At 45.7% G+C, this 72089-nt stretch overlaps 2 gene segments (V, D, J or C); both read left to right on the plus strand.

Moving 5' to 3' along the window:
* Positions 1 to 7614: 7614 nt before the first annotated feature.
* LOC114909776 (Ig lambda chain C region-like) lies at positions 7615 to 9678 on the plus strand (the record flags this gene model as incomplete). The annotated part of the segment is given in 2 exon segments: positions 7615 to 7660; positions 9106 to 9678. Coding segments are annotated over 2 exon segments (363 nt in total), but the record flags the coding sequence as incomplete, so codon positions are not given.
* A 37614-nt stretch (positions 9679 to 47292) lies between these two features.
* Positions 47293 to 49416, plus strand: LOC114909778 (Ig lambda chain C region-like; the record flags this gene model as incomplete). The annotated part of the segment is given in 2 exon segments: positions 47293 to 47338; positions 48977 to 49416. Coding segments are annotated over 2 exon segments (363 nt in total), but the record flags the coding sequence as incomplete, so codon positions are not given.
* Between the last annotated feature and the right edge of the window lie 22673 nt (positions 49417 to 72089).

The following is a 72089-nucleotide window of genomic DNA, read 5'->3' on the forward strand; positions in this document are numbered from 1 at the left end:
TCTTCACCTGTCCCTCGACCACACCTTTTGGATTTCCCACACAACGACGAACGCACATCGGAGACCCACGCCTGTCAACGACAACGTTTCTTGGATTCTTCCCTAAATAAAGTCAGTTCACCCTGCACTTGGGTCCATCCACTTATTTCCGGATCGGAACATGGCAAAAGGTCTCCATAAGCGCCATAATTCTAAAACAAAACTACACAAGACTATCCAGACATATCACCATCACGCAAGAAATAGAAGAGCATAAGGTGAACTATTTCCCTCCTTTTGGTTGGAAATAAAGCACAGTTTGGGTGCAGAAATTTGAATTCCTCTCTCAGGTTTTCTTGGTAAAATGGGAGCAAAATCCTATCACAGGCAAAAACTACTAAAATGTTAAAAAAGGCCAATATAAAGGAAAGCTACATATGTCTATGAAATATCCTTTAATTGTGAATGGATCATGAAAACTGTTAAAGCACTTACATTCACACACACACACACACACACATTTTCAGAACCGCTTGTCCCATACGGGGTCACGGGGGAACCGGAGCCTACCTGGTAACACAGGGCGTAAGGCCAGAGGGGGAGGGGACACACCCAGGACGGGACGCCAGTCCGTCGCAAGGCACCCCAAGCGGGACTCGAACCCCAGACCCACCGGACAGCAGGACCGTGGTCCAACCCACTGTGCGCCACCGCACCCCCCTTCCTCCACTTACATTCAAAAATTTAAAAAACAGTCAGATAAAGTACTTCTGTTATATCAATGTCTGCAAACTGTGTGACATTGTTTCCTTCCTCTTGAAGCCCAGCAGTGCAGTAACTGTAAAGTGTGACTGAGGAGGTTTTTGTACGGCTCTATAACACTGTGTGAACACATAGCTACTACTGATGGAGTGCCAACTCTGACAGTAATAATCTCCTGCATCTTCAGCCTGGACTCCACTGATGGTCAGAGTGAAGTCAGACCCAGATCCACTGCCACTGATTCGATCAGGAGTCCCAGAGTAACGGTTAGTAGCAGCATAGATGAGGAGTTTAGGAGCTTCTCCAGGTTTCTGTAGGTACCAGTGTAAATAGTTGTTGTTATACACAGCAATACTGGTTTTACAGCTCATACTGACTGTCTGTCCTGGTTGAACAGCTTTCACTGCAGGACTCTGAGTCACAGTTATTTGTCCTTTGGATTCTGAAAGAAAAAGTGTAATAATGAACATTATTGTGTTTTTTAACTGGATTTTTTTTATCAACACACATTAAACAGTTTCAAGCGTCTGTATAATTTGGTTTTAAAACTTGCCTTGGATGAAGAGTAGAAGTGTAAGTGCAGAGATGAAGACACTGATAGAACTCATCATCGTTGTTTTGAATTTTACTCCCATGAAGGACAGCTGTCAGTCATGAAGTGTCCAACTCTGAGGACTATAAACAGTCCCAGAGCACTGAAGCTTGTGCTGCCCATGCAAAGTGCTTCTCTATGCAAATACATGTAACACACTGATACAAATTTTCAATGTGTCCAAAAGCATTTTCATAAGTAGCCTGTATGATCTGTCTCTTTGTCTCTTTTTAATTTACTGTGATTAATGGTTTGGAGGTTGTTGATTTTGTTTTTTGTTTTTTGTTTTGTGTGACCTGTGCAAACCCGTTGCACCACCACACCCCCATTACAGAAAGGACAGTTTCCTAAAAAATTCCTATTTAGCAGTCACCATATATTGTTTTAAATGTCTCATAATACTGTAATTTGTCTCATGAAGCATTACTCCCTATACACTGTGATGGACGAGCAGAGAAGAACCAAACACACTATATATACAAAAGAAAAGACTGCACAAGTCACTCGAACGTGACACATGGCACTTTGCACAAAGCCTCAAAGGCACATGTCACTGTGAAGTAAAATAACTCGCTGCGCAACAACTGGATCTTCTGCTTCCAAGTCGTGAATTTCCCTCCAGAAATGTACTTGAAGGGTTAAATTCTTCCAACACACTGTTTGTTCCTCTACTTATTTATTTATTGTGCTCCTACGGTTCACGCCACTTTTTCTAGGACTGTCTCTTGTGCTACAGTATAAATTAACTTGAATATGTAGATGCAGCAGCGAATAGTGGTGACTGACCAAGGTTTACCTGTTACGCCCCCCACAGCGGCACAACAGGGAACACCTGCTTCGAATTATCAAGCACAATCTTAAAAAGGGGCTGCGGAACACAGTCTGATGCGGAACCTTGTTCAGCCTTATTGATCACTTGTGCTCCTAGTCTTGCTCCTTGTTCCTCGCCCTGCTTCTCGATCCTCGTTCCTCGCCCTGCTTCTCGATCCTCGTTCCTCGCCCTGCTCCACACCCCTCGCCCTGCTCCTCGTCTCCAACTCACTGGTTTGCCTGATCACTCGCCTATTTCTTGGATTACGGTTCTTGGATTTGCCCCTTTGGATTCTGTTTGTACATCGGTGACCCTTTGCCTGTTCCCTGGCAATGTCTACTGAACCGCCCCTTGACCAAGCTTCCTGTGCCCTGCACTTGGGTCCGACGCAACCGCGCCGGGGGAATAGCATGACATTACCGCAGTATTCCCAAGCCTGTGTAATGATATTTGCTAGATACATCACGATTATCAAAACAGTGACGTCTGAGGGTGGTAATTATTAACTGAAACCTGGATCACCCCAGACAACACAGTCACACCTGATGCTCTCTCCACTAACTAATCCTTGTCTCACACCCCTCGTAGGCAGAGGTGGAGGCACAGGCCTGCTCATCTTTCTCGGTGGGAATATTCTGCTCTCCCTCTCCACTGGCATAATATGTCCTCCTTTCAATGGCATGCTGTCTCTATCACTGCTCCAATCACTCTCGTTACGATTGTTCTGTATCGCTTTCTTGGCCTTCTTGGCTGCTTCTTGGATGACCTTGACATATTGTTGAGCTCTCTCCTTGGGGACAACGCTCCGTTGATTCTCCTGAGTGACTTCAACTTGCATGTCGACGACATTTACATTTACATTTATTCATTTAGCAGACACTTTTCTCCAAGGCAATGTAGTTCTCAGTGAAAATACAATTTGTGCATTACATTAAAACAAAGAGAGACACGGCTGCAGACATGTGATTCTTAAATAAACCTAGTTTGTTACTTTCCACGTGATGCACCGATGTTCATCGCTTGAGTAGATGCATAAGACGCAGGATAGATGAATCCTGAAAACATTCATTTATTAGACATTCATCCAAGCGGCCTTGTGTTGCTCCTACAGTCCTTCCATCTCTCCCTGTCCCGATCCCCTGCTACTCACAAAGCAGGCAATTCTCTTGACCTTGTATTTTCCCGTAACTGTGGCTGTCCTGTCCTCTCTGTAACTCCGCTGCATGTCTCCGATCACTTCTTCATTTCCGTCCAACCCTGCCTCACCACTAAGTCCTCGCCTCATTCTGTACCCATTGCCACCTTCCGCCGCAACTCAAAATCTCTCTCACCTTCCTGCTTTGCCTCTGCTATGCTGTCTGCTCTCCCTTCTGCTGCACAATTCTCGGATCTATCAACAGACGATGCCAGACATTTTCCTCTCTGCCCTGTCCCCCTCCCTTGACTCTCTCTGTCCATTATCTTCCAGACCAGCACACCCCAGTGCCACCCCATGGCTGACTGATACATTACATGCAAACAGGACCGGTGTGAATATGACGAAAATCCAAGATTCGCTCAGACCTGGATGCCTACAAACAACTCTTAGCTACTTTTTTCTCTGCTGTCTCTTGAGCTAAAATTACCTTCTACCACAACAAAATACAGTTTGCAACTAAAAAACCACACAGACTCTTTGCCAGCTTCTCATCCCTCCTATGTCCTCCGCCGCCCCGTCCTCCATCTTTTCTTGCTGCTGATGACTTTGCTTTGTTTTTCAGAGACAAAGTCAATGCGATTATGGACAAGTTCTCAGCATGACCCTGTGAAGTGATGCTCTCTAAATTCAATCTGCTCTCTGAATCTGAAATCTCCAGCCTCCTGATATCAGACAGAGCCACCACCTGCTCACTTGATCTGATCCCATCGTCACTCCTACAGATCATCTCCCCGCAACTCTCCACCTTCATCTCTAAGATCATCAACTCCTCGCTCCCTTCTGGCTGTTTCCCAGCTGCCTTCAAAACTGCTCTCATTTCACCTCTGTTAAAGAAACTCTCCCTGGATCCCAACTTGGTTCAAAACTTCATATCAGTCTCCCTCCTCTTGTTCCTGTCTAAAACTCTAGAGCGGACAGCCTGTGATCAACGCTCTGAATTCCTCAGCTGGAACCATCTCCTCGATGGTTATCAGTCTGGCTTCAAAGTTAGTCACTCCATGGAGACGATGCTTCTGGCAGTATCTGATGCTCTCCAGTTGGCTAGGGCCACCTCCCTCTCCTCGGTCCTCATCCTCCTCGACCTGTCTGCAGCATTTGAGACTGTCAACCACTGGATTCTACTGTCCTCTCTTAGTCAGCTTGGGATCCAAGGTGCGGCACGAAGATGGTTTGAGTCCTACCTATCTGACAGATCCTATCAAGTGGTCTGGCGGTGCTCCTATTCTTCTCCTCTGCCTCTCTGAACGGTGTCCCGCAGGGCTCGGTACTGGGTCCTCTTTTCCATCTACACCTCCTCCCTCGGTCCGGTCATAGCCTCCCATGGATTCAAATACCACTGGTATGCTGATGATACCCAGCTCTTCCTCTCCTTTCCGCCTGGAGCATGAGACATTTCCACACGCATTGCCACCTGCCTGTTGGACATCTCTGCATGGATGTCTGATCACCACCTCCAACTCAACCTCTCCAAAACAGAGATTCTTCACCTCCAAGCTGGCCTGTCCCCCTGTCACGATCTATCGATCAAACTGGACAACTCATTCATTTTGCCGACCTCCTCGGCTAAGAGTCTGGGAGTGACGATTAACTCAAGTCTATCTTTCTCTCAGCACATTGAAGCCACAAACCGGACCTGCAGATACATCCTGCATAATATTCCCAGTATCTGTCCTAATCTCACGACTGACTCTGCCCAACTACCTGTCCAGGCCATGGTGACATCCCATCTGCACTATTGCAACTCTCTTCTGTGTGGCCCTCCCACTACTGCCATCAAACCTCTGCAGCTGATACAGAATGCTGCTGCACGAGTTGTGTTTGACTTGCCAAAGCATTCCCATGTAACTCCCCTACTCATTTCTCTGCACTGGCTTCCTATAGCTGCTCGAATCAAATTCAAGACCCTGGCTATTGCCTACAAATGCATCAATGGAACTGCTCCTAGCTATTTACAAGACTTGATCGACCGCTACACCCCAACCAGACCACTTCGCTGGTCTACTTTTACCCGCTTGGTGGTCGTGCATGTCACGGTTGCGCGTAGCGCGGACGGACTCAAGTGCAGAGAGTTCGGATCGACGTGCACGGAAGCCGAATCAGAATCCATAATCGTAGTCGTGGGGCAGGCGAAGGTCAGGCGATCAGCAAACGTCGTGGAAAGGGCTAGACAAAGAACGTGGTCAGGGCAGGCGAGGGTCAGGCGATCAGCGAATGTCGTAGAAAGGGCTAGCAAAGAACGTGGTCGGGAAGAAACAGGCAAAGGGTCGAATTCGGAATGGGTCTTCTCAGTAATACGGTTCGCAGGGAAACGAGGAGGCAAAACAAGGTTCCGCATCTGGGCTTCCTCGGCTTCCCTCTTTATAGTCGTTCCCATCAGGGAACGGCAGGTGTCGCGGATGTGCCAGATGCGGAGAACGTGACAGTGCACATGAAAGATGAAGCATGGAAGTTCTCAGTTCTTGCTCCGTTGTAGCGGAATGACCTCCCCCTATCACTCAGAACTGCTGAATCTCTGTCCACATTTAAGAAGGGTCTGAAAATTCACCTCTTCCGAACTCACTTCGCCCATGATTTCTAATGCTCATGTGTGGTGTAAATGTTCATGCACCATAACTTTATGATAATTCCCAGATAAGCCTTTACACAACCTCTACTCCTGTTTTGTATTGTACATAAATGTTTGTGTACCTTTAAAAAAAATTGTAGGAAGGTGATCAGGATTATTCTGTGCTGAGTTTTGTGCACATACTTGTGCAATGAACATCAGAACATAAACTGGAAAGAAACAAACTAAGTTTACTTAAGAATCACATGTCTGCAACTCTCTCTCTCTATCTCCTAATGTAATGCACAAACTGTATTTTCGCCGAGATGTACGTCGCTTTGGAGAAAAGTGTCTGCTAAATGAATAAATGTAAATTTAAATGTATTTATTACTCTCGTATTCCTTTCATTCCTGCGAGCTCCCCGGTGTCCTTGTTTCCGTGTCTCCTTACCCTGTGCCTACGTCTCCCTGATATCCCGACCCACAGCTTTGTTTCTGGACCACGACTTTGGATTTTCCTCCGAACGACGGTTGCTCCACGTTGACCTGGTGCCTGTCCTTTGATTTCGTTATTTCACCTGCCCCTTGTCTGCCCACACTTTGCAATAAGCGGTGCACCTGCAATTGGGTACGTCGCCTTTGTTCCTGCCTGCAAGCATGACACAAGTTACATCCTAGACCCTCCTCTCATGTCCCACTTTTTCTCAATGTGCCACAGCTCCATCATCTGGTAACATGTCTTAATCGCAGTGAATCGCAGTCAGTACCATGTACTGTCAGTTACAGATATTGTAGGTAGTTATAACCGGACTGAAGAAGAGAGTTAAAACTGTAGAACTGCATACAATGTCCATCAATACTGAAAATTAATTTGATTTATCTTCTGAAATTTTGAGGTCATTAACAAAATTGGAAATTCAAAACTGGGCCCCGTAACATCTGGACGTGAAATGGACACAGACGCAGGTGCGATTATCTCAGTAGCAGAGTCTATATACAAGTGGTCAGTATGTACTGGGACATGAAGTGCAATGGTGACACAATGAACACAGGAGAAAGAGACGCAGGGGCTTTTCTAACAGTAAACTAAATGATTATAGGTGTACGAAGTGAATACACTGAGACGAGATGTGGATGGAGATGGAACACGGGATGTGGAGAGACTCACAAAGGACCGGAACAGAAACACAGTGCAACAGAAGTTGGGAAACAGGTCAGCAAACACGTATCATGAGGAAAGCTGCAGGAAAGTAGTAAAATACTAAACAATGAGTCACAAACCAGTGACATGATTTCAGCATTTTTATAGGACTGCGAGCTGGTCATATGGTCAGCTGAGGCCAGGTGTGTTGATGCAGTTCGACTCATATAAAGTGATCCCTCCACTGGCCATTAGGGATTTCGCCCTTGGGGTCGTGACACGGGCATGATATGAGTTTAGAGACCACTGCTTTGAGAGGGTCTCGTTTTGTTACATAGTATGATACTGATTACTCAAAAGTTTTGGCTGCTATTTTCCACTATTGCAAAATGAAAAACGGAATAAACAGAAAAAAAAACAATAATAAAAAGATATCTAATTGATTAAAATATGCAATAGTGGAGTCTTCGGTGTAAAGGTGTGTTCAGTGGTGCTGTGTGTCATCATGACAATAATCCACGGTGAGCAGTGAGAGACACACTGGTGTCTCACAGGACTTTTTGTACAGCCCCTCAATGACTTTCACTCACTGTGGTGGACTTTTGGTAGCGGCACCAAACTGGAAGTTGGCAGTAAGTATTTCATCTTTTAACTCAATACCATCGACATCAAAGCTCTGCACAAATACTTTTTATGTGTTTTTCCTTTGTTCTCTGTTTCACTGTATTGTCATATTTATACTTCATATTCATTCTCTAACGTGCTCCTACCAGATGTTTTTTTAAAGAAACATTTTGCTTATGGTTAATTATTTGTCGAAACTTTTCGTAATTCGGACGATAATTTAATTTTATTTTTTGTATTTCTCGCTTCATTTCGTCAGAAACCTATAAATAAACTTATCAGTAGAAAAGAGCTCCATCATCATCTGCATCTGGCAGTGCGGTACATGATTTTAGTAGTGTAAAAGTTCCTTTTCACACCAGTCATGGACACATCGCTGTGATTCTTGTCTTGACTTCAAGACACCAGACATGATGAGACAAAATTAGTATTTACCATGAAAGGCCGGTAAACACAGTATATTGACGGTACACTGGACGCTGTGTGTGGAGGTTTTTGTACGAGCACAAATTGGCTCTGAATCACTGTGGGACACTTTTGGTGGAGGAACCAGGCTGGAAGTTGGAAGTAAGAACCTTTTTCTGTATTATATCCTGAACGCTGTAAAGAAATGAATGTAACTCGTTTTATTCCCTGAGTACATTTCTATTCTTCAGCTGAGTGTGTCTCACTTGTGTGTTTTCAGCTCTTTCAGTCAAAGTTGTTACACTGAAGCTTGTTGGTTTGAAAAACAGCTTCAAGTTCAAATGTTGCAATGTTGACAACAACACATGATTACAATGATAAATACATAAATGCGATAAATAACGATATGGGATAAAAAGTGTCTTTTACTGCGTTTGTTCACTACGGATTTTCCGATTTATATTTAAACCTTAGAAAAATGTTTCTTCTGCTTTTCACTGTTTTATAAATTCAATATTTGTTGCTCGAGTTAATGTTTATTTTACAGTTGTCAGTAATAATTAAGATGAAAATAATACAAACAATGTGATAAATAACTGACGCGCAGTTTTCCATGGTCTTTAATTCAATATGCATCCAGTTGTCTTGACTTTGAACTGAATTCAGTCCATCACTGATACACTGTTACAAATCGATCAGTGTGTTATAAAATGAAGAAAAGCAGTGTACGGAAGGGCTGCATGAATATGTCCAGAAGGGTGGAAAAGTGACACATTATGGTTTATAGCATTGAGCTGTGGAGGTAAAAATGACCTCTAAAGGAATAAGGATCTGTTCTCTTGTATTAATGGCACATTTTGATACACCTCATACATACTGTGGGCTACATTCATAAACTGCCTATCCATTCCTCCTCTGAGAGTTAACTAACAGCTCTTTTCCTCCTCCGCTACGTACAGGTGATGAGACACAATGCGATGTCCGCTGTTAAAGGTGTTCCGTCCACTCGCTGCCCTCTCTCTGACCTCTGACCTCTGCCGTCTCCTAGGCAACGCTGCCCCCGTCCTCACGGTCCTGCCCCCGTCCAGTCAAGAGGTGTCCGGTAAGAACAAGGCCACGCTGACGTGTCTGGCCAACAAGGGCTTCCCCTCCGACTGGAAGCTGGAGTGGACGGTGGACGGCAGGACCAAGCCTGGGGACGCGAGCCGCGGACTCCTGGACAAGGACGGCAAGTACAGCTGGAGCAGCACGCTGACCCTCCCTGCGGACGAGTGGACGAAGGCGGGCACGGTGGTCTGCAAGGCCACTCAGGGCTCCCAGACTCCAGTTCTGGAGACGATGAAGAGAGCCGACTGCCCCGTGTAGATGGGCGTCTCATTACTGTGTTTTTACTCTGTGCTCTACTCCACTCTTACTGTTTTCGTAACTAGTAACATAGAGGTTAATAATGTGCTTTGCTCCACTATATATGTGAGACCCTTTACCTTGAGCTTCTCAGTATTATCCAGTGTGTCCTCTGCTCCTGTTCTGTATTAGATTATTGGTGTGTTACACTGTGTGATCTTGTGCTTGAGTGACGTCTGAAATGCAGCTGAGAATAATAAACGTTTATTGAATCAAATACGCAGCTGTTGTTTCCCTTATTAATACATGACATGAACTGTAATTTGTGTTTATTTCAAATGATGAGCACAGTCCTGTTCGCAAAGAAGGCATAGAAAGTACAAGGAAATGTATCAATTCAATGAAAATTTATATATATAAAAAAGTAAGAGGAATAAAAATCATTTTAACATTAATTACGCTTTGTCTTCCTTAAAGGAAAATGTTTATTTAACAGACGATGCATATCAAACTAAAACAGTTTTCCTGTTACCATAATGACACACACACACACACACACACACACACACACACACACACACACACACACACGCTGAGTTTTCATTGTCATAGTAAATTCTGCCTATCATCTAAAAGCGTATTTTTCATTTTTTAAAAATACCTTTACAGGAAGATTCTATTAGTGTTTCCTTCACACAAACAATATTTCAGCAGAATTTATCGTCCAAAATTAAGAAAACTACTTGCAATAAGTGTGTGTTCAGTGTGAGAGACAGCAGCTCCCTGTGACCCCACACTGACAGGGAAGGAGGAGAATCCCTAAATCATGGGGACTCACACACATGTGAAAAGATCATGAAAACATAATGGTTTCTTGAACGTTTGGTCTTGAGCGTCTCTTTAACACGTCAAAAAAAGTGTTCAGACAAGTGCTGCATAACCTACGTTTAGTGTTTCTGTTCTATGAGCGGAAAGGAAAATACTGCACTGATTGTCCCTTCCTGCTCTAACTACTGTAACAACTGTGAGCTGAAGAAAGACAAAGAGTTTTACGTGAACTACATCATGCTCTGTGCTGCACAGACACACACAGAAATGGAAGTACAAGTTGACTCAAACTCCATGTAAAGGGTCAGATGATTCTTTCTGGTGTCTCTTGATTTACCGTAAGCCCCCACCTCACAGCAGCCCCCTGGGGACGGGGGCACATTTGCCTGCTCTATTCTGGGAGCAGCAGAAGCGTCCTGCCCATGCAAATGTCAGTTTCAGCCCAACGGTTCTTGGTGCGGTTTCACTGCCTGAAAGACCCTGCGCTGGGGCAGGTGTGTGTATGTGTGTGGGTGGGTGTGTGTGTGTGTGTGTGTGTGTGTGTGTGTGTGTGTGTGTGTGTGTTTGGGGGGGCAGATATCAGTCATTATCAGCAGAAAAAGAAATGGAATCAAGTTAGATGATGATTAAGTTTTTTCTCATTGTTTCAACAGCAGTTATTATCAGTGCTCTTGGTTTATAATTTGTTCAATTTCCTGAGAGTCCAGTGACTATAACAGGAATCATTCACAGTGTTTTTCACAGTAAAGTACATTATGATTTCCTCTTCATTCTGTGTCTGTGGTTAAACTTCTGGTGTCTTCTGTTAGTTACAGCAGGCCTGTTTCTGAACAGTTTGGGCCTAAGAAATATTGCACTTTGGCCCCCAACCAGGGAATGAAAACTTCGTAGAAGAAACCCTTCCCTTAATTTTGACCAGTAAAACATTTTAACAAAGAAAAAGATAAAATACAAGAGAAACGAATAGAGGTGGTTGCTAGTGTAGTGGTCAGAGTTGCTGCTTTTGGATGTAAAAGATGTAGGTTTAAATCCCACCTCCAGCTGTTGTACCCTTGAGTGAGGTACTCGTCCTAAATTGTTCCACTAAAAGTACCCAGATGGGTAAGAAAATTAGAAGTCACTTAAGAGGACAAATCAGCCTTTGAACTTCTGAATAAATAAATAGATATAACATTTTTCAAAATTATTGTTTCACACAAAACTTTCACCTAAAAAATTTACTGAACTGAGGTTTTTGTAAGAAACAAACAGAGAATGTTATTGGGGAAGTCACTTCTCACCCATTCACTTCTCCATTGATCTGATAAATGCATAATAAACATTTATTTTTAATAATTTTTTAAAAGTAACCACTTGTTGAATAATGAATAAACCTTTATGCAGCTACTGGAGTGACGTACACTGGTTCATATGGTGGAATGTGACAAATGGACTGTACTCCAGAATCACATGTCTGAACCCAAATCTCTCCTTCTGTTGATGAAACACACTCTTTGTATTTTTGTCCGACATGTACGTTACTTTGCAGAAAAGTGTCTGTGGAATAAATAAATGTCAATGTAAATGTAAAGTCACTGGTTCCCCCAGTGGCTTCAGACCCCAAAGGAACCGTTTCTTCCACTTACAGTAGGAAATGGCCCTGAATTCGAGACAGTTTTTAGTTCAGCATAAAATATATATTTCAGACTTTGGATTCTACACTTTGTGTATTTTTAGCATTATATTATATTATATTATATTATATTATATTATATTATATTAAAATAATGTGCATTTGTCACCGCTGTGTCCATTTGTCAACAAAATGTGACTCTCACACTGCAGTGAAATACAACTCCTCTGTGAGTGGACTGTACTCAATATAGAGTACAAATAAAAACATAATTTCAATTTATTGAAGAATTAATAAATTAAAAACAACTAAATATATGTTACACTCCAGTGAAGCTGGTAGTGAGTTTATTGTTTTATCTGTTCTTGTAGAGTCATCATTAAATTGTAGCATTGACCATCACAGTAACAGACACACACATTTCGGAACCGCTTTGTCCCAGACGGGGTCGCGGGGAACCGGAGCCTACCCGGCAACCTAGGGCGTAAGGGACACACCCAGGACGGGACGCCAGTCCGTCGCAAGGCACAATAAGCGGGACTCGAACCCCAGACCCACCGGAGAGCAGGACCCGGTCCAACCCACTGCGCCACCGCGCCCCCCACAGTAACAGATATCATACAGAAATCGAAATGGACACATTTGTTATTGTCAACCAAGGCTGCAGGGAAGGCTGGACCCAAGCGCAGGATCGTTTGTCAGGAACCGAGGAGTCAGGCGAGTTCTCGTTGGTGACGGGCGAGGAGTCGGTCAACCGGCGGTCAAAGTGGGAGCGATGATCCGTAGATGAAGTCAGGGAGCAATGCGAAGCCCAAAAGGCAGGGAATGATGAAGAGAGACCAGGGACAAAGGAGGTTGTGCCATCGGCACAAATGGGGACAGTTGTCTCACTGTTCTTCCGCGAGTGCAAAGGGCCTGAGGAGGGTCTTTTAAAGTCAAGTGCTGTGATTGTCATCAGGTGCTTCACTGGCATCCGGTGCTGTTGATCGCAGTGCGGGTGTGGACGTTACAGTTATATATATTGTGGGCTACTGGAACTAGAACAAGGCATGCATGGACAAGAGAGGAGAATAGGGAACTGTTGGAATGCTACACAAGTTACCCCAGTGAAAGGGATTACATGAAGAGGATGTGGTCCCTATGGATACTTTGAAACTCAACATCAAGACTAACGCCTAAGCAGCTAGTAGCTCAGTGTTCCAACATCTGCAAGAAACAACTGCTATCACAACTAGAGATTGACGAGGTACAACACAAATGCTATGGCAAGGGGGAGCCAGGACAGGTCAGGGAGAAGATATCATCATCCCCTTGGGTACCAAGCCCCAAGAACAATGAGCTCTTGTAAGCTGAATGCAAGAGCAGCTGACCTAAGAGATAAGATCATGGCTAAGAAGGACACCTGGAGCCCCCGTGGCCGATTACCAAGACCAAGTGAAGTACCTACTGAAAGTCTACTAGAAGATGTGAATGCAACACTACGAACAACCCCTACTGTGACCATCACTGAGACCAACCAGCTGATGTACAACACAGCAACAGTGATCCTTGAGATGCTTGGATACAAGATGAATACCAAGCATAAGAAGCAGTATCCTCCATGGAAAAGAAGGCTAGAGGCAAAGATCAAGGCAGCATGAAGGGAAGTTAGCCAGCTATTGGAACTGCAGAAAGGCGTGATGAAGACCCTGCCCAAGAAGTACAGCAAGCTGTCTATACCTGAGGCCTTAGAAACTGCCAAGCAAAGACTCACAGCCTTGGCTAACTGCCTGAAGAGGTACACAAGAGAGATAGAGGGCAGAAGAATAAACCAGATGTTCTCCACAGAACTATCCAAAGTGTACTCTCAGTGGCAGGGTAATAACATGAGAGGGGACCCACCAAGGTTGGAGACTGAACAATACTGGAAAAACACATGGGAGAAGGAGGCATCACATAACAACAAAGCCCAGTGGCCAGTGGATCTAAGAGCAGACCACAGCAACCTCCCTGAACAGGATCCAGGAACCATCACAGTGGCAGACATCCAAGAAAGAGTCTCAAGTATGAAGAACTGGACAGCACCAGGCCCTGACATGATCCACACCTTCTGGCTAAAGAAGCTAACTGCACTCCATGAGCGCCTGGCAACACAAATGAACCAGCTGCTAATGAATGGGACCCACCATGAATGGTTAACAGAAGGCCGGACAGTCCTGATCCTGAAGGACCCCCAGAAAGGAGCAGTCCCATTCAACTATTGCCCGATAACCTGTCTCTGCACAACATGGAAGCTGCTCTCAGGTATCATAGCGGCTAAGATGAACAGGCATATGGCTCAATACATGAGTGGGGCACAGAAAGGAATTGGTAGAAACACGAGAGGAGCAAACACCAGCTACTGGTAGACAGAACAGTCACTCGAGACTGCAAGACCAGACAGACCAACCTGTGCACCGCCTGGATTGACTACAAGAAAGCCCATGACTCGATGCCTCGCTCATGGATCCTGGAATGCTTAGAACTATACAAGATCAACAGGACACTAAGAGCCTTAATCAGGAACTCAATGGGGCAGTGGAAAACAACCCTGGAGGCCAACTCCAAGCAAATTGCGCAAGTCACCATCAAGTGCGGCATCTACAAATGCTACGGATACCGACTACGGAATGGAGTAAACATCAGTCACCTCCTCTACATGGATGACATGAAGCTTTATGCCAAGAGTGAACAAGACATCGATTCCCTGATCTACAGCAATGACATCGGAATGCCATTCGGACTGGATAAGTGTAGCCGGATGGTAACAAAGAGAGGGAAGGTAGTCAGAACTGAGAGGATTGTACTACCAGAAGGCAACATAGCAGATGTTGAGGACAGCTACAAGTACCTTGGAATCCCGCAGGCGCATGGGAATCATGAAGAGGCCGCAAGGAAAGCAGCAACCTCCAAATACCTGCAGAGAGTAAGGCAAGTCCTGAGAAGTCAGCTGAATGGGAAGAACAAGGTCCGGGCTATCAACGCCTACGCCCTGCCGGTCATCAGATACCCCGCTGGCATAATAAGGTGGCCAAAAGAGGAGATAGAAGCCACTGACATCAAGACAAGGAAGCTCCTGACAATGTATGGAGGGTTTCACCCCAAATCCAGCACCCTGAAGCTGTACGCTAAGCGGAGAGAATGAGGCCCGAGGACTAGTGAGCGTCAGAGCCGCTATCCAGGATGAAACAACAAAGATCCTTGACGACATCAGGAAGATGGCCCCGACTGATGAGATACTTAGTGAATACCTCAGGCAGCAGAAACCCGAGAAGGAGGGCGAGGAAGAACAGGAACCGTCATGGAAGGACAAACCCCTACACGGTATGTACCACCGGCAGATTGAAGAAGTGGCTGATATCGAAAAATCATACCGGCGGCTGGACAAAGCTGGACTGAAAGACAGCACAGAGGCGCTAATCATAGCAGCACAGGAACAAGCTCTAAGTACAAGATCAATAGAGGCCGAGGTCTACCGCACCAGGCAGGACCCCAGGTGCAGGCTGTGCAAAGATGCCCCGAGACAATCCAGCACATAACAGCAGGGTGTAAGATGCTAGCGGGCAAGGCATACATGGAACGCCATAACCAAGCGGCTGACATAGTGTACAGGAACATCTGTGCCGAGTATGGGCTGGAAGTCCCAAGATCAAAGTGGGATACACCCCCAAGGGTGGTCGAGAATGACCAAGCTAAGATCCTGTGGGACTTCCAGATCCAGACTGACAAACTGGTAATGGCTAACCAACCGGACATAGTAGTGGTGGACAAACGGAGGAAGAAAGCCGTAGTGATAGATGTCGCCATCCCAAGCGATGGCAACATAAGAAAGAAAGAACATGAGAAGCTTGAGAAATATCAAGGACTGAGAGAGAAGCTAGAAAAGATGTGGAAGGTGAAGACGACAGTGGTCCCCGTGGTAATCGGAACACTTGGGGCTGTGACCCCTAAGCCAGGAGAGTGGCTCCAGCGGATCCCGGGAACAACATCCGAGATCTCTGTCCAGAAGAGCGTGGTTCTAGGAACGGCTAAAATACCGAGCAGAGCCCTCAAGCTCCCAGGCCTCTGGTAGAGGACCCAAGCTTGAAAGAGTAAAGACTGCCTGCAAAAAAGGGGGGCGAGTGGGGGGGGAAAAAGAAAATATATACATTTATCCCATAGATTTATTTTCTTTTATTATTTTACAACTGTACAGGTAATATATTGGTAATATATGAGAGAGGAAATTAAACATGAAAACACACATTTACGGTTATAGAAATGAGAGAATTACACGTCAAGGCCATTTTTTCTGTTCCTTCAGGTCAAAAAAAGAAGCGCCTGTCTATGGCTGGTAGTGTAGTGGTAAGACCTGTTGCTTTTGGACCTGAAGGCTGCAGGTTTGAAGCCCCCGTTCAGGTTTTAAACCCTTAAAAAACTTACTCAAAACTGCTCTAGTAACAACCTAACTGTATAAATGGGTGAATGATTCTAAGTGTTATTGGAGAAAAGTGTCAGATAAACAAATAAATACTAGATAAGTCTTAGGGTGAGGAGCAATTTTAATATTCAGCTCATTGTAAAGTCTCTTATCCAAATGGACAAATGTCCTTGGACAAAAAAATCCAGTGAAATGAAGCTTAATGGCGATAAGTTTATTAATTTATTAATTCCTTTATCCATCTATATTACATGTGTTCTTTTATTTCCTTCCAATAATTAAAATGAATAATAACAAAACTTACAGTCATGAATTTTCATGGATTGTTCTGGAAACACAAGAGTAGAATTGCAAATGTAAGATGGAGCAAAAACATTGGACTGCGGTCACTTTTACTGAACACCCAGGAAAGGGAAGAGACAGGATGGGTTCTTGGAGAATAAGACACAAATAGGGACACAGACAAGGACAGGGTCGTTGCGGTGGGTGTGGGAAGAGCTGAGTTCTGGTTTACATCCTAAGAAGCTGTGAACTTGGTGAGATTCTGCAGCCTTTGTGTGTTTGTTTCACTCCTATAAAGACCAGTGATTTAACAAAAGCGGGGAGTGCAGTGGCGCCGTGGGTTGGACCGGGTTCTGTTCTTGGGTGGGTTTGGGGTTCGAGTCCCGCTTGGGGTTCTTTGCGACAGACTGGCGTCCTGTCTTGGGTGTGTCTCCGGCCCTACGCCCTGTGTTGCCGGATAGGCTCTGGTTTCCCACGACCCTGTATGGGACAAGCTGTTCAGAAAGTGTGTGTGTAACAAAGGTGTGTTGTACTTTGTCTGCTGAACTAGAGCAGGACCTCAGGTGATCACTTGGAGGTCATGGGTACATCAGCCATGACACTTATTGCCAGAAAAATGCTCTGGATCGTTCCAACTAAGTGAATAAAAGAGCTGGTTTTGGATCCAATGGATGCAGGTTTTAATCCTGCTCATGGTTTTAGTACTTTCAGAACAAAATACTTACTCTAAATTGTTCAAGTAAAAATTGTTGTGCTGTAAGAATGAGAGGGGGGTGCAGCAGGTTTGACTGGGTGCTGCAGTCAGGTAGGTCGCGGGTTCAAGTCCTGCTTGGGGTGCCTTGCAACGGACTGCTTTTTAAGGAGGTGTTAAATATGTCCGTGAAGACAGTAGCCAGTTGCTCACTGCATGTTTTTAAAACTCGCCCTGAAATTCCGTCCGGACCAGCAGCTTTGCGGATGTTGACTCTGTGTTTACATTCCACCGCAAGCGTGCGTGAACGCAGCACTGCAACAGCTGGGGGATCAGATCACAGACACAGAGCAACAACACCCGGACTCTGTTACAATCATTCTCGGGGACTTTAATAAAGCAAATCTCTCCCGTGAACTGCCAAAATACAGACAGCACATTACACATCTTACCAGAGACAGTAATATACTGGACCACTGTTACACTGCAATAAAGGATGCATATCACTCTGTCCCACGGGCAGCTTTGGGGCTCTCTGATCACTGCTTGGTTCATCTTATTCCGACCTACAGGCAGAAACTGAAATCAGCTAAACCTGTAATACACACACACACACACACACACACACACACACACATTTTCAGAACCGCTTGTCCCTTACGGGGTCACGGGGAACCGGAGCCTAACCCGGCAACACAGGGCGTAAGGCCAGAGGGGGAAGAGGACACACCCAGGACGGGACGCCAGTCCGCCGCAAGGCACCCCAAGCGGGACTTGAACCCCAGACCCACCGGAGAGCAGGACTGCGGTCCAACCCACTGCGCCACGGACTGCTAAAAGATGGACTGAGGAAGCAGAGCAGGACTTACAAGCCTGCTTCGAGTGCACCGATTGGAGTGTTTTTGAGGCTGCTGCTAGCGATCTAGATGAGCTCACAGACTCTGTAACATCATATGTCAGTTTCTGTGAGGATATGTGCATCCCTGCCAGGACTCGTTTAACATACAACAATGACAAACCGTGGTTCACTGCAAAACTCAGACAGCTTCGTCAGGCCAAAGAAGACGCCTACAAGAACGGGGACGGAGTCTTGTATAAACAGGCCAAAAACACACTGGCAAAAGAGATCAGAGTGGCTAAGAGAAACTACTCTGAAAAGCTGAAGAAACAGTTTTCAGCCAACGATCCTGCATCAGCGTGGAAACGCCTGAAAGACATCACAAATTACAAGACACCACCCCCCGGCACCGTGTCAACTCAACAGCTGGCCGACGATTTGAATGAGTTTTATTGCAGGTTTGATAAACCCTGTCTCATACCCCACACCCATTCAGACCCTCTCTCCACGAATCAATTAACACCTCCAGTAACCCCCACCTTCCCCTCTCCTGCACCTTTGATCTGTGAAGAGGAGGTGCGTCGGGTCTTCGTCAAACAGAAGACAAGGAAAGCACCAGGGCCAGACGGTGTCTCACCGGCCTGCCTAAAAACCTGTGCTGACCAGTTGGCCCCTATCTTCACAAAGATCTTCAACAGATCACTGGAGATGTGCGAAGTTCCTTCCTGCTTCAAACGCTCCACCATCACCCCAATTCCGAAGAAACCCAAAATCACAGGACTTAATGACTACAGAACTGTTGCCTTAAGGTCTGTGGTCATGAAGTCACTTGAAAGATTGGTGTTGGCCTACCTGAAGGACATCACTGACCCCTTGCTGGACCCAATGCAGTTTGCTTATCGAGCAAACAGGTCTGTGGATGATGCAGTCAACATGGGACTGCACTACATCCTGCAACATCTGGACAAACCAGGGACTTATGTGAGGATCCTGTTCGTGGACTTCAGTTCGGCCTTCAACACCATCATCCCACACCTCCTCCTGTCCAAATTAACCCAACTCTCTGTGCCCACCTCCATCTGTCGGTGGATCACCAACTTCCTAACAGACAGGCAGCGGATAGTGAGGCTGGGAAAATTCTCATCCAATACTTGCACGATCAGTACTGGCGCCCCCCAGGGATGTGTGCTCTCCCCACTGCTCTTCTCCCTGTACACCAACAACTGTACCGCTAAAGACCCCTCTGTCAAACTCCTGAAGCTTGCAGACTACACCACACTCATTGGCCTCATCCGGGATGGAAGCGAGTCTGCTTACAGACAGGAGGTCCAAGAGCTGGCTGTCTGGTGCAGTCATAACAACCTGGAGCTGAACACACTCAAAACGGTGGAGATGATTATAGACTTTAGGAGAAACACCTCAGCATTATCTCCACTCACCATCATGAACAGCACTGTGGCAACAGTGGAGTCATTCCGGTTCCTGGGCACCACCATCTCACAGGACCTCAAGTGGGAGCCACACATAGACTCTATTGTGAAGAAGGCCCAGCAGAGGTTGTACTTCCTTCGCCAGCTGAGGAAGTTCAACCTGCCACAGAGGCTGCTGATGCAATTCTACTCTGCAGTCATCCAGTCTGTCCTCTGCACCTCTGTAAATGTCTGGTTCGGCTCAGCTACGACATCAGGCATCAGAAGATTACAGCAGATACTTCGGACTGCTGGAAGACTCATCGGCACACCCCCCCAGCTCTCCAAGAACTGTACTCGTCCAGAGTCAGTAAAAGGACTAGCAAAATCATTCTAGACCCCTCACATCCAGGCCACTTCCTCTTCGAACCTTTGCCATCTGGCCGGCGCTACAGAGCACCGAGCACCAGGACAGAAAGGCAAAAGAAAAGTTTCTTTCCTCAGGCCATCTACCTCATGAACAGCTAAATCCCCCCTAGAGAGTAAACCAGTGCAATACACAACTCTATTTATATTTATAACTATTTATCACATTATATCTCTTACTCACTCTCCCTTGCATTTGTATAGAACATAGCTGTACATACATACAATATCTAGTGACTATTTTTGTATATTGGGTACTTTATATTTTTCTATATTTTTTATCCGTCATTCACATATTCTCTTCTCACCTGTCTTCTCACTGTCATTCTGTCTGTGCTGTGGAAGTTCCTGTCACCAAGACAAATTCCTTGTATGTGTGAACATACTTGCCAATAAAGCTTGTTCTGATTCTGATTCTGATTCTGATTCTAAAAGTTTTTCTCACCTGTGCCACAAAGACGTTGAGACCGGCGTTATCATGTACTGTGGGGATGCGCAGCGGGGGGCCTTTGTTCTCAAACTCGAAGCGGCCATAAAACGTATTATTGCATTCAGTTCGTCTGGGAGAGACGCAGCGGCACCTGTCAATGACCGCGTTTGTGGTTTATAATCCGTTAATGTTTGGATTCCCCGCCACAGCCTACGCGCATCTTGAGTGCAGTTAAACTCTGATTCCACCATCCCTGCTATATTCCCGTTTCGCGCCGGCGATGGCTTTGCGGAGCTCGTACTTGCTCTTCTTGTACGCGTCCGTGTCTCCGCACTGAAACGTGCAAGTTCCCGAGCGAATCTTATTTTGGATTTTGGTGGCAATCCACGGTTTTTGGTTGGGGAATAAGCGGACTGTTTCATGTGGTATGCAGACATTTACACGGAACCCGATGAAGTCCGTGACCACTGTGGCATACTCGTCTAGGTTGGAGGATGAGTTTCTGAACACGTCCCAGTCCACGGAGTCGAAGCAGTCCTGGAGCCTTTCCTCCGCTTCTGGTGTCCAGCGCTGTACAGTGCGTGTCACAGGTTCCTCTCGCTTCAGTTTCTGCTTGTAGACCGGGAGCAGCAGAATCGAGGCGTGATCTGACTGCCCGAGGTGCGGACACAGCAGAGAGCAGTACGCACCTTTGTGTGAAGTGTAGCAGTGGTCGAGGGTGTTTGAGCCTCTGGTGGGGCAGGAGATGTGCTGATGATACTTGGGGTGTACATTCCTGAAATCGGCTTGGTTCAAGTCCCCAGAGATAATGAACAGTCCATCTGGGTGCTTGTTCTCATACCTAGTGACGACGTGGTGCAGTTCATTCGGAGCGCTGTGTGTGTTCCCTTGGGGTGGGATGTAAACTGCGGCCATGAGCACAGCCGAGAACTCCCTGGGCAGGTAGAACGGTCGGCATTTGATCAGAAGATATTCAAGGTCTGCAGTGCAGTTCTGTGCAATCACTTCCACATTCACACACCATGCGTTGTTAATAAGAAAGCATAGGCTCCCTCCTCTCTTTTTCCCCGATGAACCAGTTCTATCCGTGTGGTAGATTGAGAAGCCCTCAGGCTGGACTGCATGGTCCGGTGTGCTGGCGGTGAGCCACGTCTCCGTAAAGCACAAAAGTTTAAGTTTATTGTTTATTGTCATAGATACAGTACCATGTACATGTATCGTGAAATTCTTCCCGAATGCTTCTCCACAGACTATGGACAAGGACAGAGACAATAGAAATACTGTACAAACAAAACAGTGACAATGACAGTGAGTAGTGCAACAGCAATAGCAATAAATAATGGTAACAGCAGTAACAGTAATACAGCAGTTCCATAAATCTCTTCGGAATTTAAGTTGCCCTATGAGATCGTCCAGTTTGTTGTCCAGAGACTGAACGTTGGACAGGAAAATGCTGGGCATCGGAGGTCGTAGTCTGCGGCATTTCGCTCTCACCTGTACGCTGGCCCTGCGGCCCCGTTTCCGAGCTCACGTCTTCTGAGTGGTCCCAGGAGGGTCGCGGTCATGATGCTGTTCGCGGCAGAGCGAAGGTAGCGAGTTCAGCTCTCTAACGCTAAGAATTGCATCTCATCGCACTGTTTCATGTATTTGCAGAAGTGTTTGGCAGTCATAAGTAATAAGAGAATAAATTGGCTGGAAAGACAGTGACACAAGCAAAATAATATACACTAAACTAAGAAGACTGCGAGGAGAAGCAATCAACACGTTGCCTCGTGCCAGCGCCATGTCTACGGTGTTTTAAAAATGTATGAAGTATGTATGTATGCAGTACGCCAATACTTTACATTTTGAATAAAAATAGTTTATGCATCAATTTATTTTATAATTAAATACATTCATTTCATCATTTATAACAAGTTGCCCTAATGCAGGACTGTGGTGTTCTGGAAAAGGTTATGATCAGTCCTGAAATGTTAGTTTTCAAATTGTGTAGAGTCCATATTTCCATAAATTTTTAAATATAAACTGCCATGTGTTCATTTATGGCAGGCAGACTAATGGTTGAATTCAGGGTAGAAAGAGACTATTAAAGTACAGATCACGAATTTCTCTAAACATAATTATGTTGAGTACAATAATCATGAAATGTTTTAAACTAGAGGGGGTGCAGTGGCGCAGTGGGTTGAACCACAGTCCTGTTCTCCGGTGGGTCTGGGGTTCGAGTCCTGCTTGGGGTGCCTTGTGATGGACTGGCGTCCCGTCCTGGGTGTGTCCCCTCCCCCTCCGGCCTTACGCCCTGTGTTACCGGGTAGGCTCCGGTTCCCCGCGACCCTGTATGGGACAAGCGGTTCTGAAAATGTGTGTGTGTGTGTGTGTGTGTGTGTGTGTTTTAAACCACTTTCCCCCTCAGCAGCTGCAGGGGGTCCCAGGTGCAGCAGTGCAGTAACTGTACAGTGTGACTACGGAGATTTTTGCACGGCTCTATAACACTGTGTGAACACCCAGATACTACTGATTACATGGAAACTCTGACAGTAATAATGTCCTGCATCTTCAGCCTGGACTCCACTGATGGTCAGAGTGAAGTCAGACCCAGATCCACTGCCACTGAATCGATCTGGAGTCCCAGACTGACGAGAAGTAGCACGATAGATGAGGCGTTTAGGAGCTTCTCCAGGTTTCTGTAGGTACCAGTTTAAATAGTTGTTGTTGTGCACAGCAGTACTGGTTTTACAGCTCATACTGACTGTCTGTCCTGGTAGAACAGCTTTCACTGCAGGACTCTGAGTCACAGTTATTTGTCCTTTGGATTCTGAAAGGAAAAGTGTAATAATGAACATATGACCAGATTATTGTGTTTTTTAACATGATTTCATAAATTGGATTTTCTGTAAAATCCACACAGCAAACATTTTGAAGCATATCTGAAGAATTTTTTTTTTAAACCTTACCTTGGATACAGAGCAGAAGCATAAGTGCAGAGATGAAGACACTGATAGAACTCATCATTGTTGTTTTGAGTTTTACTCCCATGAAGGACAGCTGTCAGTCATGAAGTGTCCAACTCTGAGGACTATAAACAGTCCCCGAGCACTGAAGCATGTGCTGCCCATGCAAAGTGCTTCTCTATGCAAATACATGTAACATACATTGTGAGCCACGCAGTGAGGAACACTACATTAGAGTCCAGTAAAGTACCACGGTACCTGCAGTTATGTGATCAGTATTTTTTCCAGTTTTTCTAAATGTTGTCAAATCAAGTCATTTTCCAAAATTTGGGACAAGAGAATAGGAGAGGGACAGAACTGTCACTGAACCAAAACAAAGTTGAATTTAAATGATCTGTTTCTCTGTAAAAGCACAAGAAAATTACAATGATAAAATATAATAAGTGTTTTGAAAAATGCCCAGAGGAAATAGTATCTAAGGTCACATTCCATACACATGAAATTACAATGTTGATCAATAGAAATAATGTGACAGGCTCTTTTTCTCTTTGGATTTTAACACTAATGATTTCTGCAAACAGCTGCGGGGAGTGATTTTCATTCCTCCTTTTTCAAGTTGGATCTGACAGAGTTTCCCAAACACCAAGAGCTGAAGTCACTGTTTCGTTATCTTGGTTCAGGACCCTTCCCAACAACACAGTTTGAGAATTGGAGAAGCACTTGTGATCGTGACGTGATTTGAACACACAACCTTCCGACACAAAGCCAGTCATACAACCGTTTCACAAAAATATCAGACACTCTGTACCCTGAGTCTTTGGAAAAAGAAGAGGCAGGCAGAGCACATCCTTCTACTGTCTCTGTCCAGTAAGTGAAGTAACTTATGGTTATGTTTGTAAAAGTACAAGTTTGGAGAAATAACAGCAGGGGACTGAAAAAGGGAGGTTGTATTGTTGGTCAGAGTATAAGGGTCTTGCTTAGAATGTAAGGGGTCGTGGGTAGGAATTCTGTCATTTATTAGTGTTTTATACACTTCTGCACAGTTGCACTATGTGTTTAGCTCTCAGGTGTGCACATCTTGTCTCTACGTGTCCATATGGTCTGGATATTTGCTGAATAAGCAAATGAGTTGACCTCCCAAGTCGTCTCCTTCAGTGATCACTTGTACCATTGAAGGGGAAAGAAGAAAACCATCCTGGCTGCATGTAGCAGAGGCCACATGAGCATGACCTTAGAGTCCAGTAAAGTACTACAGTACTTGCAGTTATGTGATCAGTATATTTTCCAAGTTTTTCTAAATGTTGTCAAATCGAGTTGTTGTCCATAATTTGGGACAATAGAATAGGAGAGGGACAGGACTGTCACTGAACCAAAACAGAGTTGAATATTAATAATGTGTTCCTCTGTAAAAGCACAAAGGAATTACAATGATAAAATTTTTTCTCAGTCTTTGGATATTTTATAATAAAATATAAGGCAATCTTAAGACTGTCATTTTCACCATATACAGGTGGTATAGTACACACACACACACACACACAGAGTAGCTGAAGCCGCTTGTCCCAAGCTGGGTCATGGCAAGCCAGAGCCCACCCAGCAATGCAGTGCACAAAGCCAAAGGGGGGGGGACACACACACCCAGGACAGGACACCAGTTTGTCACAAGGCACCCCAAGCAGGAATTGAACCCTGGACCCACTACATAACAACCACCAACCAAACCAGCTACACCACAAAATACAATACATTACAATATCATAATAAATGCTGTAAAAATGTTAACATAACTGCAAAAGGGAGTGGAATGGTGTTCAGTTGAGTACAGGTATGTGTGTGTGTGTGTGTGTGTGTGTGTGTGTGTGTGTGTGTGTTGGTGTCTGATTTCCTTCTGCTGAATGATTCAATGTGATTCAGGTGAGCTGAAACGGGACAGTTCTGATGCTGCTGGTTCTGGGAACAGAGAGCTGTCTCTGGTGCTGAAGCCTTTTTTTCCTCTGCTCCCCATCATAGGATTTTTTTACATTGAAAGACTGACACCTTCAGCTGGTTACAGTTTAAAATCCATAATCTATTTTCTCTAGCAGAATGACAGACCTTTTCTATTACAGATGAAGAGAAAGAGAGATTTTGATGCAGACGTGTGATTCTAAAATAATTTGTCACATTCCACCGTATGAATCACAGTACATCACACGAGGAGCAGCATAAAGGTTTATCCATTATTCAACAGATTCTAGTTACAAAATAATTAAACATCACTTCTACAATATTTCTACAGTAGAAAAATGGGATTTATACGCACTAGTTGGAAGTATTACAGAAGAACCATTGTGTTACTTGACAGAATAAACTTGTGGATGGCGCAGTGGTTTCTTCTTCAAGTTGTTGTTGGAGGAGGTCGATTCAGATGGAGACAAGGTTATGCAGGACAAAAAGAAAAGCTTAATTACTGCTGATAGCACAGTGGTTGGAATTACTCCGTTTGGATCCAGAAATGATAGGTTCAATTACCATATCTAACTGTTGTCCTTTGACAAAGGAACTTAATCTAAATTGTTCCAGTAAAACTGCCTGTCTGTGTACATGACTTAACACTTATAAATACCTTAACATTGCTTAGGAACTATGTGTTAGCTAACAAGTAAATATAAATATCAGAACAAGTTTGAGTGGAAGGTTGTGGAGAATTTATATTAGTGCTCTGTCAATGCAGGTAACAATATGAATCAGTTCAAATGTCTCCATAAGCACCATAATTCTAAAATAAAACTACACAAGAATATCCAGACACATCACCATCGAGCAAGAGACAGGAGAGCAGAAGGTCAAATATTTCCCTGCGTTTGGCTGGAAGTAAAGCACATTTTGGTTGCAAGTATTTGAATTCCTCTCTCAGGTTGTCTTGGTAAAATGGGACCAAAATCCTATCAGAGGCAAAAACTACTAAAGTGCTAGAAAAAATTGCCAGTATACAGGAAAGCTGCATATGTGTATGAAAAATCCTGAATTGTGAATGGATCATGAAAATAGTTAAAGCACAACCATTTTATAACAGTCTGCAAACTATGTCACATTATTTCCTTCCTCTTCAAGACCAGCAGTGCAGTAACTGTACAGTGTGACTGAGGAGGTTTTTGTACGGCTCTATAACACTGTGTGAACACAGCGCTGCTACTGATTTCATGGTAACTCTGACAGTAATAATCTCCTGCATCTTCAGCCTGGACTCCACTGATGGTCAGAGTGAAGTCAGACCCAGATCCACTGCCACTGAATCGATCTGGAATCCCAGACTGACGGTTAGTAGCAAGGTAGATGAGGAGTTTAGGAGCTTCTCCAGGTTTCTGTAGGTACCAGTGTAAATAGTTGTTGTTATACACAGCAGTACTGGTTTTACAGCTCATACTGACTGTCTGTCCTGGTAGAACAGCTTTCACTGCAGGACTCTGAGTCACAGTTATTTGTCCTTTGGATTCTGAAAGAAAGAAAAAAGTTTAATAATGAACCTCAGACTAATTTTGTTATTTAATATAATGTAATAAATGTTATTTTTTTAATGCACACAAAGAAAATAGTTGCACACATATCTTGATAATATTGCTTTAAAACTTACCTTGGATGAAGAGTAGAAGCGTAAGTGCAGAGATGAAGACACTGATAGAATTCATCATTGTTTTGAGTTTTACTCCCATGAAGGACAGCTGTCAGTCATGAAGTGTCCAACTCTGAGGACTATAAACAGTCCCAGAGCACTGAAGCATGTGCTGCCCATGCAAAGTGCTTCTCTATGCAAATACATGCAACACACATGTGGCTGGTGTGAACACAACCTTGATGTTTTCAGAAACGACATGATAAGGTGGCTGTAGGAACCACCTATCTGTCTTTCTGTCTATGTTTTCTTTGCATTTACAGTGACATTGATTAATTTAGCAGATACTTTTCTCCAAATCTACATACAGCTCAGAGAACAATACAAAAAGTTCATTACAGTATCAGAAGGAGAATTTTGGATCCAGACATGTGATTATTGAGTTCAGTCAATGTGTCACGTACCACGGTATAAATCAGTGTACATTACACGAGTAGTTGCATGATGGTCAGCATTAAACAGATTCTTATTAAAAACGATTAAATATAACAAACGTACTAATTTATCAAACACAAGATCATGGGATAAGTGAGTCTGAAAGAGGGGAGTTTTGAGACCCTTCTTGAAAGTAGACAGAGATTCAGCAGTTCTGAGTGCGAGGGGGAGATCATTCCACCACATCAGAGTCAGAACCGAAAACCTTTGTGCTTCTGATTTTGGACTTTTTGTTTATGGGACCACTAAGTGAACAGAGGTGGAGGAGTGTACCAGTCTGGTTGGGGTGTAGCGAGTGGTCAGGTCCTGTAGATATCGGGGAGCAGATCCATTGATGGTTTTGTAGACTGTCACCAGAGTGTTGAATTTCATCCAGGCAGCTACAGGAAGTCACTTTGAGTACATGGACAACACAGTGGTACAGTGAGTAGTGCTGATGTCTGAGTGTCTGAATGGTGAGAGAGGACATGGGTTCAATCCCTGCTCAGTCTCTGTGGAGTTGCATGTACTGTAGGTGTTCTGTGTGGGCTTCCTTTGGGTGCTCTTGTTTCCTCCCACAGTCCAAAGACATGTTGTTCAGGTTTCCCCCATAGTGTGTAAGTGACAAAAAGAGTATGTGTGTTTTCCTGATGTATGGATGAGTGAGCCATTGTAAGTAGTGTATCTAGCAGTGTGAATCACCTTGATGAATAAGGTGTGTGGGGTGATAACACTACATAGAGTTCATTGGCAGTAACTTTGGAGAAAAGCATCTGGTAAATGGATACATGTCAGTGCAAGGAGATAGAGGAGTTGAGATTGGAACACACAACCTTCTGATCCAAAGCCAGTCATACAACCGTTTCACCAAAAGGTCAGATAGTCTGTACCCTGAGTCTCAGGAAAAAGAACAGGCAGGCAGAGCAAATCCTTCTACTGTCTCTGTCCAGTAAGTGAAGTAACTAATGGTTATGTTTGTAAAAGTACAGGTTTGGGGAAATAACAAGAAGAGGCCGAAAAGGAAGGTTGTATTGTTGGTCAGGGTATCAGGGTCTTGTTTGGAATTTAAGAGGTCCTCTGTTCAAATCCTGTAGTTTATCAGTATTTTCTACGCTTTTGCAGAGTTGCACTACCTGTGTTTAACTCTCAGGTGAGGACATCTTGTGTCTACGTATCCATATGGTCTGGATATTTGCTGGATGAGCGGAGAAGTTGACCTCCCAAGTCATCTCCTTCAGTGACCACTTATACCATCGAAGTGGAAAGAAGAAAACCATTCTGGCTGCATGTAGCAGAGGCCTTTCAAACCCCTGCTTCTCTCTTATTCTAAAACCAGTTAGTTGTCCTCTGGCTCCATCATGCGGTCTGAGCCTGGTAAGTGTCCCAAAGATGAGGAAAAGATCTTGCCTGGAACCTGCCCACAAGTAAGGTCATCCAGCAGACCTGAATGAGCACCAGCCAGTAGTTCTGAGTTGATGTATCATGAAAACCCTTGACAGGCTGCTCCTTGGACACCTCAAAACCCCTGGTCAGCACTGCACTGGTCCCCCTCCAGTTTGCATAGCAGGACCACACTGGAGTGGAGGACACCATCATCTACCTGCTGAACAGAGCTTACTACCAGAAATTCTCAGATGGCACAGAGATTGTTGGGTGCATCAGGGAGGGGCAGGATGACAGGTACAGGAATGCAGTGAAGGACTTTTTTGAGTGGTGTAAACTGAACCAGCTGCAGCTCAACGCTGGACAGACCAAGGAGATGATGGTGGACTTCAGGAGGGTCAAGGGTTCGTTGTGCCTGGAAAGAACTGATGGAGTGAAGGTGGAGGTTGCAGGGACACACATATAAGGACCTTGGGGTGAACCTGGACAACAGTGATACCTCATGTCAAGATGCTCTTGATGGCACAGTTCTAGAAACTTCTGAGGATGGAGGGCAAAAGTCCAGCTCTTTTCACCCTTCTCCAGAAGTGGATATTGCAGTCTAGCTTTTCGACACATTGTGTTCAATTATTATCCTTTCAGAGAAGGGCATTTCTAGTTTGCCTTTAAAGCAGGGGCGTGGCTACGTGGTGGCCGTGGGGGGCCAGTGTCACCCCTGACTGAAACTCAGCCACCCCTCCGGCCACCCCTGTGCAAAGCACTCTGACCACACAGACAGGTGACCTTTTCTCACCCCTCAAACTTGTATGACGCATATAGAGTTCCGTGTGGCACTGTTAAGCTGAAGAGGCGGCACGGTGGCACAGTGGCACAGCGAGTAGTGCTGCTGTCTCATACTGCCTGGGCGGTATGAGAGAACGTGGTTTGATCCCTGCTCAGTCTGTGTGGAGTTTGCATAATCTCCCTGTGTCTGTTTCCTCTGGGTGCTCTGGTTTCCTCCCACAGTCCAAAGACATGCTGTTCAGGTTCCCTCATAGTGTGTTTCACTGATGCATGCATGAGTAACCCCTTGTAAGTGGTGTATCTGGTAGTGTGGTCACCTTGGTGAATAAGGTGTGTGGACTAGTAACACTACATAGTATCTGTTGTAATTTGCTTTGTAAATAAATGTAAATGTAAGAGCTGCGAACCGCCTGCATGCCACAAACCTCTGTGTGTAGGAGGGAGGAACGAGTGGGAAAATTCAGTTTTGGTACTGTTACTGCAGCCGAGGGCAACGCAAGAGGATGCGGTGATCAGGAGAGTAAAATCTGTGTTGTTTACCTACATTTCACTATCATTTTGTGAAAATTTGAAGTACTGCGATGTTTCCTCATAAGAAACAAATATTATCTTAATATCGCATAACTTAGCTAATGTTAGCTAAAGTTACTGCAGCTGCTAGTAGCTAATTTTTAAAAATAGTTATAACATAAACGTTACCACATGATACGCTTACATTTAGAAGGGATGGACTGACGGACAGGTGGGCGGATGGACTGACTGACTGACTGACAGGGATGCAGGTGCACTCCATGTCTCACATGCAGCACGTGCGTCTGTACGACGGGAAGCAGGCAAAAGGAGGAAGAGGGTGCAGGTCCTCCTCCAAGTCGGGGTGCAGAGAGAGAGCAGCAAGACATGATGATGAGTCTGTCACTGTTTTTTGTAAGTAGCCATTCAATTTAATAATAATGAAAGTGTTTCTTGATACATGTGTTTGTCTAGAGCATGAAAAGGAAAGCAGGGGAAGATAGGATGATACTTTCCTTTTTTACAGACTCAGGACTAGTAGCAGTACAACTGAAAATGACAAAGAGGCAGGGAAATGAATGGTACAGAGAGGGAAGAAGAAGCAGGGAAATGTGTGCTGCTCAAAGAGACAAGGAGGAAGCACAGATACAGTCCGAGAGGAGCTTGTGGAGAAGCTCTATAGACACAACACACATCAGACCAGAATCAGAGATGAGCAAAAACACTCATATAGTCAGTCGTTGCCCACCAGCTATGTAGGTTACATAAGTTGTATCTGCAAACGTAAAAAATAATTTCCAATACCCAATTTGCATAATTAGCATCTAAATATACAAATAATGTAGAATAAGGATTGTATTAAATGACATTATAATGTTTTTACAGACATTTCTAAATAGTGTCACTGTAATTTCTTGTATACATTTGTAATAAAAAAATTCTGAGGAATTTATAGAATTTCTGTCTGTAGAATTTGCTTTTGGTACAGCATGTCACAGTCAGTTGTGATTTTTTTTTTTTGGCCACCCCAATGAAATCACTGGGTCTTACCTGGCCACCCCAGAAAAAAGTTCTGCCTACGCCCCTGCTTTAAAGTCCCAGTTTTAGCAATTCATGTGCCCCCCAACACACACACTCCTCTGAGAGTTCGCCACACATTTTATTCCAGGACAGTTCTGATTCCTGTCTGATCTGTCCACAGGAGTGTTCATTCCGTTTTGGATTTAGAGTCAAAACTACCATTCAAGAAGTGATGGACCTGATTCACTGGACCAGGAAAGGCAGGGATTCCCAGATCTTGAGAAGATACCACTGGAGAGCTTTCTCATTGATTAACAAACCTGTTCTCATATGATTTTTATAGTTCTTCCTCTCCATCTTTTTATTGCTGGTACTCCTCTGCTTGTACACCTCTCTGGTTGTTTGTTTTTTACTTTCTTCAGATGGTGTGGAAGTAGTGCAGTTAGGAAGGTTGGTGAAGGGTTTCTTCTGGGTTTTGACCCCTTTTACACCAATGACTGCACCGCAAAAGACCCCTCTGTCAAACTCCTGAAGTTTGCAGACGACACCACACTCATTGGCCTCATCCGGGTTCATTGTGCCTGGAAAGACCTGATGGAGTGAAGGTGGAGGTTGTGAGGACACACAGAGAAGTACTTTGGGGTGAACCTGGACAACAGTGATGCCTCATGTCAGGATGCTCTCGATGGCACAGTTCTAGAAGATGCTGAGGATGGAGTGCAAAAGTCCACCTCTTTTCACCCTTCTCCAGAAGTGGATATTACATTTTAGTTTTTCGACATGTTGTTTCACTATTGGGGGTGCGGTGGCGCAGTGGGTTGGACCACAGTCCTGCTGTCTGGTGGGTCTGTGGTTCGAGTCCTGGGTGTGTCCCCTCCCCCTCCGGCCTTACGCCCTGTGTTGCCGGGTAGGCTCTGGTTCCCCTGCGACCCCGTATGGGACAAGCGGTTCTGAAAATGTGTGTGTGTGTGTGTGTGTGTGTGTGTGTGTGTGTTTCGCTATTATTGTTTCAGAGAAGAGCATTTCTAGTTCGCCTTATAATTCCCAGTTTCAGTAATTCTCATCCCCCAAACACACTCCTAAGAGTGTTTTCCACACATCTGGCTCCAGTACAGTTCTTATTCCTGTCTTCAATTTGACATTCATTACCAACACATTGTTCTCAACTGTTCTCATGTGAAAATGATCTGAAGAGCCATTTGATCCTCAGTCTTCTGTTGCTTTCCGCTGTGGAGGGACATTTTAGGATGCTGTGACACATAAAGAGCCCTGATGTCTGTCTTTGCTCAGCAGTCACACTTGCAGTAGCTCATAAAATGCAGTGACTGTCTAGGAAATGTGCACAAACTTTACACTCCAAACACTCTCCACACAACGGCTGAACACGATGGCTGTTTTTTCCAAATACTATTAGAAATGTTGACTTGTCGGCCCACAGAACACAATTTCACTGCGCTACTGTCCATCTCAGATGACACCGAGCCCGGAGAAGTCGGTGGCGCATCTGCACAGTGTTGATGTTTGGCTTCTGCTTTGCATAGTAAAGCCTTAACTTGAAGCTGAAGATACAGCAGTGAATATTGGTGACTGACAAAGGTTTACCGCAGTATTCCTTAGCCTATGTCATGATATCCACTAGATGCATCATGATTATTTAAACAGTGATGTCTGAGGGATTGGAGATCACGTGCATTCAGAAGTGGTTTTCGGCCTTTTCCTTGACACACCGAGATTTGACCAGATTCCTCAAATCTTTTCATTATATTTTGCACTACAGAGGGCGAAATGCCCAAAATCGTACCGATTTGTTGTTGGGGGACATTGTTCTGAAAGTGCTGGATTATTCACTGACACATCTTTTTTCCAAACCTCCACCCATCGTTGCTCTCGAAGGACTCTGCCTTTTGTGGAGGCTCCTTATAGACTGTATCACCATCATCTCACCTCTTTGAAATCACCTGTTTCACATCACCTTGTTATTTCAACTTGTCACATCATTACTAGGCCTAAACTTCCCCTGTCCCAACTTTTCTGGAATGTGTTGCAGGCATCAATTTCAGAAAAAAAAAAAGTTTTTCTTCAAGAAACAATGCAACTGATTAGTAAAAAACATCAGATGCCTTGTATTTATACTGTTTTTGTTTGAATATGATTCAAAGTAAATTTACAAATCACTTCTCTTTGTTTTCATTAGCATTTTCCAAACTGTCCCAATATTTCTGGAACTGGGGTTGAATATTACAATATTACAACATTAACCAGTGAATGGGGCTGAAAATGGCATTAAAAATATAATCTGTCCACATAAAAATAAGTAGTAATGAGGTGTGAGATGAACATGTCAGGGTACTTGATTCCTATGGTGGATTGACAGCGGCTTATGACTGAAACATATTACAATAGAGTAAAACAAATTTTCTTGAGAAATATGGCTGGAAAATCTTGAAATTTTCATGTCATCAATTTTGTTAGTAACGTTCAAATAAAGCACTTTTGCTGGACAACTGTCTGCAAACTGTCCCCTTATTTCCTTCCTCTTCAAGCCCAGCAGTGCAGTAACTGTACAGTGTGACTGAGGAGGTTTTTGTACGGCTCTGTAACACTGTGTGAACACATTGCTACTACTGATGTAGTGGTAACTCTGACAGTAATAATCTCCTGCATCTTCAGCCTGGACTCCGCTGATGGTCAGAGTGAAGTCAGACCCAGATCCACTGCCACTGAATCGACCTGGAATCCCAGACTGACGGGTTGTAGCATAGTAGATGAGGCGTTTAGGAGCTTCTCCAGGTTTCTGTAGGTACCAGGCCATACGAGGGTAAGAAGTTCCTGCACCATATACTGGACTGCTGGTTTTACAGTTTACAGTAACTGTGTCTCCCTGAAGAACAGCTTTCACTGCAGGCGTCTGGGTTACAGTAATTTGTCCTTCAGATTCTGCAACAAAATTTACAGCATTATATTATGGCAACGATTTCAGTTATATTGTTTAAAAAGTGAATCCATATACTAGTTTACATGGATTTTGTACATAAGTTCATGCACTTACTTTGGAATCTGAAGAGCAGTGCCAAGATGACAGCTGTAATAAAATTCACTGTTGCTGAGGGATATTTTGCCATGACAGACGGCTGTCAGTCATGAAGAGTTAAGCTGACATGACTATAAAGAGTCACAGGACATTGAAGCATGTGCTGTTAATGCAAAGTGTTTCCTCCATGCAAATAACCCTCCTGTATCAGGAAGCAGGGAGAGGGGCAACAGAATGAGATTCCTCTCTTTAAGTATAAGATAAACAGTAAGGTAGGATATGTGATATTAAGGTCGAATGAGTTCACATTCTCACGAAACCACTTAATGCCATGCCCATGCCGCCGAGCCAACGTGGAACACCTAGAGAGCGGCACAGACTTACACAGAAAAGGTAGCGTGAAAGCAGGAATTGATGTAGAACCTTGTTCGGGCTCATTACTCGCAACTTCCTTGCTGTTGCTCGTCTCCTTCCTGATCCCTTCGTCCTTTCCCAGTCCCCTAATCCACAGTCCTCCTGCCTCCTTATGATCATCGACCTCTTGCTTGTGTACCGACCTTGCCTTTTGGATTACCCCTTCAACGGCGTTTGTGCCTCGGAGACCTTTTGCCTGTCCTGCGACCAAGCCTTTCAGATTTCCCTGAATAAAGCACTTATTCCGCTCTGCACTTGGGTGCGCCACTTCCTTCGGGAACCAGCCATGACACTTAAAATCAGTTCCAGTCCCACCAGGCAAAAATGAAGCTGTTTTGAACTTTAACCCTGTCCAGAGTGAACCCTGCCTTACCTTAAATGTGCTTCAGGATTCTCTCCATATCACTTTGATATGCATAGGTTTCAAGGTTTTTGTAGGAATCTCTCATCGTAGGCTCATACTTTATTAGTTCCCAGATGATGGGTCTGTTACTCGTTCTGGTACCACTGGTCGTTTCTCATGTGATGGGGTTTCTTGTACCTTGTCCAGTGTGAGCCTCAAAATTTTAAATAACAGCGTTAAGTGCAGCCGAAACATACAAACTCTTACAAGGCCACAGTGTTGAACTAGACTTAGTGATAGGAGCACTTGCACCAGAAACCTAAAACATTCTTAACTCACCACCAAGGCCAAACTGTAATATGAAATGCTGTCTGTTAAATATTCGTTCACTAACAAGTAAAGCTCTTCTAGTGAATGATTTAATATTAAGTTACAAGTCCGATCTATTCTTTCTTACCGAAACCTGGCGGGGTGAGTCCGATACGATTCCACTAAATAGAAGCCGCTCCGGACGGATATGATTATTTCCATAAATCTCGTTCTGTACGTCGTGGAGGTGGAGTTGACGTTCTTTTCAATAAAACATTACAATACAATACATCAGCATGTTCCACTGATGTATGGATGAGTGACCCATTGTAAGTCGTGCATCTAGCAGTGTAAGTCACCGCGGTGAATAAGGTGTGTTGGCTGATAACTACATAGTATCCATTGTAAGTGGCTTTGGAGAAAAGCGTCTGCTAAGTGAATAAATGTAAATGTAAACGTAAATAACACCAATAAATCGTGATAATTACCTTGTTTGAAATTCTAGAACTAGTAGATTTCAAGTCAAAACTCAATATAATTATATTCCTTATCTACCTTCCACCTGGACCACACTCCTCTTTTCTCAAGAAATTTAGATTACTTTATAACCGATTTAGTCATCACTCATGACAAAATAATCTTGATGGGTGATTTCAATATTCATAGACATGTCATCGATTTCTCTCGCTAATAATTTTAGTCTCTCTTAAACTCACATACACATACACACACACAATGCAAAAAAATAGAAAAAATAACTTTTTTATGCCAGATCCGAATACTATGCAAAGTTATTGATTAAAATCAGAAGAACCCTCGTTTCTTGTTTAATACTGTAATGACCCCACGTCACTGTTTTAGGAGGGAAACTCCTAAATGCAAATAGTTGCATTATGGGTAATAATGTTAAATGTGGGTGTGCAACCACTGGGGGCACTTAGGGGGAAATGGTGGGGTGACCGTATCTAGAAGTATGTTGTCAGAGAGTTTGGGGGTGCTAAGTAGGTGGTGGGGGGGACTAGCAGTAGGTGCAGGCCTGGAATGAAAGGGGGTCCTATTAAATAAACTGTTTGTAATGAACAATGCCTCTACATCCTTCTTCACCACATCCAAGCTCATGGTGCTGTGTGCTACAATATTATGGCTTATCATGCATTGGTTAACATCTCCAGTAACCTTCACCTTCCCCCCTCCTGCACCCTTGATCTGTGAAAAGGAAGTGTGTCGGGTCTTCTGCAAGCAGAAGACAAGGAAAGCACCAGGCCCAGATGGTGTCTCACCTAAAAACCAGTGCTGACCAGCTGGTCCCTATCTTCACAAAGATCTTCAATAGATCACTGGAGATGTGCGAAGTTCCTTCCTGCTTCAAACGCTTCACCATCATCCCCATTCCGAAGAGACCCAAAATCACAGGACTTAATGACTATAGACCTGTCACCTTAATGTCTGTGGTCATGAAGTCATTTGAAAAACTGGTGTTGGCCTACCTGAAGGACATCACTGAACCCTTGCTGGACCCCCTGCAGTTTGCTTATCGAGAAAACAGGTCTGTGGATGATGCAGTCAACATGGGACTGCACTACATCCTGCAACATCTGGACAAACCAGGGACTTATGTGAGGATCCTGTTCGTGGACTTCAGCTCGGCCTTCAACACCATCATCCTACACCTCCTCCTGTCCAAATTAACCCAACTCTCTGTGCCGACCTCCACACAATGCTATTTATCTTTATAATTATATCTATTTATCACATCATATGTCTTACTCACATTCCCCTGCATTTGTATAGAACATACCTGTACATATATATAATGTCTAGTGACTATTCTTGTATATTGGGTACTTTATATTTTTATATATTTTTTTATACTTCATTCACATATTCTATCTTCTTATCTGTGTCTTGTCACTGTCATTCTGTCTGTTCTGTGGAATCTTCTGTCACCAAGACAAATTCCTTGTATGTGTTAACATACTTGGCAATAAAGCTCGTTCTGATTCTGATTCTGATTACTTAACTGGTAAATGCAAAGATAAGCCATGTACTTCTGCTACCATTACTAATGATGAATTTATGTTGTTTTTCAATAATAAATTACAGAATATCTGTGAATCTATAGTGCCCTCTAGTTCGGTCTTAGCCAGTACGTATAAGCATTTCTGACAATGATAATATTAGTTGCTCTCCGAATATTAGCTGCTCTCTCTTTCAGTAGCTTCGACGAAAATTATCATGTTAATTCTCTATATGAAAGGTACTACCTGTCCTAAGACCCAGTGACTGGGATCATTTATTGGGCCAATCCCTGCAAAATTACTGAAAGCCGCAGTTTCTGTGCTTACAGGACCTATTATTAATATTGTTAATAGGTCGTTACTAAATGGCTGTGTGTTCCAAAAGCTTTTAAAATAGCTTTTATTAGACCTCTACTAGAGAAATTGGATCTGGATTGTAGTAACCCATGTAATTATAGACCCATCTCCAATTTACCATTTTTATCCAATATTCTAGAAAAGATTGTAGCTTCTCAAATGGTAAAATATCTTAATCATCATAATATTTGAAAAATTTCAGTCTGGTTTCTGTACTGGTCACAGCACTGAAACGGCACTCACACGTGTTGTTAATGATATTCTCACCTCTTCTGATGCTGGTCGTATCTCTATTCTTACGTTACTGCACTTGAGTGCTGCATTTGATACTGTAGGCCATAGTATCCTGCTGAGTAGATTTGAAAACCTGGTTGGACTAAGAGGTACCATTCTGAAGTGGTTTGACTCGTATTTCGCTAACCGTGAACAATTTGTATTGAAATTTGATGACTGCACACCCTCTGTCTCAATGACGGTTCAGTATGATGTGCCAGAGGGCTCTGTGTTGGGCCCATTACTGTTCTCACTGTGTATGTTACCACTGTGCCACACCCATGTAATCAACATAATCAGATACACCTGGACCTGGCAGGATATAAGGCAGAAGCAAACAGAGAAGGACGTGGAACCTTGTTTGCCGACACAGCTCACTTGTTTGAGTCAGCCTGCTTCTTGCGTCTGATCCTTGTTCCCAGTCCACCCGCCCGAGTCCTTCTCCCGTGACCTCTACCTTCCTGTATTCTGATCCGTGTTTTCATGCTTGACCTGTTGCCTGTATTCACCGACCACGATTCTGGATTTCCTGGTAAACGACGTTTGCAGTATAAAGACCCACGCCTGTCCCCGACTACGGTTCCTGCCCTGTCCCTAAATAAACTCCTGTGTACTCCGCAATTGAGTCCACCTTCTCCTTCCGGATGAAAACATGGCAGAAGGTTCCGCCAACGGAACGGACTCAGCGGCGATCGATCGCGTCAAGAGGGTACTCGCCGCACAAGGTAACCGTCTGGGGTCGATGGAGCAAACCTTAAATAGCCTCGCGGAGGCTTTCCAGTCCCTAGTCGGAACGATGCAGGAACAAGGTATGCTCGCTGCGGTGGAGACTGCCCCTGCAACTGCCTCCAGACCAGAATAGCCGCCGGCAACACAACCGTCTCCGCTGTCCCAGCCTCCACCGCCTCAAGACCCGCGTCTCCTGCCGCCTGCCCGCTTCGAAGGTGACTCTGCTCGCTGCACTGGGTTTTTGATGCAATGCGAGCTGGTGTTTTTTTTTTTTTAGCCTGCCTCAGGTGTATGGCACTAGCCTAAGCCGTATTACATATATCATGTGTCTCCTTGCCGGCCGCGCATTAGACTGGGCCACAGCCACTTGGGAGTGTAATTCACAGTCAACCTATGAAGATTTTAAGACCCGGTTTCAAGCCGTGCTTGGGCTGCCCCCGTCAGATGACAGCACAAATGAAAGACTGTTTGAGATCAGACAGGGGGAATGAACGGTGGCCGACTACGCCATCGAGTTCCGCACCTTAGCCGCGCACAGTGATTGGGGCAAGTCAGCACTCCTGGCTAGTTTTCGGAGAGGTTTAGACCCCGCATACGGAAAGAGATGGCGTTCTGAGGAGACAAATGGACCCTGGATCAGTTCACTGACACTGCAGTGGACGTCGATAATGCCGTACACACCAAAGAACCACGGCGCCGCGCCACCCCGGAGCAGACCAACAACGAGTGCAGCACCGCGGAGCCCATGCAGTTGGGAGAGGGTGGCCTGTCCCCCACTGAACGAAGGCAGAGGTTCCAAGAAGCCCTGTGCCTGTACTGTAGGGAATCTGGACACCGTCGTCTTCAGTGTCCCGTCCGTCCCAGAGCCCAGGTGAGTGGGATCCTTCACTGTGACCGTATGACTGTACCCATCACCTTGTCTTGGGGAATGGGTAGCCTGTCCATACAGGCTTTGGTAGATTCTGGGGCAGTAGGCAGATTTATAGACATTAATTTTGCCCAGTACCACAAGATCCCTGTAGAAAAATGTCCCCAGCGCCATAAGATTAATGTGTTAGATGGACAACCCCTAGGTAAGGGGTTTGTAGATTCTCAGGCTGCCCCCCTTCAGATGGTGATCAGGGCTTGTCACCATGAAACAATAGTTTTATCTGATCTCCACCCCTGAGGTTCCGGTAATTCTGGGATTTCTCTGGTTAGCATGTCATAACCCCGTCTTCAGTTGGAGCACTGGAGACCTCACTTCATGGGGAACTCAATGTGAGGGAAAATGCCTGAGGTTACCTTGCAGGGCCACCTCCATTGAGGGAAACGAATCTGCACGGCCTGCCCAGATACCTCCCGAGTACCAAGATCTGGCTCCAGTTTTCAGCCGCAGTCGTGCCGCCGAGCTACCTCCTCACCGCCCATGGGACTGTGCAATTGACCTGTTACCAGGTACCACACCACCCCGTAGTCGTGTTTATCCCCTGTCAGGGCCTGAGCAGCAGGCGCTTCAACAATACATCACAGAGGCACTCGCCTCCGGTATCATCCAACCCTCCACTTCTCCTGCCTCCGCCAGTTTCTTTTTTGTGGAGACAAAGGACGGCGGGTTGCGACCATGCATAGACTATCGGGGCCTAAATCACATCACTGTCAGGTACCCTCATCCGATGCCATTGATCAGAGCCGCTCTAGAACAAGTTCGTGACGCAAAATGGTTCACAAAACTAGACTTAAGGAGTACATACAACCTGATACGTATCCGAGAAGGAGATGAGCGGAAGACAGCGTTTAGTACAACCATGGGGCATTATGAGTACCGGGTCATGCCTTTCGGGCTTGCCAATGCACCAAGTGTTTTTCAGGCCTTTGTCAATCATGTGCTGGGGGACCTGGTACCTTGTGGGGTGCTCGTATTCCTGGATGACATCTTGATTTTCTCCAAGGATTTTAACAGTCACGTTCAGTTGGTTATATGGGTTTTATGGTGCCTGCTACAGAACCGATTGTATGTCAAACTGGAAAAGTGCGAGTTCCACTGGCAAAGAATCTCCTTCCTTGGTTTCATATTGACCCCGGACGGAGTCGTCATGGATCCGGGTAAGGTATGTGCATTGTTAGAATGGCTGTGTCCTACCACTACAAAGGCCTTACAATGATTCCTAGGGTTTGCCAACTTCTACCACCGGTTCATAAGAAATTTCAGTTTGATTGCTGCCCCGCTAACCGCATTAACAGCAACGAAATCATACAGACTCCCATGGAACCCAGAGGCTCAAGAGGCATTCGATGAGCTCAAATGCTGCTTCACCTCAGCGCCCATCTTACACCAACCAGATCCAGAACTCCCGTTTGTCCTGGAGGTAGATGCATCAGAGACCGGGGTAGGTGCTGTGCTTTCTCAACGCCAGGGTAAGCCGGAGAAAATGTACCCTTGTACTTTCTTCTCTAGGAAATTGTCTCCTGCTGAACGCAACTATGACATCGGGAATCGGGAGCTGTTAGCCATGAAGTTGGCATTAGAAGAATGGTATCACTGGTTGGAAGGTGCAAAACATCCCTTTCTGATATTAACGGATCACAAGAACCTCGAGTACCTGCAGAGTGCCCAACGCTTAAACTCCATGGCACACTGGGTGACATTATTCACAAACACCATGTGAATTTCCATTTGTATGCCGATGATACACAGATCTATATGTATTGTTTAAGCCTGATAATCCATCACATGTGGTGTCTTTAGCTAATTGTTCAACCAATATAAAATTATGGATGAATAAAAATTTTTTATCTCTAAATGCCAGTAAAACAGAGATACTTGTGGTGGATGGTGATTCCAAAGCTCTCAACATAATCATGCCAATCTTTACAACAAATGGTAATAGCTTCAATCGTAGAGACTGTATCAAGGATTCAAGTGTCCTGTTGGATGAAAAGCTGTCATTTGTTTCTCAAGTAAATGCTTTGACTAAGTTGTGCTTCCTTCAGTTAAGAAATATAGCTAAATTACGGTGATTCCTATGTAGACAGGATGCTGAGAAATTGGTTCATGCTTTTGTTTCAAGCAGGTTAGACTACTGTAAAAGCTTTGTTGTCAGGTTGTTCATACCAGACTGTATCCAGGCTACAGCTGGTACAAAATGCTGCTGTGATAATTGTCACTAGAACTAGGAAGTCTGACCATATAACACCTGTACTTAAATTGTTGCATTGGCTTCCGGTCGTATTTAGAGTTGATTATAAAATCCTTCTTTTGACCTATAAGGCAGTACATGGCATTGCTCTGGCTTACCTTTGTGAGATTATTGATTCTAATATCCCAGGACAATATCTTCCTTCATTGGATGCGGGTTAACTTAAAGTATGTGTGATCAATAAGACCTCAGTCGGAGGTCGCACCTTTAGTTATAGAGGACCTAAACTGTGGAAAAGTCTCCCAGTTGTTGTTAGAAATGCTCTGTCTGTCACTGTCTTCAAATGCAGCCTAAAGACTTACATGTTCACTTAGGCATTCCACCTCAAAATGTAGTTCCACTTGCCTGTGTCTGTTTTTCCTACCTTTATACCAATGCATATTAAATTGACTTGTTTAAGTTACAAATTACTAACAAAACAGTAGCTCTGTTCTTTCTTGTCTCACTACATAAGAGTTGAGGAGGCTGGCCGATGGTGACAGGCGAATCCCATGCTGACTAAAAATGATGACCAAATGCCTTGACGGATGAGGCGTACGATGCTGAGCTGGGGATTCAAGCTACCATGTAGCAAAAATATCATTATTACTTGTTTTCTTGCCTTATGCCTGCGTGAGAAGAGTGCTCTATAAAAATTGTCGCTTCCTCATCAGCCAGCACATCGGCGACACCTGCTGCTCGCTGACAGGAGAGAGAATAAAGGGGAATGCCGGTGAGACGCCTACGCGGAACCTCACTCTGATTAACCTCTGCTTCCACTCAACCTGTGCTTCTTGCTACTCCTTCCGACTCTTCGACCATCTGCCTTTCTTTGTTCCGACCATGATTCTCATCTCACTCTTCAAACAACGTTCGCTAATCGCCTGACCCTTGCACGTCCCTCAACCATTCTTTTGCCTGCCTCCTGTTTTCCAAAATAAAAGGAAAATGCAACCTGCACCTGCGTCTGTTGCCTTACTGACCACCATCGTCGTGACGGAAGGTTCTGCCTCCCATCTGGACTCAGCAGATTACGCACAGATGGGGACCGCTCTCGCGTCCCAGGGCGCACTTCTCGGCGTGCATGATCAGACCCTCAAACGGCTGAAGGAGACGCTTATCGGGATGATTCATGCACTCCAAGCCGGAGGGGTGTTCCAATCCACTGAGGAGACAGAGCTCATAGCCCCTGAAGAGAGCACCGCAGCCGCACTCCTGGATGCCTCCTACTCCGGTACAAACATCGCCACCCCCAGAAAGGTACAATGGAACGCCAGAACAGCGTCCAGGTTTTTTGATGTAGAATGAACTGGTGTTTTCCTGCTCCCCACACATATACCAAACCGATGAGGCCAAGATCGTGTTCGTGGTGGCATTGCTGGTCGGCCTAGCGCACCTGGGTGACAGCGAGGTGGTGCATGTGCCCAAAGATGACCTTTGCCACCTTTCGGGAAAAAAAAAATTGAGGCGGTGTTTGACCATCCGCACGCAGGTCGCTCGGGCGATGACTGTATCCTGCACTTGCACCAGGGAGCCTGGACCATAGCCGAGTATGCCCTCGAATTCTGGCCCCTTGCAAAGCATAGTGGGTGGAACTCCTCTGCTCTCCTCGCTTGTTTTCACAACAGGCTTCATCCCCGGATCCAAGCTGAGCTGGCCTATCGGGGGGAGAACTGGAGTTTCGATCATTTTGTGGAGAATGCTGTTGCGATTGACAACCTTGGCCAGGACCGAAAACCACGAGGGGGTTCGACCATACCCCCTTTGCCTCTGCCGGATGAGGAGCCGGAGACGATGCAGGTGGGCCAAAACAGGCTAGGCTCTGAGGAGAGAAGGCGTCGTCTGCTGGGTCACCTGTGCCTCTACTGCGGCTCTCCGGGTCACGTCCGGTGGCCTGTCCGGTGCTACCACCCCGAGGAAACTCCAGAGAATCCAAGGTGAGTCCCGGAGAACACAAGGGCCAGCTGACGTTACCAGTTAGTATTGCCTGGGAGGGGAACTGGGTACAGAAGCACGCCTTGATAGGTTCCAGTGTGGCCGGCTGTTTTATTGACTGGGGATTTGCGCGCACGCACTGCATTCCCTTACAAACCTCCAAGGTCACCTTGAGAGTGAGTGCTCTGGACAGTCAACCACTTGGTTCGGGTATGGTGGACACTTGTACCATTCCGCTCCAGGTCTGGACGGGGGCATGTCACCAGGAAACCCTAAACATTTTTTTGATCCGTGCCCCAGACACCTCAATCATTTTAGGCTTCCCATGGCTCGTGTGTCATGACCCTATCTTTTGTTGGAGCACCAGAGAGCTGGTGGCCTGGGGTGACAGATGCCACTCGTCATGCATGATGCTTCCCTGCTGGGCAACATCTGTAGAGGGGCTCGAGGGTCTTCCCCCACTGTAGATCCCCCGGAATACAGGGACCTGCAAAAGGTCTTCGGCAAGACCCGAGCAGCTGAACGCTGGGACTGCACCATTGACCTTTTGCCAGGAACGACACCTCCTCGGAGTCGGTGTACCCCCTGTCTTTGCCAGAGCAGAAGGCCATGCAGAAGTATATCACCGAGGCGCTTGCTTTAGGCCTTATCTGGCCCGCCACCTCTCTTGCTTCAGCGGACTTCTTTTTCGTGGGTAAGAAGGACAGGGGACTATATCCCTGCATCAATTTTCAGGGTTTGAACGCCATTACAGTGAAGTATCCACACTCTTTGCCTTTGATCACAGCCACTTTAGAAACCATACACAGTTCTTCCCTGTTTACGAAACTAGATCTCCGCAGTGCTTACAACCTGATCCGGGTCTGCAAGGGGGACGAATGGGAGATGGTGTTCTCCATCTCCCTATGAATACAGGATAATGCCTTTTGGTCTGGCAAATGCTTCCTGGATTTTTCAGGCATTTGTGAATCACGTGCTGGGGGATTACATCCTGATCTTCTCCCAGATTCGGGAGGAACATGTGCACCAGGTATGGGCAGTGTTGCAAGGGCCCCTCCAACATCATCTGTATGTCGAGGGAGAGAAATGCATTTTCACCAGAGCCGGGTCTCCTTCCTGGGGTACATCCTGAGCCGGGAGGGGATTGCCATGGACTCTTGTAAGGTTAGTACAGTGACTGTCTGGCCCCGACCGACCACAGTAAAGACGCTTCGGTGCTTCCTTGGCTTTGCGAACTTCTACTGTCACTTCATCCGAGGCTTCAGTACCCTGGCTGCCCCCCTCATCGCGCTCACCGCCTGTCAGGAGCATTGATTCCCCTGGGGTGAGACCGCAGAGAGGACCTTTTGGGACCTGAAAGTATGGTTCACCCCGGCTCCAGTGCTAAATCATCCTGATGCTTCCTTGCCATTCGTGGTGGAGGTCGATGCCTTGTCTGTTGGTGTGGGGGCTGTCCTTTCCCAAAGGCAAGGATATCCCTTGAAGTTGTTACCCTGTGCGTTCTTTTCATGGAGAATGACCCTGGCCGAAAGCAACTATGACATTAGGAACCACGAACTCCTTTCCATAAAACTCGTGCTCGAGGAATGGCGGCACTGGCTGGAGGGGGCCATACACCCATTCCTTATGCTCACCAACCACCAAAATCTGAAATACTTCTAGAAAGCCCGATGGCTGCACGCCCGACAGGCTTGGTGGACTCTGTTCTTCACTGGGTTCAACTTCACCGTTTCTTATGGACCCGGCTCAAAGAACACTAAAGCAGACACCCTGTTGAGGATCTATGATCCCGAACCTGCGCAGAGCCCACCAGAGGGGATCTTACCCAAGGGATGTGTTGTGAGTCCCATCAGGTGGCAACTCCTAAAGGAACTCCAGGCTGTGCAGGCCACTGAGTCTGAACCTCCAGGGAAACCAGCAGGGAAGGAGTATGTGACCAGCTGACTGAGAATCTCCGTGATGCGATGGGCTCACGAAGCACCCAAAACGGGCCACTCGGGCATCTGGCGTACTCTCTCTCTTGCAGGGATGGTTCTGGTGGCCCTCTATGACAGATAACGTCCAGGACTTTGTGCAGGTGTGTGCCATGTGCGCCCAGACTTGGACCCCTTCAGAGAAACCAGCCAGCCTTCTGGGACCACGTCTCCTGTCGACCCGACCGTGAGCACACACCTCCGTGGACATCCTTCTTGACCTACCCACTTCGGAGGGTAAAACAGTGGTGTTCGTAGTGGTTGATTGTTTCTCCAAGGCCTGCAGGCTGGTTCCACTGCCCAAGCTTCTGACTGCCTTCGAGGTGGCCGAGATTCTCTTCCAGCAGGTCTTTCGATTGTACGGGCTCCCGGAGGACATTGCATCGGACTAAGGACCACAGTTCACCTCCCGGGTATGGAAGGCCTTCTGGAGGTGACTGAGGGTTACGGTAAGCCTGACGTCCTGTTAGCACCCACAAGTCAACTGGCAAGTAGAGCGGCTGCAACAGGACATCGCGAGGTATCTCTGTTCCAACTCTACCCAGCGACAAAATCAGTGGCTCAGGTACCTACCTTGGGAGGAATATGCCCACAATACCGCGTCACACTCTGCCACAGGTCTCTTGCCCTTTCAATGTGTCTTGGGATACCACACTACCTCGTTCCCAAATGAGACACCCCAGAACCAGATCCGAGCAGTGTTGACCTGGCACCAAGAGAGCGAGAGGGAATGGTGGACAGTGCACAACCACCTGTGGCAAAGTTCGGAGAAGTACAAACGGCAAGCGGACCGGCACCGACGCACCCTCTCCTTTTTGCCCAGGCAATGGTCTGGCTGTTCGAAGAAACTCAGGCCCCGCTACATCGGCTCGTTCAAGGTCTTGCGGAGAGTGACCCCGGTGACCTACTGCCTACAGGTTTTGTTAAGATCTTCTCAGACTCTCACAGTAAGACCTTTGCACCTGGGTTCACTTTATTACTGTGTTTGTGTCCTTGATAGAAGATTCCACGGTATCAGTGGAACTAGCGGAGTTTGATCCTCTGGAACTGGAACAGAAACACAGTGGAACATAAGTTGGGAAACAGCTCAGAAAACACATATCACGAGAGAAGCTGCAGGAAAATAGTGAAACACTGATCAATAAGCCACAAACCAGTGACACGGTCATGATATGAGTTTAGAGACCACTGCTTTGAGTGGGTCTTGCTTTGTTGCATGGTCTGATATTGATCACTCAAAGCTTTTGCCTGCTATTTAACATTCAGCTTCTCAGTTTTACAAAATGAAAGACAGAATAAACACAGAAAATAAGAGAAAAATTGTATAAACTGATTAAAATATGCAATAGTGGAATCTGTGTTGAAAAGGTGTGTTCAGTGGTGCTGTGTGTCACACACACATTTTCAGAACCGCTTGTCCCTTACAGGGTCACGGGGAACCGGAGCCTACCCGGCAACACAGGGCGTAAGGGGAAGAGGACGCACCCAGGACAGGACGCCAGTCCGTCACAAGGCACCCCAAGCGAGACTCGAACCCCAGACCCACCGGAGAGTAGGACTGCGGTCCAACCCACTGCGCCACCGCACCCCCGTGCTGTGTGTCATCATGACAATAATCCATGGTGAGCAGTGAGAGACACACTGGTGTCTCACAGGACTTTTTGTACAGCCCCTCAATGACTTTCACTCACTGTGGTGGACTTTTGGTAGCGGCACCAAACTGGAAGTTGGCAGTAAGTATTTCATCTTTTAACTCAATACCATCGACATCAAAGCTCTGCACTGATACTTTTTATGTGTTTATCCTTTGTTCTCTGTTTCATTGTCATATTTATAGTTCATATTCATTGTCTAATGTGCTCCTACCAGATGTTTTCTGAGAAACAATTTGCTTAGGGGTTTCAATTATTTGTGTAAACTTTTCCTTATTCGGACAATATGTTCCTTTTTTTTGTGTGTTTTTTGCTTCATTTTGTCATAAATCCAAAAATAAACTTCAAATTGTCAGTAGAAAAGAGCCCCATAGGAATCTGGTGGTGCGGTGCATTTTATTGTAAAAGCTCCTTTTCACATCAGTCATGGACACACCGCTGTGATTCTTGTCTTGAAGACACCAGACATGAGACTAAATTAGTATTTACCATGAAATGCCGGTAAACACGGTATATTGACGGTACACTGGGCGCTGTGGAGGTTTTTGTACGAGCACGAATAGGCTCTGAATCACTGTGGGCCACTTTCGGTGGAGGAACCAGGCTGGAAGTTGGAAGTAAGAACCTTTTTCTATATTATATCTGAACACTGTAAAGTAATGAATGTAACTCGTTTTATTCCCTTAGTACATTTATATTCTTCAGCTGAGTGTCTCACTTGTGTGTTTTCAGCTGTTTCACTCAAAGTCGTTGTACTGAACGTTTGGAAAAACAGCTTCAAATCATTGATGTTGCAAAATCGTTGAGAACTCATAGATGGCAACGATAAATAAAAATAAATGCGATAAATAACGATAATTAATATGGCGATAAGCGTCTTTACTCTGTTCAAGGATTTTCTGATTTACATTTAAACCTGTAAAAATCATGTTTCAGCAGAGTGTTTCCAGCTCTTTTCAAAGTCGTTACACTGTAACTTGGTTTGGTTACAACAGTTTCAAATGATGTTCGAAATATTGACAGCAACACAGAAAACAACGATAAATACATAATAATAAATGCGATAAATAACGATAATATGCGATAAAAGCGGCTTTTACTGTGTTTGTTCACTACGGATTTTCTGATTTACATTTAAACCTGTAAAAAATTGTTTCTTCTGTTTTTTCTGTTTTATAAATTCATTATTTGTTCCTCCGAATTAATGTTTATTTTTCAGCTGTCAGTAATAATTAAGATGAAAATAATACAAACAATGTGATAAATAATTGATGCGCTTTGCCAGTTTTCCATGGTCTTTAATTCAATATGCATTCAGTTGTCTTGAATTTGAACTGAATTCAGTCCATCACTGATACACTTTTAATAATCAGTCAGTGTGTTATAAAATGAAGAAAATCAGTGTGCGGAAGGGCTGTATGAACATGTCCAGAAGGGTGGAAAAGAGACACATTATGGTTTGTAGCACTGAGCTGCGGAGGTAAAAATGACCTCTAAAGGATCCGTTCTCTTGTATTAATGGCACATTATGATACACCTCATACATACTGTGGGTGACATTCATAAACTGCCTATACATTCCTCCTTTGAGCGTTAACTAACAGCTCTTTTCCTCCTCCGCTACGTACAGGTGATGAGACACAATGCGATGTCCGCTGTTAAAGGTGTTCCGTCCACTCGCTGCCCTCTCTCTGACCTCTGACCTCTGCCGTCTCCTAGGCAACGCTGCCCCCGTCCTCACGGTCCTGCCCCCGTCCAGTCAAGAGGTGTCCGGTAAGAACAAGGCCACGCTGACGTGTCTGGCCAACAAGGGCTTCCCCTCCGACTGGAAGCTGGAGTGGACGGTGGACGGCAGGACCAAGCCTGGGGACGCGAGCCGCGGACTCCTGGACAAGGACGGCAAGTACAGCTGGAGCAGCACGCTGACCCTCCCTGCGGACGAGTGGACGAAGGCGGGCACGGTGGTCTGCAAGGCCACTCAGGGCTCCCAGACTCCAGTTCTGGAGACGATGAAGAGAGCCGACTGCCCCGTGTAGATGGGCGTCTCATTACTGTGTTTTTACTCTGTGCTCTACTCCACTCTTACTGTTTTCGTAACTAGTAACATAGAGGTTAATAATGTGCTTTGCTCCACTATATATGTGAGACCCTTTACCTTGAGCTTCGCGGTATTTTCCGAGAACTTCTGAATAAATAAATGGATATAACATTTTTCAAAATTATTGTTTCACACAAAACTTTCACCTAAAAAATGTACTGAACTGAGGTTTTTGTAAAAAACAGAGAATGTTATTGGGGAAAAAAAGTCACTTCTCACTCATTCACTCCTTCATTGATCTCAGAAGTGCATAATAAATGTTTATTTTTAATAATTTGTTATTATTTTATTATTATTTGTATAAATTAATTAATTAATTTAATTATTGTTGAATAATGAATAAACCTTTATGCAGCTACTGGAGTGACGTACACTGGTTCATATGGTGGAATGTGACAAATGGACTGTACTCCAGAATCAAATGTCTGAACCCAAATCTCTCCTTCTGTTGATGAAACACACTCTTTGTATTTTTGTCCGACATGTACGTTACTTTGGAGAAAAGTGTCTGTGGAATAAAAAAATGTCAATGTAAATGTAATTTGTATGTAAAAATGTAAACTGGCGAAACCAAGGAAGTGTTGGAGCGCCCTTACCGTGGTGGGTCGAGGCCAGGATGTCACTGCATCCACTTTCCTGGGGTCCATGGAGACTCCCTCCTGGCTTAGGATGTAGCCCAGGAAGGAGATCTGGCGTTGGTGGAACTCACATTTCTCTACTTTGACATACAGACGGTGCTGTAAGAGCTGCCTGAGGACCGACCGGACCTGCTGGATATGCTGCTCTTGGGTCCTGAGTAGATCAGCATATCATCAAGGTAGACGATGACACAGTGATTAATGAAGTCCCCCAACACGTGGTTCAGAAAGGCCTGGAAAACCGAGGGGGTGTTAACTAGGCCAAAAGGCATGACCCTGTACTCATAATGACCTAGTGTAGTGGAGAAGGCCGTCTTCCATTCATCCCCCTCACGGATCCGAATAAGGTTATACGTGCTACGGAGGTCTAATTTAGTAAACCAGGTCGAATCATGAATACTTTCCAAGGCTGACGTGATCAACGGCAAAGGGTGTGGGTATTTGACTGTTATGGCGTTCAACCCCTGGTAATCTATGCACGGCCTTAGTCCCCCATCCTTCTTACTGATAAAGAAGAATGCTGCCGACGCCGGTGACGTCGAAGGTCAGATCAGGCCAGCCTCGAGGGCCTCCTGGATGTACTCCTGCATGGCCCGTTGTTCTGGCAATGACAGGGGATACACCCGACCCCAAGGTGGCATGGTACCTGGTAAGAGGTTGATAGCACAATCCCAGGACCGGTGAGGAGGCAGTTCGGCGGCGCGAGCCTTACTGACAACTTCTTGTAAATCCTTGTAGTCCAGGGTATGACCGACTGGGGAAGGCCCTCTACCCTTTCCACTGACGTGGCCCGACAAGAAAGGGTGAGGCAAGACGAGCGACAGGACTCTCCCCATGAAACCAGCTCATTGGTGCTCCATTTAAAGACTGGGTCATGGCATGTCAACCAGGAATAACCCAGAATAATCGGGGTGTCTGGAGCTCGGAGCAGAAAGAAGCGGTGACTTGTAGTGACAAGCTCCTGTCTCAAGCAGGAGAGGTACAGTTCTAATATCAACTACCCCTGTCCCCAAGGGTTGACCATCGAGGGTTTTCACTCTCAGGGTGATTTCACAGCTCTTAAGAGGGACATGGTGCGCTCTGGCAAAGCCCCAGTATGTAAAACTGCTCGCTGCTCCTGAATCAATGAGGGCACTTGCCTGCATCCGGCTTCCCCCCCAGGCAATACTCACTGGCAACTGCAACTGTCCCCGGTGCTCCCCCGGACTCACCTTCATGTCTTTGGAGGTGCCTTGGGGCGGTCACACCAGGCATGCGGCACAGAGATGCTCCTGGGACCCGCAATAGAGACACAGTTTCCCCACCAAGCGCCGTCTTCTATCTTCTATTCTGAGCTGGCCCGGCCCTATCTGCACGGGCTCAGGTTCCTCCTCTGGGCCAGACACCGGGTGGATGGTCTGGTCTCCCCGAGGCTGTCGACTCCTGCCAAGGTTGCCAATGGCGATGGCGGTCTCCACAAACCGGTCAAAGTCCCAATCCTCACCTCTGTACGTGAGCTCTTCCTGGATCCGGGGGTTCAGCCCTTTGCAGAAACAGGTGAGGAGGGCAGTGCAGTTCCATCCACTCTTGGCCGTGAGGGGTCTGAACTCAAAAGCGTACTCAGCCACACTTCTATCTCCCTGGGTGAGACGCATGAGATGATTACCCGCCGCGAGCCCCGCGTGAGGGTGGTCAAAAATCGCTTCAAATTTTTCACGAAAAACGGTGTAGCTGGTTCTTTGGCGGGTGCGCCGCCCAGCGGCTGACCACGCCCGGGCCGGACCAGTCAGCAAGGACAGGACAAAAGCAATCTTGGATGCGTCAGTCTGATACATGCGAAGAGAACACTCAAAGACCAACTCACACTGCATCAGAAAATCTTGACAGTGATCGGGTGAACCGTCATACCTCTCTGGAGCAGCGATCCGTGCAACCGTACTGCATGCCTCTGGTGGTGCGGGCGGGGCAGGCTCAGCAGGAGTCGCGGGTGCTGTCTGGGTGGTGGGTTGGATAATACCTCCTGCTAGGAGAGCCTGGATCAATCCGTCTGCCGTCTTTTGCAGGCATTGCAGTGACTGGTCTTGCGCTCCCAAAATGGCGCTTTGCGTGGAGAGTGCCGTACGCATTTGTGCATACTCTGTTGAGTTCTGGTAGCAGGTGGAACCTTCTGTCATGGTTGCACTTCGAGAGGATGGACTCAAGTGTAGAGTTTTGTAAACAGACGTTTAATAAAGCCAAATCTGAATCCAAAAGCAAAGTCGAGGGACAGGCATGGGTCAGGCGAGCAGCAAACGTAGTACAGAGGGCTAGACAAAGAACGAGGTCAGGAATGTACAAGCAAAGGTCGATATCGGAAGAGTTTCACTGTGGCACAGCTCGAAAGGAAACAAAGGAGGCAAAACAAGGTTCTGCATCTGGGCTTCCTCGGCGTCCCTCTTTATTGCCGTTCCTATTAGGAAACAGCAGGTGCCGCCGATGTGCTGGCTGCGGGGGACGTGACAGTGAGATTCTGCAGCCTTTGTGTGTTCGTTTCACTCCTATAAAGAACAGCGATACATCAACCATGACATTTATTACCAGAAAACTGCTCTGGATTGGGGGATGCGGTGGCGCAGTGGATTGGACCGCAGGCCTGCTCTCCGGTGGGTCTGGGGTTCGAGCCCTGCTTGGGGTGCCTTGCGACGGACTGGCGTCCTGTCCTGGGTGTGTCCCTCTGGCCTTCCGCCCTGTGTTGCCGGGTAGGCTCCGGTTCCCCGCGACCCCATCTGGGACAAGTGGTTCTGAAAGTGTGTGTGTGTGCGCGCGCGGTCTGGATTGTTCCAGCTAAGTGAATAGAAGAGCTGGTTTTGGATCCAAAGGATGCAGGTTTTAATCCTGCTCATGGCTTTAGTACTTTCAAAACAAAATACTTACTCTAAATTGTTCAAGTAAAAATTGTTGTGATGTAAAAATGAGGAAATAAACTTATAAGCTGCTCTGGAGAAAAGTATCATCTCAATAAATAAATGTAAAAGTAATCTTAATGACTGTGGATTTAATTCCTAATAGTCATGGAAGTTGAGATTTAAATGTAATAAATTTCATTATGTGGTGATAGAGGAGAGTTTAAAGGAAGAGTTTGGTGCATCATGTGTAGATGAACTGGAGAATTGTGCAGTGGATGGGAAGGAGGTTAGAAGAGCAAAGGAGAGGGAAGCGGGAAGGAGGGATTTCATGTTGTGGCAGAATGTGACACTATTAATATTGGGTATAAAATGAGCATGAAAGGCTCGCAGAATCGTCACTTTGCACTGAACTTGTATATCTGGGGTTGTGTACTTATGTAATGGGGGGTGCAGTGGTGCAGTGGGTTGGCTCAGGTCCTGCTCTCCGGTGGGTCTGGGGTTCACGTCCCGCTTGGGGTGCCTTGTGATGGACTGCTGTCCCATCCTGGTTGTGTCCCTTACACCCTGTGTTGCCGGGTTAGGCTCCGGCTCCCTGCGACCCCATATATGACAAGCAGTTCAGACGATGTGTGTGTGTGTTTGTGTGTGTGTGTGTGTCTGTGTGTGTGTGTGTGTTTATATAATGATTAAGCATGTTAGAAGGGAGGAAAAAGGTGTTCTTAAGAAATATGGCTGGTAAATTATGAGTTTTTCATGTCATCAAATTTGCTAGAAACAGTCTGGTAAAGTACTTCTGTTGTATCAGTGTCTATAAACTGTGTGACATTATTTCCTTCCTCTTCAAGCCCAGCAGTGCAGTAACTGTACAGTGTGACTGAGGAGGTTTTTGTACAGCTCTATAACACTGTGTGAACACATAGCCACTATGGTAACTCTGACAGTAATAATCTCCTGCATCTTCAGCCTGGACTCCACTGATGGTCAGAGTGAAGTCAGACCCAGATCCACTGCCACTGAATCGATCTGGAATCCCAGACTGACGGTTAGTAGCAGCATAGATGAGGAGTTTAGGAGCTTCTCCAGGTTTCTGTAGGTACCAGTTTAAACGGTTGTTGCTGTACACAGCAGTACTGGTTTTACAGCTCATACTGACTGTCTGTCCTGGTAGAACAGCTTTCACTGCAGGACTCTGAGTCACAGTTATTTGTCCCTTGGATTCTGAAAGAAAAAATAAAGTTTCATCATGAACCTAAGACTAAATAATTTTGTTATTTAGTACAATGTAATAAATGTGATTAGATGTAATGCACACAAAGAAAATAGTTGCACACCAAAGGGAAATATATATTTTTTAAAACTTACCTTGGATGAAGAGTAGAAGTGTAAGTGCAGAGATGAAGACACTGATAGAACTCATCATCGTTGTTTTGAGTTTTACTCCCATGAAGGACAGCTGTCAGTCATGAAGTGTCCAACTCTGAGGACTATAAACAGTCCTAGAGCACTGAAGCATGTGCTGCCCATGCAAAATGCTTCTCTATGCAAATACATGCAACACACACTGATACAAATTTTCAATGTGTTCAAAAGCATTTTGATAAGTAGCCTGTATGATCTGTCTCTTTGTCTCTTTTTAATTTACTGTGATTAATGGTTTTGAGGTTGTTGATTTTGTTTTTTGCTTTTTGCTTTTGGTTTTTCTGTCTTTTTGTGTTGAGTGATCAATAAGGTATCAATTTCAGTTAATTTATTACACTAAATATCTGTTTGAAAGAAGGGATTTAATTCTGTGCTGCTGTTCACATTGTCACTGTACATTTTACATTGTGTCACCGATTTATATATAAAAATACCCAGTTTGTGAAAGTCTGAGAAAAATAACTAAAACCCCTCCAGTACTGAAAATTCTCTTTCTTAATTAACTATATTATAAAAATCTCATTAATTTATATTCCTAGATTGGGGTTTAGCACAAGAAAAAAGAGTTTACCACAAGAAGGAGCCTATGGAATTTGGAAAACCATGTTACACAGAGAGGACACACACACACACACACACACACACACACACACACACACACACACACACACTGGCTGAAACCACTTGTCCAGTGTAGGGGTTGCAGTGAACCAGAACCTAAAGTGGCAACACAGGGCAAAAGGCTGAAGGGGGAGGGGACACACCCAGGATGGGATGCCAGACTGTTGCAATGCACCCCAAGCAGGGCTCTAACCCCAGACCCACCAGAGAGTGTGACCTGGGCAAACCCGTTGCACCACCACACCACAATTGCAGAAAGGACAGTTTTCTAAAAAATTCTTATTTACCAGTCACCATATATTGTTTTAAATGTCTCATAATAAAATGTCTCATGAAGCATTACTCCCTATACACTGTGATGGACGAGCAGAGAAGAACCACACACACACTATATATAGAAAAGAAAAGACTGCACAAGTCACCTGAACGTGACACATGGCACTTTGTACAAAGGCACATGTCACTGTGAAGCAAAATAACTCGCTGCACAGCAACTGGATCCTCTGCTTCCAAGTCGTGAATTTCCCTCCAAAAATCTACTTGAACCCTTAAATTCTGAGCACACGCTGTTCCTCTGCTTTGTGCTCCTAGGGCTCACACCACTTTTTCTAGGACTGTCTCTTGTGCTACAGTGTAAATTAACTTGAATATGTAGATACAGCAGCAAATAGTGGTGACTGACCAAGGTTTACCTGTCTTCCAACAGTGGAGATTAAAATGAAACAGGGGTTTTCAAAATCTTGAGAATTATTGACCCAGTAACCTACCGCCTACAGCTGATACATCAGTGCTAAATTCATTCCCATTTCTTTGTGTTTCTGCTAAAACCCTTCAGCTCCTGTCTTACAGAGCTCCACAACAGACTCTCCTCCTCCTCCCACTGAGGTTCACATGGATACTTGGTTGAGTTTCTCATTGACTCAAAGTGCTGAGGTGGTCATTTACACTACTTCATGGACTAGGAAGGGTACAGAGTAGAAGGGTAAGGAGCACTCCTGAGTTCCTGCAAGTGACATTCTAAACTCTTCTCTCGTGTCCCAGTTTTTACCAGTGTGCTGCAGCTCCATCATCTGGCAACATGTATTAATCACAGCGCACATCATCCAGTACACCATGTACTGTCAGTTACAGAAATTACAGATAGTTATAAATGGACTGCAGAAGAGAGTTAAAATTATAAACTGTAAAACTGCAGAAAGTATCCATCATTTCTGAAAATTTATTTGATTTGTCTTTGAAATCTTGTGATAACAAACTTAGAAATTCAAAACTAGGGATCGTATCTGACTCATGATGATCTCAGTAGCAGAGTCTGTATACAAGTGTACAGTGTGAACTGGGAAATGAAGTGCAATGGTGACACAATGAACACAGAAGAAAGAGACACACGGGCTCTTCTTAAAGTAAATTACATGTTTTTAGGTGTGCGACGCGAATACACTGAGATGGGATGTGGACGAAGATGGAACACGGGATGTGGAGAGAATCACAAAGGACTGGAACAGGAAAACAGTGGAACAGAAGTTGGGAAACAGGTCAGCAAACACGTATCATGAGAGAAGCTGCAGGAAAATAGTAAAAGGCTCATCAATAAGCCACAAACCAGTGACATGACTTCAGCCTTTTAATAGGACTGGGAGCTGGTCAGCTGGTCAACTGAGGCCAGGTGTGTTGATGCAGTTAGACTGATGTAAAGTGATACGTCTGCTGAACATCAGGGATTTTGCCCTTGGGGTTGTGACATGGACATGATATGAGTTTAGAGACCACTGCTTTGAGAGGGTCTCGTTTTGTTACATAGTATGATACTGATTACTCAAAAGTTTTGGCTGCTATTTTCCACTATTGCAAAATGAAAAACGGAATAAACAGAAAAAAAACAATAATAAAAAGATATCTAATTGATTAAAATATGCAATAGTGGAGTCTTTGGTGTAAAGGTGTGTTCAGTGGTGCTGTGTGTCATCATGACAATAATCCACGGTGAGCAGTGAGAGACACACTGGTGTCTCACAGGACTTTTTGTACAGCCCCTCAATGACTTTCACTCACTGTGGTGGACTTTTGGTAGCGGCACCAAACTGGAAGTTGGCAGTAAGTATTTCATCTTTTAACTCAATACCATCGACATCAAAGCTCTGCACTGATACTTTTTATGTGCTTTTCCTTAGGGGATCTGGCGGTGCGGTACATTTTATTGTAAAAGTTCCTTTTCACATCAGTCATGGACACACTGCTGTGATTCATGTCTTGAAGACACCAGACATGAGACAAAATTAGTATTTACCATGAAAGGCCGGTAAACACAGTATATTGACGGTACACTGGACGTTGTGTGTGGAGGTTTTTGTATGAACACAAATAGGCTCTGAATCACTGTGGTACATTTTCAGCGGAGGAACCAGGCTGGATGTTGGAAGTAAGAGCCAAGTTTTTCTGTATTATATCCTGAACGCTGTAAAGAAATGAATGTAACTCGTTTTATTCCCTGAGTACATTTATATTCTTTAGCTGAGTGTGTCTCACTTGTGTGTTTTCAGCTCTTTCAGTCAAAGTTGTTACACTGAAGCTTGGTTTGGAAAAACAGCTTCAAATGATGTTTCAAATGTTGACAACATTTACATCCAGTGTTGACTGCGATCGCCTCGAGATTTCCGTTCCTGTTGTTTTTGCATGGCTAAAGTTGTTTCATTGGCTTCGTACAACACAGCGCCTTTATATATGGAGGTGTGCCATCTTGTTTTGTTCTTTGCAGATTCTTCCCAGCTATCCGTGTCGATGCCAGATGCCTTCATGGACAATTTAAGCGTATCCTTGAATCGCTTCTACTGACCACCTCTAGGTCAGATGCCTTGGGATAGCTCGTCATAGAAGAAGTTGTCTGGGAAGCCTGACATGCGTATCACTTGACCTGCCCATCTAAGTTGGGAGTGCATTAGGATAGTATGAACACTTGGTAGGCCTGAATGGCTGAAATGTATTCGGAAAACAAATGAAATAACCTGACATGTTCAATACTGTGATGTAAATGTAGAATTTACAGCAGCAATGTGAGGGAACCAAAGCATCAGAAATATAGAAATTATGATGAACAACTTCATGAATGTTCTTTTACAGAGAAAAAAGGGACTTGAAGGGAATCCATTAACCTACGAAAACTGCCCTTTTAAAGGAAATGAATACATAGTATGTTGATACACATATTACATATTTGTGACAGTTTTCTGAAAAACTCTTATTTACCAGTCACTCATATTGTTTTAAATGCCTCATATGAAGAATCACTCCATATACACTGTCAAGCAATTTTGTAAAAGAAAGAACAGAGAACTCAGGTATTACTGTCACAGCTACCAGTGAACAGGTCAGACTCTCAACACAGCCTGGACTTGGGACTGTAAGGGGTAATGTCTGACTTTGCGAAACCAAGTACAGTTGGCAGTGAGCTTTGACAATAACCTAAGGACGCAGGTTCGAATCCTGTCTTCTGCTTAGTACTATACAAATTACCCAGCTGTATAAATGAATAAATTACTGTAAGTATCTAAACAATGTACATCACTTTGGAGTAAAACAGGAATAATGTACCACATTCTTATTATAGTCATAACAAGAATTTTGTTATTTTATGCAACTTGTGAAGTAGATGAGTGGAGAAAAATGGACAGTACTATGGATAGATTATTGCTCCACAAAGACCCTTAAATGTCCAGAGAAAAAATGCTGAGTCACTGTTCTGCAAAATGAAATTCGATTATGGGCTGAATGAATAAAGGCACAAGAGTGTTGGATTTATCTGCCGTGTTTGACTCTGTACACAATGAGTTTAATTCGTAGCTGTTCTTGTCCTTTCACAAATTTGATCAAGACTCATTGGATTTATGAAACTGGAGAGATTTACAAAACCAGAGTGTCTAGACTGAATGCTTGAAATACATTTCTGTACAAATTCTATCAGTGTTTTATTTATTATAGTTGATATTTTCAGGATTTTGGAGTGTTAAGAGCTCTCTGGGAGAAAGCAAGACATTGAGGAGGCTCTAAAGTGGATTTTGGTGTCATGGTTGCGTCTAAGGGAAGCGGCTGACCCAAGTGCAGAGCGGTAATCGTGGTGTCTTCGGGGAAATCCAAGAGAGGAGGTCAGAGGACGGGCAAAGAGTCTTCGAGATGTGAACGTTGTTACAGGGAGGATCCAAAAGGCGAGGTCAGTGTACAGGCAAGAGGTCGATGATCCGAAGGAGGCAGTAGATCGGGGGAACACGGGACGGGTTCGGGGAAGGCGTTCGGGAACAGGAAATGGCTGGAGAAGGTCACTAACGAGGAGGCAGATCAAGGTTCCGCATCAGCGGGTTGTCCGACGCAGCCTTTTATGCTGCGGTCTGCGTTGCGTCACAGGTGTTCCGTGTTGGCCCGGAGGTGTGGGCGTGGCAGTACTCCCCCCGAGGATCGGTCCCGAACACTCGAGGGCGACCAGGGGAACGGCCTCGAGGCCGAGGTGCGGGCCGATCCGGATGACTCCTGTGGAAGTCGGCGATGAGGCTTGGATCAAGGATGTCTCGTGCCGCTACCCAGCACCGTTCCTCAGGTCCGTATCCTTCCCAATCCACCAGATACTGGAGTACCCCTCCACGATGGCGGGAATCCAGGAGCGCCTGTACCGCATACGCTGGTGCACCACCATCACGCAGGAGAATCGGGTCTGGAGGCGTGCTTGCGGGCTGGTGTAGGGAGGTGGCCAAGGGTTTGAGGAAGGATACGTGGAACGTCGGGTGTGTGCGTAGGTGTTGGGGCAGTTGCAGGCGATATGAGACCGGGGTAACTCTGCGGATAATCTTAAAGGGTCCTATGTACCTTGGGCTGAGTTTCTTTGACATATATGGTCCTTGGAGACCCCGGGTTGATAGCCATACCCTCTGTCCGGGTGTAAGGGAGAGGTGCCGCCGATGTCGATCGGCTTGATGTTTGATACGGATTTGTGATTCTTGGAGATGTCGTCTGACAGCTGCCCATACCTCGCCGCTGATTCGGTACCAAGAGTCCACAGCCGGCACATCGCTGGATCCCGGTTGCCATGGGAACAATGGTGGCTGGTACCCCAAGATGCACTGGAATGGAGAGACACCTGTAGAGGTATGGGTGAGTGTATTGTGGGCGTACTCTGCCCACGGAATGTATCGAACCCAGTGAGTTGGGTGTTCAAGACAATAGCTTCTTAGGTACCGACCGATGTCTTGCTGTAGCCGTTCTACTTGCCCATTGGCTTGAGGGTGGTACCCTGATGTCATACTCACTGTGACCCCGAGTTTTTTCCAAAAGGCCCTCCACACACGCGATGTGAACTGAGGACCCCTGTCGGACACTATGTCTTCGGGTATACCGTAGAGCCGGAATACATGCTGAAACAGCAACTCTGCTGTCTCCAAGGCAGAGGGGAGCTTGGGCAAAGGAATCAAGCGACAGCCCTTGGAAAAACGATTGATCACGGTCAAGATGGTGGTCTTACCATCTGACAGTGGGAGATCCACTAAGAAATCTAACGCTAGGTGCGTCCAGGGACGGTTGGGTACCGGCAGGGTTCCAGGAGCCCTGCTGGACTCTGATTTGACGCCTTGGACTGAGCACAGACTGGACACGCCCGGATGTAGTCCTGTACGTCCTCCCGGAGGGACGGCCACCAGTAGAGCTGCTGGATCCTAGCCTGAGTCTTCCCAAACCCTGGATGCCCCGCCGCTGGATGGTCATGGGCCCATTGTAGGAGAGTCGTCCTCAGACCTGGTGGAACATATTGTTTTCCAGAAGGTTTACCTGGTGGTTCGGGGTCCCCTTGTTGGGCTTGGGCCAGGTCCTGGGTGAAGTCCCACTGAACGGGTGTCACAAAGCAGGACCTGGGCAGGATGTAGTCTGGTTCTGTTACCTCCTGCGTTTCGTCATGCAGCCGGGAAAGGGCGTCCGCTTTGATGTTCTTTGGACCTGGTCTGTAAGTGACAGTAAAGTTGAACTGAGAAAAGAACAGCGCCCACCTGGCCTGATGCGTGTTGAGGCGCCGGGCTGTCTGCAGATATTGTATATTCTTATGATCCGTGAGTACCAAAAAAGGGTGTTGTGCCCCTTCCAGCCAATGCCTCCACTCTTCTAGGGCTAACTTAATTGCTAGGAGCTCTCTATTTCCTATGTCGTAATTTCGTTCGGCCTCAGACAGTTTCCTGGAAAAGAATGCGCAAGGGTATAATTTCATGGGCTTACCTTGCCTCTGAGAAAGGACAGCGCCGACCCCTGACTCAGAGGCTTCAACCTCCACCACGAATGGCAACTCAGGGTCGGGTTGATGCAGAATGGGGGCTGTAGAGAACTTGAGTTTGAGGTTCTCGAAGGTTTGTTGGGCTTCTGGGTTCCACGGGAGACGAGGGGTTTTACTCGCTGTAAGCGCTGTCAATGGTGCGACGATCATGCTGAAGTTCCTGATGAACCGGCGGTAAAAATTGGAGAACCCCAAAAATCGCTGGAGAGCCTTAGTGGTGGTTGGGCGAGGCCATTGCTGGATGGTCTGGACCTTACCTGGATCCATAGCAATGCCGTCTCGGGTAAGTATGAACCCCAAGAAGGAGACCTTCTGCTTGTGGAATTCACATTTCTCCAACTTCACATATAATCTGTTTTGCAACAGTCTCTGGAGCACCTGTCGGACAGTCATTACATGCCTGGCCAACATATCAGAATAAATCAGGATATTGTCAAGATATACCAGGACGCCTTTGTGGATCATGTCCCCGAGCACATGATTCACAAACGCCTGGAATACACTGGGTGCGTTCGCAAGACCCAAAGGCATAACCAGGTATTCGTAATGACCCAGGGTGGTACTGAAAGCAGTCTTCCATTCATCACCCTGCCGGAGACGGACTAGATTGTACGCACTTCTCAGGTCTAGCTTCGTGAACCATTGCGCCTGCTGAATGTTCTCAAGGGCGGCTGTGATCAAAGGCAGAGGATGTGGATATTTCACACAAATATTATTCAACCCCCGATAGTCAATACAGGGGCGTAACCCCCCCCCCCCCCCATCTTTTTTCTCAATGAAAAAAACCCGGCAGACGCGGGGGACGTGGATGGTCGTATAATTCCTGTCTCTAAGGCTTCGGTGATATAAGTCTGGAGGGCTGATTGTTCGGGTCTGGACAACGGGTAAATGCGACTACGCGGAGGCGTGGTACCCGGCAAGAGATCAATTGCACAGTCCCACGGGCGATGCGGTGGGAGCTCGGATGCGTGTCTCTTGCTAAAAACCTCCGCAAGATCCTGATACTCGGGAGGAACTGGCACCTGCAGTGTCGATTCTGAGCCTTCTATAGACGTAGCTCGAAAGGGTAGCTTTAAGCAGGTTCTCTCACATTGGGGTCCCCAAGCCACCAACTCCCCAGTACTCCACTGAAAAACCGGGTCATGCTTTGAGAGCCAAGGGAACCCGAGAATCAGGGGCAACTCCGGAGACGAAATCAAATAAAAACTCAACATCTCCTGGTGACATACACCTACTCTCACAGTTACAGGGGCTGTCTGGTGGTCCACAAAACCCTTCCCGAGGGGCTGGCCATCTAGGGCGGTCACTTTAAGACGCCCCCCAATGGTTTTGGAAGGGATACTATGAGACCGAGCAAACCCAATGTCCATGAAGCACCCTACTGCTCCCAAATCCACCATTGCTTGCGTCTGTACCTGTTCTGCTCCCCAGGATAACATTACAGGTACCGTGAGGCGGTTACAACAGAGGGTGCCACTCACCTTGGCCTCAGGGTGGACAGGGCACTGGAGACGGAAGTGACTAGGGTCACCACAGTAAAGACAGAGGCATTTTCGTAGTCTTCGCTGTCGTTCGGTGAGGGGCAGGCGCCCCAGCCCCAGCTGCATCGGCTTTGCTTCCTCCTGTTCGGGACCGCATCTTTCTGGAGCCGGTTCTGAGGCTGGTCCCTGGGTTCTGATCTGGTTATCTAAGGTAACAGCGGTTTCTATGAACCGATCAAGGGTCCATCTTTCTCCTCGGAACACCATTTCACTGCGGATGCGTGGGTTTAGACCACGGCGAAAACTAGCCAACAAGGCTCTCTCTCCCCAATCGCTGCGTCCTGCGAGAACACGAAATTCTAGGGCGTAATCTGTCACGTGTCGGTCACCTTGCTGTAGATTCATGAGTCTTTCACTCAGCTGTTCCTCCGGTTGAGCCAGTCCGAAAATGGCGAGGAACCGGCTCTTGAACTGCGCATAAGTGCTGGGGAGGCCATTTGTCCAGACTGCTGTCGCCCACTCAAGTGCTCTGCCCGTGAGCAGAGAGAGGACGTAGGTGATCCGGCTCTGTTCTGTGCTGTAAACTAGGGGCATACTGGAAAAAAAACGAGCTCACATAGAAGCAAGAAGCCTTCACATTGTGCTGGGGTCCCGTCAAAGCGGGTCGGGGGAGACAAGTGGAAACCGCGTGATGGAGAAGGAGTTGCGTTCGACGAGTCAGGCGCTGCAGGACCGGCTGCGCGTTTCTCAATGGGCTGTGTGGGCGCACGGGACGTATTCAGCACGCTTACCACCTGCTTGTAAGAGGCGATGAGGTTGTGCAGCGTCTGTTCCATACCTGCCAAGCGTGCTTCACGCGAGTCCAACTCCGCCTGGAGATGGTTCAGCTCCGCTGGATCCGTATACGCGGCGGAACCTTCTGTCATGGTCGCGTCTGAGGGAAGCGGCGGACCCAAGTGCAGAGCGGTAATCGTGGTGTCTTCAGGGAAATCCAAGAGAGGAGGTCAGAGGACGGGCGAAGGGTCTTCGAGGTGCGAACGTCGTAACAGGGAGGATCCAAAAGGCGAAGTCAGTACATAGGCAAGAGGTCGATGATCATCAAGAGGCACAGGATCATGGTAACAAGGGACGGGATCGGGGAAGGCGTTCGGCAACAGGAAATGGCTAGAAGGTCACTAACAAGGAGGCTGAACAAGGTTCCGCATCAGCTGCTGGTCTGACGCAGCCTTTTATGCTGCGGTCTGCGTTGCGTCACAGGTGTTCCGTGTTGGCCCGGAGGTGTGGGCGTGGCATTTGGCCTGTCCCTACTTAATGTGTGGTGTGAAATCATTTCATTGAGTAAATTCCTGCTGTGAGGAGTTCACATTACATCACCTACATATTTTTTTTAATAAAAGTAATAATTTCTTCGGCTATTTACTTTCTAATTTAATAAATTCATTTCATTATTAATATCCAGCTGTCCTAATGCAGGACTGTGGTGTTTGGAAAATGATACAATCAACCCAAAAATGTCTTTTAGTTTTGAAAATTAAGTCCATATAGTCCATAGAAATATTGTAATGGCGCTGAGGGGAGTTGGGCCAGCGTCGTGTAAATAGTTCATATTAATGTTCATGGGGGGATGCTACAATATTTCTACACAAACTGTCATGAGGAAATTGTAAAGCATGCAGATCTATGGCTGAATTCAAGGTAAAATGAGAGGAGTAAAGTACAGAGTTTTCATAAACATAGTAATATGAAGGACAATAATCATGAAATGTTTTAAACCACCTTCCTCCTCAGCAGCTGCAGGGGGTCCCAGGTGCAGCAGTGCAGTAACTGTACAGTGTGACTGAGGAGGTTTTTGTACGGCTCTATAACACTGTGTGAACACATCGCTGCTACTGATGTAGTGGTAACTCTGACAGTAATAATCTCCTGCATCTTCAGCCTGGACTCCACTGATGGTCAGAGTGAAGTCAGACCCAGATCCACTGCTACTGAATCGATCTGGAATCCCAGACTCACGGGCTGTAGCATAGTAGATGAGGCGTTTAGGAGCTTCTCCAGGTGTCTGTAGGTACCAGGCTAAATAGTTGTGATACACAGCAGTACTGGTTTTACAGCTCATACTGACTGTCTGTCCTGGTAGAACAGCTTTCACTGCAGGACTCTGAGTCACAGTTATTTGTCCTTGGGAATCTGAAAGAGAAATAAAAGTTTAATAATAAATCTAAGACTGCATAATTTTCAAAAATATCTTTTAATAAGAAGAATTTTTAGATGCATACATATTCACACACGGGAATAGTTCTGTTTTAAAACTTACTTTGGATGAAGAGTAGAAGCCTAAGTGCAGAGATGAAGACACTGATAGAATTCATCGTTGTTTTGAGTTTTACTCCCATGAAGGACAGCTGTCAGTCATGAAGTGTCCAACTCTGAGGACTATAAACAGTCCCAGAGCACTGAAGCATGTGCTGCCCATGCAAAGTGCTTCTCTATGCAAATACATGTAACACACACTGTGAGCCATGCAGTGATGAGCACGACCTTACAGTCCAGTAACATACCACAGTATTCATAGTTATATGGTCAGTGTACTTCTCCAGTTTTTCTGAATGGTTTTTACTGTTAATGTATGTGAATCAATTTGCAATTTCTTATCGTGCTTTTGCTGTTTCTGTGTCAATGTGACCCAATGCAATATTATAATCAATTACAAGCATTAAAGCCAAAAATGTTCTACATCCTAAGCTCATCTAGTTGCTCCTCTTTTTAGTGGATATTGTATGACACCACTGAAAGAACTGGCCAACTGAAAATATTTCTGTTTCTGTTCATGTCTTTTTCAAATGGCATTGAGGCCTTCAGTCAGTCTTCATGTTGGTTCACATCCTTCCAGTAGCTAAAATATATCACTGCTAGGCCCCCTGCTAGACATTTCCCAAATATCCGCCAGAGTTACACCAGGTTACAATTTATTAGGTTAATAAATTGAAATTATGTTTTCACTTGTACTCTATATTGAGTACAGTCCACTCATAGAGGAGCTGTATTTCACTGCAGTGTGAGAGTCACATTTTGTTGACAAATGGACACCGCTGTGTCCATTTGTGGGTGGATCCATTTGTGTCCACAGTGGGTTGGACCAGGTCCTGCTCTGCGGTGGGTCTGGGGTTCGAGTACTGCACTGGGTGCCTTGCAACGGACTGGTGTCCTGTCCTGGGTGTGTCCCTTACGCCCTGGGTTGCCGGGTTGGGCTCAGGTTCCCCACGACCCTGTATGGGACGTGTGTGTGTGTGTGTTTCAGAGAAGAGCATTTCTAGTTTGCCTTATAATTCCCAGTTTCAGTAATTCTCATCCCCCAAACACACTCCTAAGAGTGTTTTCCACACATCTGAGTTCAGTACAGTTCTTATTCCTGTCTTCAATTTGACATTCATTACCAACACATTGTTCTCAACTCTTCTTATGTGAAAATGATCTGAAGAGCCATTTGATCCTCAGTCTTCTGTTTCTTTCCGCTGTGGAGGGACATTTTAGGATGCTGTGACACATAAAGAGCCCTGATGTGTGTCTTTGCTCAGCAGTCACACCTGCAGTGGCTCATAAAAGGCAGTGACTGTCTGGGAAATGTGGACAAACTTTATACTCCAAACACTCTCCACACAACGGCTGAACACGATGGCTGTTTTTTTCAAATACTATTAGAAATGTTGACTTGTCGGCCCACAGAACACAATTTCACTGCGCTACTGTCCATCTCAGATGACACCAAGCCCGGAGAAGTCGGTGGCGCATCTGTACAGTGTTGATGTTTGGCTTCTGCTTTGCATAGTAAAGCCTTAACTTGAAGCTGAAGATACAGCAGTGAATATTGGTGACTGACAAAGGTTTACCGCAGTATTCCTTAGCCTATGTCATGACATCCACTAGATGCATCATGATTATTTAAACAGTGATGTCCGACGGAGGGAGGGGGGTGCGGTGGCGCAGTGGGTTGGACCACAGTCCTGCTCTCCAGTGGGTCTGGGGTTCGAATCCCGCTTGGGGTGCCTTGCGGCGGACTGGCGTCCCGTCCTGGGTGTGTCCCATCCCTCTCCGGCCTTACGCCCTGTGTTGCCGAGTTAGGCTCCGGTTACCCGTGACCCCGTATGGGACATGCGGTTCAGAAAATGTGTGTGTGTGTGTCCGAGGGATCGGAGATCACGCGCATTCAGAAGTGGTTTTCGGCCTTTTCCTTGACGCACCGAGATTTGACCAGATTCCTCAAATCTTTTCATTATATTTTGCACTACAGAGGCCGAAATGCCCAAAATCGTACCGATTTGTTGTTGGGGAACATTGTTCTGAAAGTGCTGGATTATTCACTGACACATCTTTTTTCCAAACCTCCACCCATCGTTGCTCTCGAAGGACTCTGCCTTTTGTGGAGGCTCCTTATAGACTGTATCACAATTACTGCACCTCTTTAACATCACTTGTTTCACATCACCTTGTTATTTCAACTTGTCACATCATTATTAGTCCTAAACTCCCCCTGTCCCAACTTTTCTGGAACGTGTTGCAGGCATCAATTTCAGAAAAAAAAAATGTTTTTCTTCAAGAAACAGTGCAACTGATTAATAAAAAACATGATACCTTGTATTTATACTGTTTTTGTGTGAATATGATTCAAAGTAAATTTACAAATCACTTCTCTTTGTTTTCATTAGCATTTTCCAAACTGTCCCAATATTTCTGGAACTGGGGATCAATATTACAATATTACAACATTAACCAGTGAATGGGGCTGAAAATGGCATCAAAAATATAATCTGTCCACATAAAAATAAGTAGTAATGATGTGTGAGATGAACATGTCAGGGTACTTGATTCCTATGGTGGATTGACAGCGGCTTATGACTGAAACATATTACAAAAGAGTAAAACAAATTTTCTTAAGAAATGTGGCTGGAAAATCTTGAAATTTTCATGTCATCAATTTTGTTAGTAACATTCAAATAACGCACTTTTGCTGGATAACTGTCTGCAAACTGTGACTTTGTTTTCTTCCCCTTCAAGCCCAGCAGTGCAGTAACTGTACAGTGTGACTGAGGAGGTTTTTGTACGGCTCTGTAACACTGTGTGGCCACCCATACATTATTAGGGTAGTGCCAACTGTGACAGTAATAATCTCCTGCATCTTCAGCCTGGACTCCACTGATGGTCAGAGTGAAGTCAGACCCAGATCCACTGCCACTGAATCGATCTGGAATCCCAGACTCACGGGTTGTAGCCTCATAGATGAGGAGTTGAGGAGCTTCTCCAGGTTTCTGTAGGTACCAGTATAACTGGTTGTTGTTATACACAGCAGTACTGGTTTTACAGCTCATACTGACTGTCTGTCCTGGTAGAACAGCTTTCACTGCAGGACTCTGAGTCACAGTTACTTGTCCTTTGGAATCTGAAAGAAAGAAAAAAGTTTAATAATGAACCTAAAATTAAAGAATTTTGTCATTTAATACAATGTAATAAATGTGATTTATTAATGCACACACAGAAAAGAGTTGCACACATATGGGAAATGTATATTTTTTAAAACTTACCTTGGATGAATAGCAGAAGTGTAAGTAGAGAGATGAAGACACTGATAGAACTCATCATTGTTGTTTTGAGTTTTACTCCCATGAAGGACAGCTGTCAGTGATGAAGTGTCCAACTCTGAGGACTATAAACAGTCCCAGAGCACTGAAGCATGTGCTGCCCATGCAAAGTGCTTCTCTATGCAAATACATGTAACACACACTGTGAGCCATGCAGTGATGAGCATGACCTTACAGTCCAGTAAAGTACCACGGTACTTGCAGTTATGTGATCAGTATATTTTCCAGTTTTTCTAAATATCGTCAAATCGAGTTGTTTTCCATAATTTGGGACAATAGAATAGGAGAGGGACAGGACTGTCACTGAACCAAAACAGAGTTGAATATTAATGATGTGTTTCTCTGTAAAAGCACACAAAATATCCATTGATAAAATATAAGTGCTTTGAAAAATGTCCAGAGGAAATTATATCTAAGGTCACATTCCATCCCATGTCCAGCTCTTTTCACCTTTCTCCAGAAGTGGATATTACATTTTAGTTTTTCGACACGTTGTGTTCAATTATTATCCTTTCAGAGACGGGCATTTGTATTCTGCCTTTAAATTCCCAGTTTCAGTAATTCTTGTCCCCCCAACACTCACACACTCCTAAGAGTGTTTTCCACACATCTGAGTTCAGTACCGTTCTGATTCCTGTCTTCAATCTGACATTCATTACCAGCACATTGTTCTCAACTGTTCTCACATGAAAATGATCTGAAGAGCCATTTGAACCTCAGTCTTCTGTTTTCCCTCCACTGTGGAGGGACATTTAAAGGTGCTGTGATACATAAAGAGCCCTGATGTGAGTCTGTGCTCTGTAGTCACACTTGCAGTGGCTTATAAAAGGCAGTGATTGTCTAGGAAATGTGCACAAACTTTACACTCCAAACATTCTCCACCCAATGGCTTTAGAAAACAGACTTTTGGGAAAGTACTGTAACGTGTAACATCTGACTTTGGGACACCAGGTACAGTTGGCAGTGAACTTTGATGATAATCTAAGGACGCAGGTTCGAATCCCTCTTCCCTCTTGGTACTATTCAAATTACCCAGCTGTATAAACTGACTGAGTTGTAAGGCGAAGCTCTCAATTTACCGGTCGATCTACGTTCCGACCCTCACCTATGGTCATGAACTCTGGATCATGACCGAAAGAATGAGATCGCGGATACAAGCGGCAGAAATGAGTTTCCTCCGCAGAGTGGCTGGGCGCACCCTTAGGGATAGGGTGAGGAGCTCAGTCACCCGGGAGGAGCTCGAAGTAGAGCCGCTGCTCCTCCGCATCGAAAGGAGCCAGTTGAGGTGGCTCGGGCATCTGTTCCGGATGCCTCCTGGACGCCTCCCTGGGGAGGTGTTCCGGGCTTGTCCCACTGGGAGGAGGCCTCGGGGCAGACCCAGGACACGTTGGAGAGACTATGTCTCCCGGCTGGCCTGGGAACGCCTTGGGGTTCCCCCAGAGGAACTGGAGGAGGTGTGCAGGGAGAGGGAAGTCTGGAGGACTCTGCTCGGACTGCTGCCCCTGCGACCCGGTCTCGGATAGCGGAGAAAGATGGATGTATAAACTGATAAAATTACTGTAAGTATCTCAATACTGCAAATCACTTTGGAGTAACAAATGAAAAATGTATCACATTCTTTTTTTTATCTGCTGTCACAGCTTGTGAAGTAGATGACACACACACACACACACACATTTTCAGAACCGCTTGCCCCATACGGGGTCATGGGGAACCGGAGCCTACCCAGCAACACAGGCTGTAAGGCTGGAGGGGGAGGGGACACACCCAGGATGGGACGCCAGTCCGTCGCAAGGCACCCCAAATGGGACTCGAACCCCAGACCCATCGGAGAACAGGACTGTGGTCCAACCCACTGCGCCACCGCACCCCCCAGATGAAGTAGATCAGTGGAGAGAAATGGACAGTATCATGGACAGATTATCAGTCTACAAAGATCCTTAAATGCCCAGAGGAAAAACTCCTAGAGCTCACTTTTCTGCCAAATGACATCTCAATTATGGGCTGAATGAATAAGTGCACCAGAGTGTTTGTGTCGCGTCCTCGTCAGCCAGCACATCGGCGACACCTGCTGGTCCTGGATGGGCGTGAGGATAAAGAGGACGGCCGAGGAGACGTGAATGTGGAACCTTATTTTGGGCAAGCGCTGTAGCCGAGCGGCCAGTGTTTCCTGTTCCGACCACCGACCACGACTTACTGCCCGTCCTTGTCTCGCCCTCTAAGCAACGCTTGTTGATCGCTCAACCCTTCCACGTCCCTCAACCTTCCCTTTTCGCTAAGCCTTGTGTAAGAGACGAGACAGGAGATGCCGTTGCAGCAGTGGGCTTTTATGTGCCCTAGTTAGACAGGGGAGAAGGAAGGAAACGGGGACCAGGGAGAGGCTTCGTGCTGGTCATGGGGGCAGGGAGAGTCGGGTCGGTCGGGAGGCGGGCGTCGTCTCATGGTTCGGCTTCGGGTTCCTCCTCGATGTCTTCTGCCAACTGCTGGGCACCGGGGAAGAAATAGGGAGTGAAATCAGCCCCAGTTGTGGCTGCTCTTCCCCCATCTCTGCCACCTCCCCGGGCCGCCTCGGAGTGTTACACACACACACTTCCTGAACCACTTGTCCCATACAGGGTCACGGGGAACCGGAGCCTACCCGGCAACGCAGGACGTAAGGCCGGAGGGGGAGGGGACACACCCAGGACGGGACGCCAGTCCGTCGAAAGGCACTCCAAGTGGAACTCGAACCCCAGACCCACTGGAAAGGAGGACCCGGTCCAACCCACTGCGTCACCGCACCCCCCTCGTGCTACAGCCTGTTTTTCCAAATAAAAGGAGAACATATGAATCTGTGCCTGAGTCCGTTGTTTCCTGGAACACAGCAAACATGACACTTTGTTTCTGTGTTGACTCTATACACAATAATTTTAAATTGAAGTTGTTCCTTTCCTCTCACAAATCTGATCAAATTTCATTGAATTTATTCAACTGGAAAGGTTCGCAACACAGTGTCTAGATTGAGAGCTTGCAATACACTTCTTTACAAATTCTATCCGTGTTTATCATTATAGGTGATATTTTCCCAGTTTTGGAGTGTTTTGAGCTCCTTGGGAGAAAGCAGGACAGTGAGGAGATTCTCATGTTGATTTTTATCTGTTCCTCACATAATGTGTTCTGTGCAATCATTTCATTGAGTAAATTTCTGCTGTGAGGGGTTCACATTACATCACCTACCTACTTTTTTAATAAAAGGATTATTTTGAGGGCTATTTTCCAATTTTTTTTTAAAAAAAAATATCATTTCATTATCAATAACCAGTTGTGCTAATACAGGATTCTGGTGTTTGAAAAATGTTACAGTTGATCCTGAAATGTATGTTGGTTTTGAATATTAACTCAGTCCATATACATTTTTCTACACAAACTGTCATATGATAATTGTAAGGCTCACAGATCTATTGCTGAATTCAGGGTAAAATAAAAGTAACCCAGTACAGAGGTTTCACTCTCACACACACACACACACCTCCTAAACCGCTTGTCCCATACGGGGAACCAGAGCCTAACCCAGCAACACAGGGCGTAAGGCTGGAGGGAGAGGGGACACACCCAGGACGGGACACCAGTCCATCGCAAGGCACCCCAAGTGGGACTCGAACCCCAGACCCACTGGAGAACAGGACCTGGGCCAACCCACTGCGCTACCACACCCCTACAGAGGTTTTCTAAACATAGTAATATGAAGGAGAATAATCATGAAATGTTTTAAGTAAGGGGTGCGGTGGCGCAGTGGGTTGG

This window comes from Scleropages formosus, unplaced genomic scaffold (genome assembly GCF_900964775.1).
Source record: "Scleropages formosus unplaced genomic scaffold, fSclFor1.1, whole genome shotgun sequence".
In the NCBI taxonomy this organism is placed as follows: Eukaryota; Metazoa; Chordata; class Actinopteri; order Osteoglossiformes; family Osteoglossidae; genus Scleropages; species Scleropages formosus.